This window comes from Apium graveolens, chromosome 5 (genome assembly GCF_009905375.1).
Source record: "Apium graveolens cultivar Ventura chromosome 5, ASM990537v1, whole genome shotgun sequence".
NCBI classification, from domain to species: Eukaryota; Viridiplantae; Streptophyta; class Magnoliopsida; order Apiales; family Apiaceae; genus Apium; species Apium graveolens.
The window spans coordinates 116,544,441-116,616,529 of NC_133651.1; the positions used below are offsets into that span (position 1 = coordinate 116,544,441).

A 72,089-nucleotide genomic window follows, 5' to 3' on the forward strand; every position below is an offset into this window, starting at 1 on the left:
TCGAGAAAAGCGTGACAAACATAACCCGTTACACTCTTTCATTAATACGAGATAAATTAATTTGTCCTTCATTTTCTTTCATAAGTAAAATGTAAATTTATAAATAAAAATTCCATTAGAGTTCGTAAAAAATAACAAAAAATACTACACATACACTTATTTTAATATAAATGTTATTTATAAAATATAAGGCCAAAAAAATATAATCCGTATAGAGCTACAGTGGTTTGGTTTTCTTTACATATATTCGGTGATTTTCTTAAACTGGAGTGTGTTCACATATACGTGCAGCCTATTAAATCAGAAACATAAAAACAAAGCGATTGTTTGCATCCACTTAAAACATGAACAATTTTTATACATTATGATGCAAATATTTAAAAGCAAAGTTATACAAGTCTTCCATTCAATTACCACAATCCAGCACAAGATTTAAAAATTTGACATACAAATCCGGAAAATAGGTCTATGGATATCAGAATCCAACAAAACGCCATTTTAACAGTAAATAAATTCTGAATCCAAATATCAATCATTCAACATTGTTGACAGTCTTCAATTACGGGGATTAACTTCAATATCAAAGGTAGGAATTTCTTCGTCTTGGCACAATGTGAATCATAATTCATCATCACACTAGAGCTCCCTCTCCCTAATAAATTTACTCCACCCACCAGAAAACCTTGCTCTGCGATCATTAAAGACAATTTTTATGTCCCAGGTTGATTGTCCAGTTCTGAATTTGACATATTCTCCACTCTTCCAATCTCGATTATGGATCTTTATGTTTGTAGGTAGGTGCTGTATAATGAGTATATAATTAGCAAAGGACTTTTAGCGTGTACGCAGTCATTATCATGCAATTTTTTTTAAAATTTATGCACATTTTTTGTTTAAAACAACAATAGAAATGAAATATTAACTGCTGCTTACCACTCTGTGGCATCTATTATTAAGATTGCTCCCAAAAATCTTCTTCGAGAACTGATATAATTCCGCTTCCTGCATTTGCGCTTCGGTCTGATTATCGATCATATCAACATCTTCTCCTACATTAACAGTCCCAGGAACTTTTGCAACATCTTCACTGATTGCAACCTCTTCCTCTGGTAGCATTTCGACTTCATTAACTTAGTGTTATTCACTGGTGATATTAAAAATACAATGTCAGTCTAATGTATAAACCTACTACATCCGCCAACAAAAAGGATACAAGATGTCAATTAAATTTTGTTTAAAACTGTGATGATATTTATTTGGACACCAATCCTCGAAAAGAAAGCAACCATACAAGCATCTTTTTATGCTTTTAGTTTTTGCGCTGCGACCTTGCATCTCCATTCCATCCGTCTGAAAAATGCGTTCGTAAAACCCACCTTCGGCATCAAAACTAAAATGCAGACTATCACATTCAATCAATCCAAATTATGTTATCAATTTTTTAAACATATATGAATCTCAACTTCTTATTATATTTTATTTTCCATCTCAACCCATTTATTACGATGCTTTCAATTCCACAAAGACCATGTTCCGTCTCTTGGCCTAAGAGCGTAGGCAAAACCTATTTGAGCAATCAAACAAATTAAATCCTTTTATACATAGATGTCACTTAGTAGTTACAATGAGAATTTAAATTACATAATTAGCTAAAGTTTTTATATCCAAGCTGAGATCTAGCTTAGTCCTTCAACTTTACAAGACACTCCAGTTCTTCAATAATCTCAGTTCCTCTAAATGCTTCCACTAGCTTCAGCCATTCTTCCAATGAGTAAATACAAAGATATTCAATTATGTGGGTTTTGATGTTTAGAAATACACCATTCTCAGAAACTCTGCACAGTCCTTTAGTTCTGAGTTCATTTGATCTTTTCTCCAATCCGTCTAGCTCCTCAGCCTTCTTAACATCACTTGCTTTCATCTCCACATTTTCCCTCACCCTTCTTTCACTTATGTTTCTCAACATCTTAGCTAGTTGTACCTTCCTCATTCTTGTGAACATATCATTTTCAGTCATCAGACTAATTACCCTTTCAAGCTCCACTATTGAGAATCTTTCCATTATTTCTTTCTTGAATAGATTGAATGATTCATCCTTGAAGTAAATCATCACTTCTACCAGAGTATCCACAGAGACTTTTCATATGAGTTCAGCCTGTTGATTATTGTAATCATCTTAGAAAATCATCTTGATTATAGCATCCCCATAGCGCTCCTATTTTAACCTTGTTTTTCCTTGGCTTTTTCCCAACAGACTTGAAGTGTGTCTTGATTGGTGGCTTAAATGATGGAGGTTTAACTCATTTCTTCAATGTGACTTGGTTGGATATGATAAGTTTCTTCAATAAAGAGTTGGTTAATTGTAAAGGTATTTTAGCTCGGAGGCTTGAGCAGATGGAGTTTTAGGTTGCCTAGGCATTTCTTGTTGAGTATTCTGAGTTGAAAGTTTTTGATTGATTAGTATTTTCTTAACATTTTTCCTATCCTTGTTTTTTCCATCCTTAGTACTCCTTTTCTCCAATTCACTCTTATCACTCCTATTTTTATCATCCATGCTACTCTTTCCATCCTTATTACTCCCACTCCTTTTACTAGAGTGACTAGGATTTGAGACAAAAGATTTATGTTCATCCTTCTTTTTCTCATCATCATCCTTGTCCTCATCCTCATCCTCAGTGTTTATAGCAATTTTTGGTAGCATGCTTTCAGCATATTGTTGTATCTTTCTAGAATTCCAATCATCTCTATATCTTCCACAATTTTGATCTTCTTCACCTACAGCCCTGACTCCAAAGTCATGACCAATCTTTTATTTCCCATCACACAATGTTTAAGGATCTGAAACTATTTATATTTTCTGGTGGTTGGGCATATTTAAGCCGCCCTTTTGCTAGGCTTAAGGAAGGCTTCAGGAAAAGCCCTTCTTGCCCTAATTTGAGTTCTCTTAGAAAAAGGGTGTCTTCTAAAATCATCACTTTCACTTTCTTGATGAAGATATATAAATTTGAGGCTCTCCTTGATTTTAGAAATGATAGAGTTACCTGCATAAACCTATCCACCCCAACATCTTTGACGTTAATCACAATAATCCTTTCTTTCGTCATTCCCTTTGTGACTAGAAAAACCCTCAGAAAGTTCACATTTATGTCAACATCTTTCTTGTATGTGTGGTAGTTATGGTTCACCGAGATTCTTAAAACATCCCTGAAGTTCACTAAACTCTTTGTCTAAGCATGATCCTTCAGCTTCTTTCTTAAGTCTCTTCCATACCAACATCTTCTTAACTTGTAGATTTTAGCTTAGACTCTTCTCTCTCCATCTCCCCCTTAGTCTTGGTAGCAGGTTGAGTAAAATGTGTAGAAATATGAGCCCTAACATTCTGGAAGGTTTCCCGAGGTGGGATGTTTAAGGCTGCCATGATAACTCCTAGTGACACATGTGGCTGCATTTGAAAGTAATTACGTGAGTCTATCAATGACTTGATGTCATTCTATTGGCTTTGAACTTTATGTGTTAGTGATTGACTTTAGAAACTAGGGTTTTTTTTGGAGGTTTGAAGTTTAGTGACTTGGGTCTGAAGAGATTGGAGTTGGGGAACTGTAGAAGTGGCTAAGCTGGACACTCCTTTTTCCATGCTATCCTAACCATCCTTTTGATTTCTTTAGCCATCAAAGGAGAAAGCTCAAACCTAGATTTGTGGAGTCAATCTAGTTTGACCTTGGTGTCATTATTCTGAGTAATTTGATCCTGCAGAATTTTGTGTAGAGATATAAATGACTGCCTTAGCTGCTTAATGCTTGATTCCACACTTGTTAAAGTAAGGGTAGACAACTTGTCAGAAAATTTGTTGAGTTGTTGTTTGACTTCTAGCTGTTTAGGTAAGAGCTTATCTATCTTGCGTCGTACCATTTTCACAATGTTATCCTTGTGACCCTCTAAGGTTTTCTCCAGTGCTTTCCCAATATAGTTAAATACTTTAAGTTGGTCCTTATACACCTCAGTAATAGCATCATACACTTCCTAAGGAGTAAGCACCTCGACATTGCTACCTAAAATGGTGATATGATCCTCCCTAAACCTAGATAGAGCCTCTTCCATATCTATTGTAAAGGTCTTGGACAACCATGCATAAACATTACCATCCTGCTAAGCTTCATCCACAATCTTGTCTTGTTGAGCTTCAAAATCTTCTTTATGAGCCAAGAAAATGGCTTGAAATTCTTGATTGGACATTCCTCAAGTCATAAGCTGTTGAGCAATATTGGAAAGTTCTTCTATTTGATCCAGAAGCATGTCATCAACTGAAGTGGGTTGAGCTTGAGTGTCTTGGAGCCATTGGTCTAGGAGGATAGAAGGTGATTGGGTTGATGTAGATGGTATGCCAGTGTTTAGGTTTGAGGAGTTTTGGGTGAGAGGGACACTTGTGACTGAAGTCACAGTTTGACTCACAGTTGAAACTGTGGTTGTGATAGTATGTTTTCACTTTGATTGTGAACCTCCATTTGAATAGAAGGGGAGGTAGCTAGGTTACTGTCATGTACCATAGCCTCAAACCCATGTCCTTCTTGTACATGAATAGCACATAAAGGTGCCTGTTGTCTTGCCTCCTCATTTGATGGATTGTTACAAATTTTACTCCTAGCCTCAATTGTAGATGCAATATCAGCTAGGGTTGTGAGGGTAGTTGACTCTCATAGAGGACCCTCCGCTTGAAATAGAGAGGAGTTGAATAGCTCCCCCTCAGGAGTACTACCCTCAAACCTTATAGTCTGTGAAGGCTCATTTGCACATGAAGGTGCATCATTATTCACAAAGTCTTCAGTAAAAACTGATGAAACCCTGTATTTGTGATGGTGTCATCAAGGTCTAAACATGAAATCGGCATTACAACTTCGAATACTCGGATAACTATTACATTATTCGTCAGTTACAACCTAATAGCAAAGGGGATATTGCATAAAATTTTAATCCAACTCCATAGCACAGACCTTTAAAAATATTCTACTATCATATTCATTATGGATTACCATCTACATACTAACCTCCATAAACTTTAAGTAATCTTCCGATTGACATCGATTGACTACATTCTCCTCTGTAACTGTATTTCTCATCTTCATCTCACCGGAAGGGATAAGGTAAATAGTTATAAATTAATTATTCTTTTCAGAGTCTCTTAAAATTAGGGTTTGGGCTTAAAAAAGAGAGGTAGTTAATTAACTGCTACGGTTTGGATCACTAAGATTAAACCCACTTTTCTAATTACTAATTGAAATATCACTAAATTACTAATTAATATCTTCATAAACTAAAAAACAAATCTTAAAAAACCAAGATTTATGTTTTAAAAATAACTCCAAAAATAGTAACATGTGATATTTTAGTAACAATATTGTACGTACTATTCCATAATTTTTATGTAATATTTTATTTTTTTAAAAAATACCCCAAATATATTAAAAAAGAAAACAACCAACTTCACATTCAAATTCGAAACAAAATTGGGGTAAAACAAAATTTATAAAGAAAGAATGAGGTAATTTTAATCAAAAAAGTAACAAACACATAACAAAGGATTTCGAGAAAAGCGTGACAAACATAACTCGTTACACTCTTTCATTAATACGAGATAAATTAATTTGTCCTTCATTTGCTTTCATAAGTAAAATGTAAATTTATAAAAAAAAATTCCTTAGGAGTTCGTAAAAAATAACAAAAAATACTACACATGCCCTTATTTTAATACGAATGTTATTTATAAAATATAAGGCCAAAAAAATATAATCCGTATAGAGCTACAATGGTTTGGTTTTCTTTACATACATTCAATGATTTTCTTAAACTGGAGTGTGTTCACATATACGTGCAGCCTATTAAATCAGAAACATAAAAACAAAGCGATTGTTTGCATCCACTTAAAACATGAACAATTTTCATACATTATGATGCAAATATTTAAATGCAAAGTTATACAAGTCTTCCATTCAATTACCACAATAATCCAACACAAGATTTAAAAATTTGACATACAAATCCGGAAAATAGGTCTATGGATATCAGAATACAACAAAACGCCATTTTAACAGTAAATAAATTTCGAATCCAAATATCAATCATTCAACATTGTTGACAGTCTTCAATTACGGGGATTAACTTCAATATCAAAGGTAGGAATTTCTTCGTCTTGGCACAATGTGAATCGTAATTCATCATCACAGTTGAGCTCTCTCTCCCTAATAAATTTACTCCACCCACCAGAAAACCTTGCTCTGTGATCATTCAAGACAATTTTTATGTCCCAGGTTGATTGTCCAGTTCTGAATTTGACATATTCGCCACTCTTCCAATCTCGATTATGGAGCTTTATGTTTGTAGGTAGGTGCTGTATAATGAGTATATAATTAGCAAAGGACTTTTAGCGTGTACGCAGTCATTATAAAACAATTTTTTTTAAAATTTATGCACATTTTTTGTTTAAAATAACAATAGAAATGAATTATTAACTGCTGCTTACCACTCTGTGGCATCTGTTGTTAAGATTGCTCCTAAAAATCTTCTTGGAGAACTGATATATTTCTGCTTCCTGCATTTGCGCTTTGGTCTGGTTACCGATCATATCAACATCTTCTCCTACATTAACAGTCCCAGGAACTTTTGCAACATCTTCACTGATTGCAACCTCTTCCTCTGGTAGCATTTCGACTTCATTAACTTCAGTATCATTCACTGGTGACATTTAAAACACAATGTCAGTCTAATGTATAAACCTACTACATCCGCCAACAAAAAGGATACAGGATGTCAGTTAAATTTGGTTTAAAACTGTGATGATATTTATTTGGACACCAATCCTCGAAAAGAAAGCAACCATACAAGCATCTTTTTGTGCTTTTAGTTTTTGCGCTGCGACCTTGCATCTCCATTCCATCCATCTGAAAAATGCGTCCGTAAAACCCACCTTCGGCATTAAAACTAAAATACAGACTATCACATTCCATCAATCCAAAGTATGTTATCAATTTTTTTAAACCATATATGAATCTAAACTTCTTATTATATTTTATTTTCCATCTCAACCCATTTATTACGATGCTTTCAATTCCACAAAGACCACGTTCCGTCTCTTGGCCTAAGAGCGTAGGCAAAACCTATTTAAGCAATCAAACAAATATGTTATCATTAATTTTGATGATCATATTTTAAAATTTTCTTAAACAAATTACACTAAACTTACGACATGTCCGTGCTTTATTGCTCCACTGTCCAGAATTTTAAAAAATGATCTTCTTCCTATTTTCTCTCCTGAATTACAATTCCAAGTAACTGTGTTAGTTTACCAATTTTTTTTATCAAAATGACTCTGATCATATGCAGTCACTCATTAATAGGTAATTAAATTAGAAAATACTTGCTTCCTTCTCAGATTGTATAAGTTGTTGTTTAAACACACAAATGTGGACAATATTGGAAGATGCTTCCCTCAAATTGAAGCCAATAACATCTCCAGCAAAAAGCTCTATATCTGAGACAAACGCTTCCCAACCACTTACAAAGTGACACGTATCACCATTCCATTGCAGCTGAATCTCCCATTCTCTGACCCCAAAAGTTAACAGAATAGTCTTCATACCTTTCCATTTTTTAAATAGCTCTACATTTTAAAGGAAAGTTTAGACTTAATTGTTTATAATACGGAGTACAAACAAAGAGAGATTACATATAGCCTTATATGTTTGGAAATTTGAGATTGTATACTCACCGATTTTCGCATAAATATTTCAGTCCCAATTCCTCTGACCTCAATCAAGTATTCCTCAGGATTGCTTCTTACAGCATTATGAGTGAATAGTCCTAAATATTTTTCAGTTTTTAACTGGTCTGTACTATGAATAATTTCATGAAGTCTTGGATCATCAGAGTGCTCACTCATGAAATAATCAAGGGGGTCAATTATTGGAGTAAAGTTGCACTCGCCAGATTATTGTAACAGTGAACAGTGAAGTTTCCATATCCATAATACTCAAATATCTGAACAGAGTAATTTTTACTCCACGAAACCTAAGAAATTCAACCATACCACATATTTTCTTCCTACGCCTATCGTACACTGCATTCCACAATACAATCTTACACCTTAAGTGCAAAAAATGGTCAAGTTTGTGGTCACATTTCTGAATGAAAGTATTTGGAAGTCTCTAACAAGATATAGAAAAATCTGTTAGACGGTTAAAATTACTCATGGATGGAGTTTATCTAATTCAACTAATAATAGAAACACTTACAAATGTCCCTTCTTCATCGTTCTCCACATTCGCAGAAATAAAGGTAGCCAATGGTTTCCGACCTTGACCTGAAAGTAATTTATGACCTAACCTTCATTATCACTAAATATGATTACTGTGACTAGAAATATTATAATTGATTTCTGCTTACCCATGTCCCATTCAATGCCACATGAAAGAAATTTTCTCTTTATTTTCTGCAAATCAGGGTAATATATCTTTAGGGTAATATATCTTTAGTAGTAATTGATAATTGTGCGTAGCTAACATTATACATAAAACTAATACTACTAAATATCTAACTTCAAACAAATATTAGCCTAATAAGATTTGCGAGAAACATGAAATCATATTTTATCCAATCAGAGAGGTTGAAACCCTATGTAATCTGGTTTCATCAATAATCCTTACGATGTCCAACCAAGTTACTCAGGATATATTATAGATCTTAAATTAAGTCCGGGAAAGATCATGAAGTTGACATATAAAGTTAGATCAGGTACATACTTGAAAAATCCTAAAACAAGTTGAAATCATACATTCTACATAACTCAACTATCACGAATTCACCATATAAATAAGTGTTAGCTTCTTCGACATGCATGTTACAGAGCACTTAGGGAATTTAAAGTCCTTTTCAATAACAAGAAGAGCTGTGTCAATTGCAAACTTGCCATTATATAAACCCTAACTAAAACACAATTTTGAAATTGGACACAAAGATATTAAACTTACCTCCATCTGCATCTGATCCATCTTTCTACTTTACAGTGAATGAGAGTTTCAAAACCACAATCTACACAAATACAAGATGATTCTATCTAAGTAGTACTTTGTTCTCCCTTTGATAACCTTTAAAAATTAATTTAATAATACACTATAAATTATTATCATAGATTAATTGATAATATTTTATAGTCCTGCTATTATTGGGTAAAATATTAAAAATACTTTTTTTTATTAAATGTATAACTTTCGTATCATATATAAATACTAATTCCTAATTAATATTTTGATTTATTTATAATATACATGTTTCATCTAATCGTTTCCAAATACAAAATTTCAGGTCTATAATTTATTAAGAAAAAAATGTTTTTAAAACAAAATTAGAGAAATAATACAATATAATATTTTACATCTAATCACGTCTAATCGTAAACTAATCAAAAAAGTTTCATAAGACAAAGTTAACGAAATTAAACCACAAAATTTCATGTAAAATGCAACATATTTAACAAAGTACACTTTTATTCTAAAAAGAGATACATTAATTTTTTTCTTGATTTGCTCAGATACATTAAAGAAATTTATATATATATATATTTTTTACATATTTACAAAAAATATTTTCCCCAAGATAACTGTTATTGACTAAATTCAGTCTTTTTCAAGAGTGAATAATTATTGCCAAAAGTTTTAACGTATGCACAAAAAATAATTTTACATGATACTCTCTCCGTCCCCCTCAATTCTTTACATTGGGGGAGGGAGACTCGGCACGCACTTTAATGCTCTTATTAAATATAGTTGCATAATTATTTTTTAATTTTTTTTTCTTCCAAATAAAAATATAATGTACAAACTTTTATACAAAAAAAGAAAATTTTAAAAATAAATTACAGAAGTATACTTTATAGTTGCCTTAAAATGCGTGTCAAACATGTGAAAAAAACTGTAAAGAAATGAGAGGGACGGATGTAGTATTTTATAAGTAAAATGTGGTTTTGGGAATCCGTTTTACATTATATTTATAAATATAATTTTGGATTACTTGTGGATAACATTTTAAATTAAATTAATTGTAAAACATGTATCCAAATAGAATATAAATGCCAATATTTATTGAAATGACTAGACATGTAATAAGTACATACAAAATAATATATTTATAAATTTTTTCTCCAGACAAGAAAATTATATTACACACGTACGGAAGATGAAAGGTTCACAACCTTTTGTCCACAACAAGGCTTTACACATTCCTTTTCTTTAAATCTTAAAAGTAGCAAGTTAACTACATCTTTTACCAAAACTTTCTCAAATGGCTGATCAAACTATTTTCACTGTTTCACTAGAGTTGATCTTTCTTCTTTTTTCTCACCTTATTTTTCATACATAAAGCTTCAGTTTGTTTATGAAGTTTTTGTTAGTATGGGAGCGTAAACAACCAGGAAAACATATCAAGTATGTCCTTGAAGCTCTTGACTGGGATAAGCTATATGACTTTCATCAGCATCAAATGGAAGTTACACGTGACCAGTTCTATGGCTTCGTTTCTTATTGTGTTAGACACAATGTTCATCAGGAAAGCTTCTTTAACTCATCTCTCAGACTGTTGCAGAGGCATAATGTTGATTTTAATCTTTAGGTTTTATCAAATCTATCTTCTACATATTTCCCTATCTAGATTTGCTTACGTTTTCTTTAAGGCATTATATAGATCGGCTGAATTAGATAGTACCGCTACCGAAATGTATATGATGGTAACCAATACTGAAATGAAAGGAAGAGTGAAAGAGATTATTACTCTGCTCTCAGACATGTACAATAACATTGCTGGAAATGATATCCTCCTCCCAACAAACAAATTATGTCCAAATGCACGGAGTAATAGACCTGAGACCTGCTAGATGGACCTTCGCTTTAGGTAGACTTGTGGAATTCACTTTGCACTAGAGCAGTCCAAGGAAACTATCAGGAAGAAGGTGAATTATGGCCAGAGGGTTTGAAGATGGCACATCTTTGGAACTCAAATGTCACAAATGCACTCTTCAACTGATGTTTTTCAAGATTTTACTTTATGCTATGAATTATTAAATTTACGCAATGGAATTGTGTTATCTTCAATTGAACCTATGTATCTAGAATTTTTATCTAACTATCTTTATGCCATATTTCTATGACTTTATTTTGATTACAAGATTCTTGACGTATATGTTGTGCATAACATATTTTTGGTTTACGGACACATTTCTAGCTTATAGTGGAAGTTTATTGTGAATACATCTTTCACAAATGTGTCAATGTTTGACAATGGAATCAATGTCTGCATTTTTTAAATGTTATCACTTGCATCAACCTCAAATGCAAGTTGTGATTCACCTGTTCTATTGTTTTGAGTCATACTGTGTTAGTCACAATATTCATCATGACTGTTTTTATAAGTAATAGATGTGACTGTTTATCATGTATAATGTGCAATTCCATCTTCATGTTTTCTGAAATGTATCTAATAAGAAGATCTTATAAATCACAAGATATTAATGGTCTTCATTTTCACCATACTCAGCATGTTTAGACTGTTTAGAGACTAGCTGTTTCATTCTCATTCTTGGTCAACATTTGCTTAAACTGACCAGCTGAAATAGATAGCACCTCTAATGAAATGTATAGTACTGTCACAAATACTAATATAAGAGGAAGAGTGGAAGAGATGATTTTTCGGCTTTCATATATGTATGCTAACATTTGTGGATATCATCTGCTAATACCAGAACCTGCTATATGTACCAATGTTTAATATAGCCATCTGAAACTCCCTTTGTACTATAGCAGATCATGGAAATTAGCATGAAGCTCATGAAATATGATAGGTTTGGATCATGACACATCTCAGGAACTCAGATTGTCACAATTGCAGTGTTCGACTTATGCTCTTGAAGATTTAACGTCATTGCTATAAATTCTTATGTCAGAAAAATAAAGTTTTATTATCTTAGGTATAACTTATGATCTCAGGTATCTATCTATCTATATGCTATGTTTTATAAACTTCTTCTTATAAGAAGATTGTTGACATGTATACAGTGCATAACATTTTTTGGTTATACAGCAAAATTTTAAGCTAATAGTGGTAGATTAAATTTTCTAAATCTATTTCAAATGTAATCTTCCTCAAATGTAATTTTTTTTAAATGTAATATATCTCAAATGTAATCTTTTTCAGGGTGGTTATGCTTTTGTTTTTGAACGAAGGGTGGTTATGCTATTGATGCTATTTATGTGAACATGTTATCAAGTACAAGCAGACGCCGAGTAATATTTATCACGTAAAGTCGTCTTACTGTCAATAAAAAAATTATTTAATATGCTATTAGCTCAAATTTATTAAATATATTTTCCCAATATATGTAAAAAGTATATTCGCGTAACAAAAATTTCGTTAAAAAAGTAATGTTGTGTTAGTGTTCAACTGAAAAATTACATAAACATCTCTATTTATAAAATTTAATAAATTTTAAAAAAATTTAATTTACTTAACATGCGTAGCGCGGGTAAAAATTCTTAATTATAACTAAAAATTATAACTAATCCCATGGCACAAATTTTTAAATATACCTTTCTTTTAAATATAAAGAAAGCAGGGGCAGATGAAGTATTATTTTTAAGTTACCACTGCAGTGGGATGCTCAGTATTATACACTTGTAATATTTTATTCATAGTCAAAAAAATGGTACTAGCTAGGAGTAATATTAAATTTTTGTAGTAGTAATGTTGAGAAAAGGCTTTACCAAACAGAATAGAAGCCACCCGTTACGCAGATCGAGGAGGAGGAAAATAGGCCACCCAGTCGTGTACTCTGCTGCCTGCCCTGCCCATCCTTTTCTTTCTTGCGTTCGGCCTCGGTACTGCTCCCCCCCTCTTCCTCTATATACAACACTACTATTATATCCATCTCTATATACATATACACATACACATGTTATATACACACTGCTCCATCACTAGTTTGTTTCATCTCATACACTCCTTATTACTATCAGATTCTAATTTTTCTATCACCCTATGCTTTTTCATTCGTGTTTTGTACCTAATTTTTGTTGATTTGAGTGTGTAACTATATTGTTTTCAACTATCTCTTTAAATTCTATGCAACTATTGATGATGTAGTCACGTAGGTTATCTCAAATCGGTAGTCTCTAAGTTGTTCGATGGAATTCCTATTAGAGTGTCATTAAGCTATCAACTTCAAATGAAGATTGTATTTAGTAAAAAGCAACACATGTTTTTAGCCTCACCTCTATATTGCCTTAGTGACTTCACATAGTGCAACTCATAAAGTCATACGACATACGTGATGATCAATATAATGCTGCGATGTATTGCCTTCTTTAGAAACATTCTTGTTAAACTTAAAATGGAGTATTGATTAGTTTCAACGTTGTTTAAAAATTACTCAGTTTTTATTTTTTTCTCATGCGCATATATGTAATCTGTTTAACTCTTTTTTCCTAATTCGTAACTGAGACCATTTACTGACATACATTTCAACTGAAACATACATTTCAACTTTCCGAGAACTAGCTTGATGACTACCATATGGCTAAGGTACTAAATATATTGGCGGATTTGGTTTAGTTGTATTTTTGTCTATCATATGTAGATGTTCAGTGTTCACTAAATCTTCTAATTCTCAAATAATCTACCAACTTCAAAATAATTACATTAGTGTAATCAAGTCACAGAATTCATCCTTATTTTATCTTTGATAAATGAATCTGAAGGCAATTAATCATTTCCATACGAGGTCTTAACTTCGGCATTATTTTCTTTGCCTATACTTTGGGACAGAATAAATATCTTTCTCATGAAATAATATAACAAATAACTCAAGTAAGACACTGTATGCTTAAGTTTAACAGATGAAAATCAGTACTCGTCAACCACCAGTCTACCGCACCGGTAAAGTACTTATATTGTTAATTTTGTTTGTATAAATTTCCGGTTTATCTTATGTTGTATAATATTTCAGGTTTTAAATTTCGGAGCCTGATCGGCATGGCAGAAGGTAAAATATCTGTTTTTTGTTTAAGATTATTATATTCTTCACTAGTTTCCCAACTACTTGATACCTACTTGTTCTGCGGACTTTATGTCCAATGCATATAGGTGTAGTTGCTTCTTTAAGTTTCCTGGGAATTTAGCCTCCGACTAATAATATATGTTTGCTTGTGGATGCTCTGAAGGTGAAAATGGATCAACAAAACAACACGTGTCTCCCTATGATGAGGCAATGGATGCTCTGTCCTCTCTAATTACAAAGCGTACTCGTGCCGATAAGAGCAATAGCGGGGACCGCTACGATTTAATGTTTGATTATCTAAAAGTAACAATCTGATTTGAATTTCGTAATGTGTTGATGACTTTCTTAATCTACGTATATAAAAAGCTAATAGTTACGATTATGACATAGATTCTGGAACTGGACGAGCCAATATCAAAGATGAAGGTCATTCATGTAGCAGGCACCAAGGGAAAGGTTGTATTTCTTTTATATAAATTACTGTAAAGTGAAGGATTTTTTATAAATTACATTTACATTTCAAACTCACACAGCTGTGATTGACTCTCCATATAAACATGGGAGTTTATGACCATCATCTCTTAACCTATATTATTTGTCAGTCTTTCTTCTCTTATTTGATCTTTGGCTAGAAGCATGTACTTTTTAATTGGTGTCTTTTCAACTTAAGCTGATATCATCTTTTCTTCTATTTTCAAATCATAATAAGATGACAGATATCACTAACTTGAATAAAATGATCGAAACTGATAGAATTTTTCCGTGTTCTTTCTGTTGTGGCTAAGACTAGGTACCATGTTTATAAATGTTAGACGACTGTACATGAAGCACATGTGACATGACTGGCGTCATTTAGCACGGAGCTTCCATAAAATTTCGTCTCCCTCTAATTTATCATGTTAACCTCTGTCCAGAAGCAACAATCTTTATTTATATTTACAAACAATACAAATAGGTAAAACCTGGCTGAAAAAAATTATAAAAAAAAAAGTAAAAATCTGTTCATATATTTACAAGCAAATATAAGAATCTTTTTTTTCCCTGAAAATAATAGGGTATGTTGAATGCTGGTCAATGAGTATATAAAGTTATTTATCACTAAATACATGTCAATTGTGAAGGGTTCAACTTGCACTTTTACGGAAGCTATATTACGTAGTTGTGGGTTCCACACCGGACTTTTCACATCACCTCATCTCATTGATGTTCGAGAAAGATTTCGATTGGATGGGTGAGCCTTATTATTTAAATAATCCTTTTCTCTCTCTCTCTTGGTGTGTCGTGTGCGTGATAATACTTAATTTAGTTCCCCCTATCATATGTATTTTGTTACTAATCTCTAGTTGTATTTCCCCTTATTCCCACTCTTAAGTGGTGAATTTAGTGGCCTAACACACGAATCAGTAATCGTGAATGTGCCATTAATTATTTCAGATCTAGGTTGTCCTTGGTTGGGATTAGCTTAGTTTTTAATTTACCTAAATGATGACCAGACTCTCTTTTCAGCAGGAAATCAATGTATTCCAGTTTAAGATATGGAAGTGGTATAGCATATATATGTTCCATTGCATGCAAGGTTGTGGAGAAATAACAGTTAGCCTAGTTGCTCGGTGTTAGAAAACTTCAGCAAATATATACCGCAATTGTACGGGGGTACATAAAAACGTCTGCAAGTGGATGCCAATTAACCAATACTAACATATCTCATACTAGATCAGTTTAAGTTCCAAACATAAACATTCCAAGTGAAAAACAAATAACTTTGTATTTTCCACCTCAAAATAACAACAAAATAAGAGATGAAGATACTGAGTGTTATTACCTTTGACATCGCACAAGGCACAGAAGATGTCATCTGGGTGCTTATACCAAAGCGCCATGGATGCCCAACAAGTTTTGGAAATACTGGAAACCGTCTTTTGTAACTTTACAGTTGTATTAGTTTGGATTAATTTGATATGCTTTTCCTTCAGTTACAATGGCAAGAATCTTCAGCCCTAGTAAAATGGATCTGATGACTTTTGCATTCTTTGTGGTTATTTCAGCGTAGACATATGCAAGGAGAAGTTTTTGGCATATTTCTGGTGGTGTTTTGATAGACTGAAGGCATGTACAGTCATGACTTATTTGATTACATGTTTAATATATATATTTTTTGTTGTCATATATGTTCAGAATGTTCATAATTTGCAGATTTTCTTGTGAGTTCTATTTTTAAATCCTTGTATGGGATATTTGCAGTTCATGAAAAGTAGTTGCTTCGAAATTTACGAAAATCTTTACAAAATTATAAATTCTGTTATGCATATTTATGGCAGTGATGATTCTTGCAGATAGTGCTTTGAGTTAGAAATTTAATCATGGCAGATTCCTCAAGGAATAATAATTACTTCAGTAAATACATTTCTGATTGCTTTGGTCAAACAATAATTTCGTTGTTGTGTTGAACTATTTATTAAATCATCCCAACCCATAGGAAGTGTCGAGTCTCAGCACGGTTACTCCATTTTACAATAAAAAGTCAGAGTAACATAGTTAATATCCTCTAGTAACTAGATTACAAAAATAAATTAATTATCAAACATGAAATTTAGGTGAATGGCTTAAAAAATCTTGAAAAAAAAATTGTTGAAACACAAGTGCACACTAATAATGTTGGGAACAAATCCATCTTATACTTGTCTATTTCAATCTCATGCTGACCGCGATCAATTACATGACTTGCCTATCCAGTGCTATGTCACTTGTTTCTAATTTCCTTCTTATTCTTCCTACAGGAAAGAACCGACGATGACATAACACCGATGCCTACTTACTTTCGGTTTCTAGCGCTACTTGCATTTAAGATATTTGCAGGAGAACAGGTATCAAGCATTCCTTACACCAACCAGCTCTTTATCTAACCAGTAAAACAATCAATACTTTTATATAATATCTTCAAGTATTAAATTACTGACTATGACACAGGTGGATGTTGTTATCTTGGAAGTTGGTTTAGGAGGGAAGTTTGATGCAACAAATGTGGTATGCTCAGTTTCTACAAGATTTTACAATTAAGTTTAAATTACAATTTTGTTCAATTTCAGGTGAGATTATAAACTGGGATACAGTTTCAGTAGTAAGATCTATCACACTATGACTTTTTCAGGTTCAGTCTCCAATTGTATGTGGAATATCATCCCTGGGGTATGACCACATGGAAATCCTTGGTTAGTTTTTTGTCTTTTGATTTTAAATGTTGTAGTTTCATTAATCTGCTTTGTGTATCTTGTAAGTGATTTAATGGGCAGAGGCATGTACTACCTTAGTTCTGTGTTGCGTACTTGAATGAGTTTGTTTTTTACTCCACAAGATAGATGGCCAAATTGAAGTTGCCCCTAGTAACGATTTTGTTAGATAAAAAGGTTCTATTTGCTTGAACAGTTCTTTATTACCAGTTGTGCATATGGGTTAAATATCAAAATGGTCAATCAACTGAATGTCATCTATCAGTTTAATCATCAAACTTAACGAGGTATCATTTGGATCACTAAAGTCAGAATAAATATCAAAAAGATACCTCAAAATATGTGCTCGAGAATTAAAATTTATTTTATGAATTTCTAAACATTTTTCTTAATTCCTATTACAACCAAATAAAAAAATATGAATTCATAGTATTTTAGATGATTTTGTGAGATTTTTAAAATTTATCTACTAATAATTTTTATTTAAATAAAGAAAATGACTACAAAATTAAAAATAAATATTAGAATTTTTTTAAAAAATCTTACTATATTATATAAAATACTATAATTCATACATTTTCATTTGGTTGTAATATGATTCAAGAAAAATATATAGAATTCCATAAAATAATTTTTAATTCTCGAACACATATTTTGAGTTATTTGTTTGATATTTATTATGACTTTAGTGATTCAAATGATACCCCGTTAAGTTTGATAATTAAAATGATATATGGCTTTCAGTTAAGTGACCACTTTGATATTTAACCCTTGTGCATATTTCTTTATGAATTTGGTAAGTTGAAAATATAAAGAGGTGTATGAATCTCTACATCTTATTTATGAAAATTTCCTAGAAATAAGTTAATATATGCCTTTTAAACAGTATTGGCAGATGTAAAACTGCGGCAGTACTATAATGCAATTTATCTGAAATTAAACATATGCAGAAAGAAATACATTTGATTTAAATTAGGCAAAAGTGTAGTAAGAGTTCATTAGTAATAATGTTTACCCACCTTATGTAGGCAGTCAATAGATTTATGTTTTGGTTCTACAGACAAACACTACCATGATTGGAGGCTGATTCTTGCAAACTGTGTTGGGGCGATTATGCAAGAACTTTGTACTTAATTAAATAATATAAGAAAATGTATGTAAGAAGTTGTTATCATGGCCTCACCATGACGTTGGCAAGGTGGTGGAATGATGTCATGGCTCTGGACAAGGCAAGACATGATCTTATTCAACCCATACCTGTTTTACCTTTGCCCAGATATGTTTTACCCTAGTCTAGACTTTTTTTGTTGCCTGAACAAGCTGATATGATTTGAATTTCATATCTTAGTTAATTTAGTGTTGTAGCCATGATTCGTTGAGCGCCTCCTCCTAATTTCTCTCTCTTCTTCCTTTTCATTCTAGCCAGTAGCTGTTTTTAAATTGTAATTTTATTTATGATATATGATTATATGATCTGTTGCTTTTCTGTAAGTAATATATTATTATTTTTATTATTATTATTATTATTATTATTATTATTTATTAGCATGGGAGAGGGGAGTGAAGGATTAAACCGCCCATGACCTTGGTCATGGAAGAGGGGTGTGGGTGTCTTACTACTAAGCTAAGACCCGACAATTTGGATAATCGAATCGGTTCAGATCGGATCAATTTTGTATCAGATCCACTTTCGGATTATGATATATTTTGAGACCATTCAGATCGGTTCGGATATGATTCGGTTCAGGTCTAATTTAAACTAAAATCAGATAAAATTTGAATTAAGATCGGATACAATTTGGTTCAGATTAAATTTGGTTAGGATATTTACGGATCATAACTTACTCTTTTTTTCAATTTGTGGGACTTAAAAAATATCTTTTATAAAATGTAGTATTATTAGTATCATATTATGTACTTTTACAAACATTTACGATAAAATAATTACGTTATCATAAAAAAAATAGTTTTAAGTATGAGTTTTGCTTATTTTGGGTCAGATTCGGTTCGGATAATATATTATTCGGTTTTGTTCGGTTCCAACTTATAATCAGATATAGAATGATTGAATCATTTTCGGTTAAATTTTCGGTTCGGGTAATTTTCAGATCGGTTTAAATCGGTTTTCGGATAATTATCGGATTATATAATTCGGATCTCGATTTCATAAATTTCGGTTGGGTTTTCCGGATCTAGACCCATTTTGCCAGGTCTGAGCTAAACCCTCAGACTTATATAAATTATAATTGAGAACATAATATTATACTATACTTGCTCAATTTAACCAATACAAAATGATATATATTATATTGTAGGAAATTGGACATTGTGGGATAAGGAACGTTGAAAGAAATTAAGCTTTTTATTATTTCTTCAACATACGAGTAATTTCCACTTTAAATATGTAATATATTTATATGTTAAGTCATAGATGAATATTATCACAGTTGCCTTGCCACGGTGATGGTCCTGGCCAAGGCTGTGGAGTTCCTTACCAAAACTGAGGTGCCATGACACCATAACAATAATGTTGTCAGTTAGATAGTACTTTATATATGTAGAAGTTGCCTAAAGTTGCCTTTACTTACGTCTAATACTATGTAAATTAGATAATACATAATTAGTAACTTTATGTGATAATTCTGGGCGTAACAGTCATAGGATTTCTTCTCTTGTCTCAATATAAAATTATATACACTGCATGATTACTCGTATAGTTGCGTTAGCTGTAGGACTTCCTTGAATACTTTTGTACGGAGCTAGTGAGCAATTTATATGCTGTAGGATCATTGTATATGCTATGGATCTATGGAAATAAAACGTTGTTTTTAGAGCAAACCAAAACACAACATAATTGTAGACCACTTGGTCTAAATAATTATCTCCCTTTGCACTTTCAATTTATACCCGTGCTTTAAAATTATATATTAAAGCTTGTTAGTATTAAAGACGTGTGATCATGATCTATAATTTTAGTATTGTTGTATTATTTTTAGCACTCAAATTTCAAATTGTAGAGGGAATTAACATTCTACTATACCTTGTGGCAGGGTATACATTAGGAGCAATTGCTGGTGAAAAATCTGGCATCTTAAAGGTGTTTGTCTCAAACTTTTTATTTGAACAACTTTTACTGCACTATGCATCTGATATCTCATATATGAATATAGATTTAAAATAGTTTTTGATTTTTTCTTTTCTCAATTCATTTCTGATAATTGTGCTTACTTTTACTCTTCATTGGTTTTTATTGTATTTATGTATATAACGACGCTAGATAGTATTTTTAATTTTTGTATTTACCTATATCAATTAATAATATTTTTTCTCTTAAATTCTTTATATCATGAAGAGAGGAGTTCCCGCATTTACAGTTTGCCAGCCTGATGAGGCTATGCACGTGCTCGAAGAGACAGCTTCATCCTTAGATGTAAGTGCCAAATGTTAATCATTACTACTGTCAATTTAACCCTATGAACAAAATTGTATATTTAATGTGGCGAAATGACACAATTATATAAGAAGTGTTTTTTTATTTCCATGTATTTATTATCCTTATAAGTGGTTTTGAAGCCATCTAATTTATATTGGCCACAGTTTTATCTACTTAATAGATTAGTTCTCAGGCTGCGAGACACTATTTTATAGATAAGTTTTAATTTGAAAAGCTATTTTAAAATTTTTAGAGGTGTTTTAATTGCAAAAACTCTTTATTTTAATTAATGCCCACAACCCAGAATAACGACCAACCAAAGCCCAATCACATATAGATCATCAAATCTTTAATGCTTTGGCTTTAATAAGATAGTATAGATAGATATATTTATTTTAAATTTTAATATAATAATTTTAAATATATAATGAAACTCCGTATGGATGAATTTGTATCGGTACCGGTTACAGGTACCTCTGAAAGTAGCAACTCCATTGGATCCACATTTGCTAAGCGGCCAACATCTTGGACTTCATGGTGATCACCAGTACGTAAATGCTGGTCTAGCTATAGCCTTAAGCTCTACTTGGCTTCAAAAGACTGGTCATCTTGAATTCAATTATCTGGATGAAACTGTGAGTTTTTTTTTATAATTAATTACACACGCACACTCCAAGAGTCGAACTCGTGACCTCCCGCAAGGGAGGCATGAGCTCAACCACTGCATCAACACTTTGTTGGCAATCAAACTGTGAGTTCTCTGAATGAAATTTTGTATTTCCACGGTGTTGATTTATTTAACACAGTTATTTCATTTCTTCATGGAACTAGAGTTCTCTTCCTGAGCAATTCATCAAAGGGCTTACAACAGCTGCATTGCAAGGTAGAGCCCAGGTAGTCCCTGATCAGTACATTGATATTGAAAGGCAAGAAGATTTGGTGTTCTATCTGGATGGAGCCCATAGTCCCGAAAGTATGGAAGTTTGTGCAAAATGGTTTGCTCTTGCCGTCAAACAAGTAAATGGACATGGAAAAACCCTGAGTAGCCAGTTACCTGATAGCTCTAGCATGTCAGAGGAAGCTTTGCACACTTCCCTTTCAGAATCCTCAAGGAAAAACTCCTCACAGGTGACTCCAAAAGCATTACTAGTTAATTATAAAATAAAAGCATTACTAGTTAATTTGTGAAAGCTGAAAAAAATTGGTTGAGTGTATTCTAAATTCTACTTTTATCTTTGACATTACAAACTTTAAAGAAATCAGATATTAAATTTATCATGAAACTAATTAGTTGGAAGCTTCATGAGGACGTTATGATTGCATGAAGGTATTCATGGACTAATATGTTTAATAAATAGACACTTCAGTTTTATATATCAATCTTGTATTTTTTGGCTTGGTTAAACAGAACTATGCAAGTGTTCTTAATTATTTACTCTTTTTTTTGTGTGTGTTCCTGAGAGTGTTATAATGTGGTATGTAACTTTATCTATGTTGTATAGTCAGTTGTGCCTCTAATGACACTGCTTACACTCTATTGTGATATCCTTTTGTACTTTCTAAGCATTATGGTTTTGTATGCAGATATTGTTGTTTAATTGTATGTCGGTGAGGGACCCACAACTGCTCCTTCCGCGATTGATAAACACCTGTGCTAGCCATGGTAAATATTAAAATGAGATGTGTCCTTTGTCTTAGTCACCCAGTGCGGAAATTATCTGCGTGTAAAATTTTTGCATGTGACTGATGCTGCTAATGTTGCAATTCATGTTAAACTTATTGTATGGTGGATACTAGAAATTGATTTCAAATGTTGGAGTTGGGTCAAGATCACATGTTTGCATTTTCAAAATAATTTGGAGCTGGTTTTGGTCCAACCCCATGACATTAGAATTGAGGCTTAAGTTTGAAATGTTGAAAAGACCAATCATGTTTCCATACAAAATCTAAAAATATTCTTGTACACATAACAATTATTAATCATATATACTGTTCTGTTTCAAAATCTATTTATAGTTCACTTCTGTTGTAGATACATTATTGCTAATGCATGGCCAACATTAATTTGCTTATGTAGGAGTTCACTTCAAGCAGGCACTGTTTGTACCAAATGTATCAGTGTATAACAGGGTTGGGACTAGTAATGTAGCACCAATTGATTCCCAGGTTGATTTGTCATGGCAGTTGACTCTTCAAAGATTATACGAGTTCATTATACGTGGAGAAAAAGGTGACTTTTTTCCTAAAAACTTGTTTTACGTGGACTCAGTGGTCTGTACGAAGTACCAATATCTACAGGCGCAGATATTGGTATTCGAGACACTTTAAGATAGTTAGGAATGCTGAATATCTCACAAGTAGAAGTTAGTCAAGTGCTAGAAGATTACTAGGTTCCTGAGCAGTGTTGTGAAAAGTGCGCCTAGGCGCAAAGCGAAGCAAAGCGCACCCTTAGCGCCTCATAATATATGTTGAGGCGAAGCAACTTCAATCAAGCGCACGCTTTTAGCCTTGAAGCAGAAAGCGCGCTTAAGCACGAAGCGGTAGAAAAGCGCGCTTTAGCGAAGCTAAGCACTTAATAAGATATTTAATGTTATTGAGCCACTTTTAAGGCCCAAAAGTACTAACTCATAACAAAAAAAAAAGAATTTTGGGTCACTTTTAAGGCCCAAAAGTACTACCCATAACAAAAAAAAAAGAATTTTAGGCCCAAATAAAAAGGCTATATCAGGCTCTCAGCTTTCAACGACTTTAAATGGGGAAAACCCTAGCCGTTCTCTCCTCTCATCTTCTGAAGAGAACACTTTAATACATGAAGAAGAGTCAAATCAGGATTTTGAAGATGAAGACTTCGATGAAGATGACTTTGGTGAAGATGATTGATAAAATATCTACCTGTTGGGAGCTAGAAGTCTGGAATTCTGCCTATGAAACATAAATTTTGAATTTTAATTTTCCCTCTAAAAGTATTATTTAATATATTATAAAGGATAAATTAAGTTTTTTTGGCTTAAAGTGTGATTTAATATATTATGAAGTATAAATTATGTTATAAACTTATATACATATATCCTAAATAATAAATAGATAAATTTGTAAAACATGCGCCTAGCTTCAAAGAAGCGCGCGCCTCGGTTTTGCACTTTGCGCCTAGCTTCAAAGAAGCGCGCGCCTCGGTTTTGCACTTTGCGCCTAGGCTCCTGAGAGTTTTGCGCCTCGGTGCGCTTAATGCTTTCGATAACACTGTTCCTGAGTCCATGTTATATAGCTTATTAGCTTGTAGCATTAGCATATACTGTGAGTAGAGCTGTAATTAGCTGAGCTATTTGTGACTGGCTTAGTGTTGAATAACTGAATTCGATAAAAAAGCACATTCGTTTTTACCTAGAAAATCAATTTTTAAGCCTTGTGAGCAGCTTGAATGTAAATTTACAAATAAATTTATGAATTTTACTCATGATCAAGCTCAAAACTAACACATTGATGACTTTTGTCTAACTAAGAAATTTATTATAAACTGAGCTCAAGCTAGGCTTTCTAAAATACTCTCAAACATCAATAACGAAGCTTCCATTGATACACACTCATTACAATATATAAGCTCTACAGAAGTCAATTAAGACCCAAATTCTATAATTCTGCATAAGCCAAACTTGAGCTCCCTACTGTTGGGTTTGTTGATATCTCAAAATGTAACATTACAATTGCTCGTCATAACAAGAACTTTTTACATAACTTTGTTTAGTTTGATACTGGGAATAAATCATAGGCAAACATAAATATGGCGCTTTTCCTTTGGCTATTTTAGAGGCAAAATTAGCCTCAATGGTTGCTGGACCAGGGGCACATCATGTAATACTGTCTTAACTAACCGCAGCAACGGCCCCTTGTGGGTCCTATAGGGGTGTTCAATAGAATTTGGGTTGATATGTTTTAAATTTCTTCTATGTTTTTAGCAATATATATGTTAGAATAGTACCAACACTATAAACAACATAACTAGATACAAATGGCAGGTCATGTAATACCATCTTAACTAACCACTGCAGCTGCCCCTTGTGGGGAAATTTAGGGGTGTTCAATAGGATTTGGATTGATGTGTTATAAACGCCTTCTGTGTTTTTAGAAAAAATATATTTCTTAGAGTATTATCAGAGTCACTGTAAAAAGCATGACTAGACAGTAGAGACTGATGGCAGGTCACTCAAAAGGTGCAGAAATCACTAGTGACGAAGTTAAAGAGGAATCTGAGAGTTATATAAAGAGGTGCGAGAACAGCACCGTGTTTCCTTCCCTCCCTGTAGCTATCAAATGGTTGAGAGACAATGCACAGCGTAATCAGTCTGTTCGCTATCAGGTAATGTGACCAATGCTTGCTATCTTACAGTATTGATCTGTTGTCATCAGAAAGATGTGGTATATATGAAACCCTTTTTTTCAAAAAGAAATAAAAAATGCAACAGAAGTAGAGTTTCTTGATATGTAATTGTTAGATGATCGCTCCATTTGTGAGGAATGATGACCTAAAGAATAAAGCTTGATTTTTAGAGAATGTAAGATATATGATTAATAAACATGAATTTCGAGAAATTTTCTTTTTCTACCGCCAGTTTGCCACCTACGAGGTTCTGCACTGGTGGTTGGAAAGGGCTATTATAAGTTTAGGTATAATAAATTTTCTTGTAACCTCATTACTGCACTACGTGGTTAATTATACGACTAAACTTGTTTTTCTGTACATGTCGTGTGAGTTTATCTATATTATCTACTCTCACCAATTTATAATTGATTTTGTTATATTTTTCAGGTCCTTGTAACCGGTTCTTTACATCTAATTGGTGATGTATTGAAATTAATCAAGAAGTGAGCATGGATCACATCCCTATAGTTTCATATGAATCTGCATATACCAGAAGTGGCATTTATGGTACCCGGTGACATGTATGGTTTTGCACTTGAGTTGCAACTGAAAGCAGGTGAAAATAACTGTTGACATGGTCCCAGAGAAGAAATTCTTGCTCTAGTGGCATTAATATGCAATTGCATTATAAATTTTGTTTTTCTTTTGGCCAATGTAAGATGTATTGAAGTGGGTTATACTAAAATCTACGAGGATCTCAAGGAAAGAAGAGATATATAGAACTTGTTTTGGTGTAAGAGTTCTAGTCTCCTAGGGATAGAAAATGGTTCAAGTATTTTACAGCAGATGGTAAGCCATCATTTCATAAAAGGTAGTTATTCATTTTTATATTAAAAATATGATATTCTTAATGTATCACATTCATTTTTATATTAAATAACCCGATATTCTTAATGTATCTCATCTCATCTCATGGAAACGTGGTCAGCTGCTGTAATCATGTATTTCTTGGCTGCAAATATTCAATAGCAGGCCATTATTGGAAAAAGAATATAAAAAGTTGGTATTTCTTGGAGATTTTATTAGCACAACATCCTCTAGCACCTCTTTACCCCTAGTAGCTCTCCGTCGTTCAAAAATTACTTCAAGTTTGTTGCTATATGTGGATGCATTTTTTAACTAGCTGAGCTACGCAGACTAGGAGGTATGCCTGGGCAGTGACTGCCTAGGAGCATTTTGCTGGTCTGGTGGCTAGCTTTTTGGCAGTGTTGCACCTAGTGCTCTATCTGGCTTCTCGTTTCTATCTGGCTTCATTAAGCTGATGAAATCATTCTTGAAAACATGTCCCGTAGCGTTATATTTTGTACCTAAGTACGATTCTTTGTTGCAACAATCTACGAAAGCTATAAACATCTGATTTGGATGGTACTACAACAAACCTGGAAATTACCTTTGCTGCAATAGAACTTATTGCTCCCTTAGCCAAGTCGCACAGATTAGTAGTCCTTTGGTGCACAACTTTACTAGACCAGGTTGGAGAGGTTGAAAATTTGGTCCAACAAGATGTTGAGGTTTGAAGGAAAGTGGAGGATTTTCTGGGCATAATCTGGTAAAACCACATGCTTCCTTTGGTCATGCCTAGTTGAAATATGTTTTAGAGATTTTATTTAAAAAGGCGGATCGCTCCACTTAATGTACTCACTCTGATTCTGAAATATTCTCAAGCTCGTTGGTAGATACCGTAGCAGGTGCCGGTGCATACGCATTTGTTGAAGTTGTTGAGCTAAACGGATTTGGAGGCATGGCGGGGCAGTCCTCTCCTTGAAGCATTTGAATCACATGTTTCATGGAAGGCCTGTCAGCTGGATGCCAATTCACACACCAAAGTCCCACAATTGTTAGCTTCCTTTGTATCTTGCTATTAACATCCTCCTCATTCCGCCTTCTCACTTCCTTCTTTTGCTCAAGCTCACGGAATATCCACTCGGGAAAATATACTTCCGTTCCTACTGAAGTATGATTTCTTGCTCCTACCATTTCCAGCAACAACATCCCAAAGCTATAAACATCTGACTTGGACGATACTTTCCCAAAATTCCTAGAAAATACTTCTGGTGCAATATACCCTATAGTCCCTCTAGCCATTGTCACAGAAACTAGGCTTTGGCCTTTAGTACACAACTTTGCTAAGCCAAAATCAGAGATTTTTGGATTGAAATTTTGGTCCAACAAGATATTATGAGGTTTAATATCAAAGTGGAGGATCCGTTGGGCGCACCCCTGGTGAAGATACTCGATACCTTTTGCAACACCTAGAGCAATTTCTTCCATCTTTTTCCAACCAAGGAAACCGTCATTGTGATTTTGTGTTGAATACACATACTTATCAAGGGAATTGTTTGGTTGAAACTCATAGACAAGAGCTCGCCTACAGCCATCAGCGCAGTATCCAACTAACCTAACGACATTGACATGGTGGATTAAGCCCATCGTGCCAACTTCATTTACAAAATCTCCACCATTTCCTTTAGCATCAACCTTTCCATTAAGGACCTTAACCGCAACTATAACATCATTTGAAAGTTGTCCTTTAAAGACTGTTCCAAAACCTCCTTCCCCTAATTTCACTTTGAAATGGTTGCTTATCTTTTTTATATCAGCATAAGAGTATCTTGTGGGCTTAAGAGCTTTGTAGTCCTCCAGAAACGTTTCAATCTTCTGTTGGAAATGTTTCTTTTGCTTGTATAGGCGTATAGCATAACAAAAGGCTACAAGGAGAAGTAACAGGACAAAGATCCCTCCAACTTCACCTACAAACATGAAAAATTGATTGAAAGAATTTTAAACTCAAGGAAAATGTCAGTATTATGCTTCACCTGTCTTACAAATTAATAGTATAGATAATTATCAACTTATCAAAATTCACATAACATGTTTAAAATTCTAACTTATGGCTTTCAAAACCAAAAACGTAAGAGTTTCTCGTGGACAAAGATTAAGGAAATGACAGGTTACCTGTTACCAGAAATATTTTTGACCAGGGACCTGTAAATTAAAACACCAACCTTAGTTCACTTGCAAATTGGAAGTAGTAGTTAGATACATTCTTAAAACAAATTTTCTGAGATTTCAGGAAAAAGTATACAAGGAAGAGCTAAAATTACCTTTGGGAATTGGGAAGCACTGCGTGAGGGTAGTGCTGTTTGGTTTAAATTTGCAGTAATGTCCTTTTGCTTCACAATTCCCACAATCAGGTTCAGACCAAGACAGCCCCCCCTCATAAAATGGGATCTGTGAAATATTGTACAACTTCGTGCAAGATGTTAGCTGCACTTCCGTGGTTCTAGAGTAAGAGTAAACGGCATAGACTTCAGAACCATTAAGACTTACAAAATTGATGATGTTTCTGCGTCCACTTCTTCCAGGACATATGTAAAAGGTATAATCATCCCGCTCCCTCAATGTAAAAGGTTTATACAAAGAATTGGACAAGCAGTAGTCGTAGTGTTGTGTGAGTTTGGTGGTCTTTGATGTAAAGTAAAGCTTCTGCAATTTGTAGTCAATGGAATCAACATAGGCCTTGACAGAGAGTGTGAGATAGAGTCCGGGAAGAGAGGTGTTGACCTGGTATTCGAAGTTCACCACCGGATAATAAGAATAAGGAATATAAGGAATATAAGCAGAGGCATTGCAGGAAAGTTCAAATCCAGCAGGAGAGCTACAGTTATCTGACTGCAGATTCTTATTTTTATCCCAATACTTGATATGGAAGGGAAACCGAATTTCGCTACCTCGCCGGCACCTTGTCACACTGCATTCATCAGATTCAAGTACCGCAACACCAGGTTTACTCATAATACAACTAACAGATACAAGAAACACTAATACATAAACAATCACCATATTCAAACACATCAAATGGCAATAAGCTTATTTAGTCATGTGCAAGCTTATGCACTGGTGGAGCTATTTATGGGAAGCTCAGAACAATTCTAAGTAAGACGGAAACCTATGTATGTAGAAAGTTGAGCATGCCCATATGATAAAGTACGATCAACATGGACTATAAACTATCTGCTCATTTAGAACAAAGTTAAATTGTGAACTCTGTAATTTTTTCTATTTGTCTTGTAAATTTGTAGATTTAAATATTTCAAATATTTTTATGAAAAGAAATTAATGTGATGCATGCAGTCCAACATTTGTCACAACTCTCCACAAACATCATTTGATTATAGGAGAGGACCACCTAGCGAAAAAAAGAGTCATTGGATCAGAGGGTTTTATTAGTTTGTTATAGTAGTAAAAAAGAAAGAAGAGAGTCCAAATCATCAGATCAACATCAGCAGGAACACAGAAACTGTTTGAATTGATTCAAAGAATATAATTGACTTGATGACGACATTGAGTGCTTGGTCAATTAGCCGGCTGTTTGATAGAAATTGAATAGAATAACTATTTGATGGCCGGCCCGTTAGATTATTTTTACGCTGTTTACAGGAGTACATATTTTTGGTACACTGAAATGAAAAAATTCGCAGAAAGCACGCGGAAATGAAGTATCAAGTATGTGCATATTTCTTAGAATATTAAGCACCAGTAATTGAGTTGAGTAAATTCCACTGATCGATGTATTTGACGAACATGATGTCGCGGTTGTTACTAATAATACTCATCATAGCACTAAGCAACAACTGCTGCAAAGCCTCTTCTTCAAGTACATCATCTTCTTGCGGTAGCATAGGTAACATAAGCTGCCCTTTTTATCTCAGAGATCAACCACACAAATGTCACAATTTCAGCTATGCACTCACTTGCGAGAATAATCGTACTATAATACAAGTTTCCTATGTCAAATTCTACGTGGAGGCTATCAATTATGTGAATTCATCTTTTCGGATTATTGATACGGGCCTAGCCACAAATAACTATTCATGTTCCTCCGCTCCTTTTCATCACTTCCTGGACAGAAAAGAAAAAAGACATGTTTACCGAACATATTCCCCTGTAGGGGAGCTGAATAGGCCAGTAACACATATAGACTGCCCAGCTCCTGTTGGAAATTCATCAACTCGATACATACCAACGCCTCCTTGCTCATCATCATCATCATCAGTATCATCGTACGTAGTCATTGGAAATATGAATTTTTCTGAAGTGGAGAACGATTGCACAATTCGAAAGACAACTTGGGTGTCAGCTGCATGGCCTGATATTAATAAAACATCATTCATGGACATTAACAACATGCCTACTTACGGGATAGAGCTTGGGTTCCAGTACTTATACTGCCTCACGTGTCATGCTTCTCCATCGCTGTATTGTACAGCTGTTACAACGGAAAATACCGGCCCTTACTGCCGTCGTAAGTATTTTTCATCCCTACACCAAAATTTTAGTTTTTTTTGCATTTTTGGAGACTAAATTCTTATTTGAATTAAATTAGATAGCATTTGGACACATTATTTAATTTCAAATCCACAATTTCAATTCTATATTTTTAAATTCAGAATTTCAAGTACTAATCTCTTTAAGAAATTGAGTTTCAAATATTTTTTTAAGAAATTTTGAACTCCAAATACTAATCTTAAATATATATTTTCCCGGAATTTCTTTTTAGGAAAAATTTTTGAATTTTTTTTGGGGAAACTTTCCGCTTTTAAAATTTTTTCAGTAAACAAATTCTCAGAAAAATGTTTTCTCAATAATTTTTTTCAGGAAAATAACTATCCCGAACCGATTTCTTGGGTAAAAAGGCTTCGGGGGAAATATCTTGAATCACTAAACAAATTTTGGGGAAAAAATAATTTTTTTTATTTTTTAGAGAAATTTTATCCCAATTTTTTTCGAAAACTTGTTTCCGAGAAAATTTTCTTGGGGAAAGTGAAAAAATTTTGGGGTAAATTTTCACCAAAAACTTTTGTTTTTCGTTGAAATTTTAATTCATTAAAAGTTCTCCACAAAAAGAAATTTCATAAATTTTTATCCAAAAGTAATTAATCGGAAAAAATTTTGAGTTGTTATAATTTTTCTGGATTTTTTTTTCAAACCGTAAAAATTATCATCATAAAGATCACCATCATAAGTCAAATCAAAAATCACCATAATAAAATAAAATATTATTAACTCAAAACGAAAAATCACCACATCCTGCTACTATTTATACCTTTCAAATCAAGGCTCAATTTACCAACTCTCATCATCGAAATCAATACAAAAATCACTAAATTCTATTATAAACACTATATTTAAACTCTAACCACCACGTGAGAATTACTAAAATTTAACATAGCACCATTAAAAAAATCATAAAAAATTATCAGATCATACAAACCATAAACTGAAAAAAATACGATAAAAATAAAATACGATGACCATCATATGTCATTCATAAAAGTTAACCAATAATATTATGTTTAGTGCAGTAATAAATAGATTTATTAAGTCGCATTTGGTAATAGTATTAAAAAGAAATACTATATTTTCTAAATTTTTATAAAACTAGATTAAAAAAAAGTAAATAAACCATTTCCAAAATAATATTTTCTTTTGAATTTCCCAATTCGTCTTGATCATTATGAAAGTCTTGATCATTATGAAATTCTTAACAAATATTAAATTTTATAAAGATGCCTCTCATTATACATGTTCATTCCTAAGTGTGGTTATTCCCAATTCTAATATTATAGATTTAATAATTAATTAATTAATAATTAATATTTTTATATTATGAAATGTAATTGAATTTTTTTAGGAAGAAAACTTAGGACAATGTTAAAATGATAATATAACTTTAATCGAAAGTTAAGCACTTGGAATTTATGAAAATATTAACATGGTAACTTTCACTTGAAGATATAAGAATATATGAAATATTAATATGATAAATTTGAATTAGTTAAAATTCTATAAAAAAAATAAATATGGTAATTTTTTTTGAAAATAAAATTTAGGAGAATAATTTAGCAAAAAATATTTAGGAGAATAATAATATGACAACTTCAGCTTAGGAGAAAGTTTTGAAGAATATAAAATTAACATCCATTTACAATCACATGATTAATCACCAATTAAGATTTTTTCTCTTTAATTCAATCTTTTGACAAAGTTAGAAAATTGATACATAAGATAGGAGAAGCTTGTCTTCTCCTTTATAATGATTCTTCTCCTTTATAATGATTGATGACTGATGATTGATCAAATAATAAAAACTACTGGCATCTTAACTTTGCATATTATTAGCATGAACCATGCTACTAATAAAATTCTTTTTAAATATTTTTATTACTTAGTTTTTTACTAGAATTACTAATTTAAATTTACAATTTTTGTTGAAATATTATAATATTATTTTATCAATATTAATTAATTACTTGTATTACAATTCCTACTTTTATTATTAATTATAATTTGGAACCTTAATGAGTTTATCTATATCTTTTTTCCATTCTCCTTTGTATGCAAGAATTGTTCTAGAATTGTCTGTCAATATTTTTCGGGCCACTAATTTTCAATGCAATTGCCGTCCTTGATTAATCTTTGGTTTGGCACGTAGGTTTTATCTTAGCTTCTTCTTTTTTCACTTTCTGAGTTAATTAAAAAATATTTCATAATATAAATATTCAAATATTATTAAACAACATTTATTATTTTTAAATTATATATTATCAGTTTTAGAAATTTTGAAAAATTTTCTGATAGCTGTTTCTGTGTTTATATTTTTTATAAACATGAATCACTTTCAAATTATATTTAGCTATAATTCTTAGGTTTCGAATGCCCAGGGGTGAATGTGTATTTCTTAATTTTTTTAAGAACTTTTTTAAGTTATTATCAGTAAATTAATTTAAATGTTCTGGGTTTAGTTGAAATCAACAGCTAAAGTATGTTTATAATAATAATTAATTAACTGTAAAAGACAGACAAAATAATTATCAGAACTTACATGATCTTATTCAAAATCAACTCGGTTGTGTTACAAATCTATGTTTTTAAAAATTAAGAACTTAGCTTATACTTAAGAGAATTATATTTTGTTCCATATAGACAAAGGACATGTGACATGTTTTATAGGACAAAATGCACATGAATAGCACTAAAATAGACTAACATAATTTTTAAAGTTTGTTTGTCTAATTATATTCTAAGTGCTACAAATCTGCGGACAATTTTCCAAAGCTGCTACACTTCTTTGTCCCATCCATCTTGACCCTTGATCTTTATATTCTTCAAACTGCATTTGTAGACTTTTGACTTTAATGATAAGATGGTTTGTTGACTGGTAATTTGGAATCTTCATGATATATACATTATGTAAATACAACTGTTATCGAGATCTTCTAAGTACAAAAGCCTTGTCGATATCTCCACATCGCGATATAAAAAGACTTGTCGATATCTCCACATCGCGGTTTGAAAAGACTTGTAGAAATCTCCACATCGCGATATTAAAAGACTTATAGAAACCGTCACATCGCGGTATGAAAAGACTTGTAGACATCTCCACATCACGATATGAAAAGACTTCGCGATAGAGATCTCTGTAGTTTGTAGAGACTTCTTTGTAGCTTCCATCTCCATATGATTTTTTTACAGGCTTGAACCGTTTTCGATATGACTTCTCGATATTCCTTCATCTGTTACTTCTCGACATCTGACTTAGAACAATTTTTAATCTACCACATTATATTTTTTCAAGCTATTGTATCTTTATTCTGAGACATGATCAGATTTGATCTTCTTCCATAAATTTATTCCTTAGTTTGATGGTTGTTCAAAGAAAAATATTTCAGTATGATCTTTTAATTAGTTTTACAGACTCAAGAAATACATTTGCAGACTACCCAAACAATTACAAGTCAACACATTAGGATTGTCAATATGACTTAGTCTTGTTATGTTAAGGCACGTCTTGCACAACAATCTCCCACAATTTGTGAGAAGATGCTTGTCACAAATTCATGCCTGATAATAAGACTAATCTCAAGCTAAACTAGGAAAAAGAAAGATAAACAATTTACATCCTTTTATACATAGATGTCACTTAGCAGTTACAATGAGAATTTAAATTACAGAATTAGCTAAAGTTTTTATATCCAAGCTGAGATCTAGCTTAGTCCTTCAACCTTACAAGGCACTCCGGTTCTTCAATAATCTCAGTTCCTCTCAATGATTCCACCAGCTTCAACCATTCTTCCAATGAGTAACTACCAAGATATTTAATTATGTGGATTTTGATGTTTAGAAATACACCATTCTCAGAAACTCTGCATAGTTCTTTAGTTTTGAGTTCATTTGATCTTTTCTCCAATCCGTCTAGCTCCTCAGCCTTCTTAACATCACTTGCTTCCATCTCCACCTTTTCCCCCGCCCTTCTTTCACTTATGTTTTTCAATATCTTAGCTAGTTGTACCTTCCCCATTCTTGTGAACATATCATATTCAGTCATCAGACTAATTACCCTTTCAAGCTCCACTATTGAGAATCTTTCCATTATTTCTTTCTTGAATAGATTGAATGATCCATTCTTGAAGTAAATCTTCACTTCTACCAGAGTATCCACAGAGACTTTTCATATGAGTTCAGCCTGTTGATTATTGTAATCATCTTAGAAAATCATCTTGATTATAGCATGCCCATAGAGCTCCTATTTTAACCTTGTTTTTCCTTGGCTTTTTCCCAACAGACTTGAAGTGTGTCTTGATTGGTGGCTTAAATGATGGAGGTTTAACTCATTTCTTCAATGTGACTTGGTTGGATATGATAAGTTTCTTCAATAAAGAGTTGGTTAATTGTAAAGGTATTTGACCTCGGAGGCTTGAGCAAATGGAGTTTTAGGTTGGCTAGGCATTTCTTGTTGAGTGTTCTGAGTTAAAAGTTTTTGATTGATTAGTATTTTCTTGACATTTTTTCCATCCTTAGTCCTTTTTTTCTCCAATTCACTCTTATCACTCCTATTTTTATCATCCATGCTACTCTTTCCATCCTTATTACTCCAACTCCTTTTACTAGAGTGACTAGGATTTGAGACAAAAGATTTATGTTCATCCTTTTTTTCTCATCATCATCCTTGTCCTCATCCTCAGTGTTTATAGAAATTTTTGGTAGCATGCTTTCAGCATTATTGTTGTATCTTTCTAGAATTGCGATCATCTCTATATCTTCCACAGTTTTGATCTTCTTCACCTTCGGCCCTGACTCCAAAGTCATGACCAATCTTTTATTTCCCATCACACAATGTTTAAGGATCTGAAAATATTTGTATTTTCTGATGGTTGGGCATATTTAAGCCACCCCTTTGCTAGGCTTAAGGAAGGCTTCAGGAAAAGCTTCTTCTTGCCCTAATTTGAGTTCTCTTAGCAAAAGGGTGTCTTCTGAAATCATCACTTTCACTTTGTTGATGAAGATATATAATTTTGAGGCCTCCTTGATTTTAGAAATGATAGAGATACCTGCATAAACCTATCCACCCCAACATCTTTGACATTAATCACAATAATCCTTTCTTTCGTCATTCCCTTTGTGACTAGAAAAACCCTCAGAAAGTTCACATTTATGTCACCATTTTTCTTGTATGTGTGGTAGTTATGGTTCACCGAGATTCTCAAAATATCCCATAAGTTCACCAAACTCTTTGTCTAAGCATGATCTTTCAGCTTCTTTCTTAAGTCTCTCTTCCATACCAACATCTTCTTAACTTGTAGATTTTAGCTTAGGCTCTTCTCTCTCCATCTCCACCTTAGTCTTGGTAGCAGGCTGAGTAAAATGTGTAGAAATATGAGCCCCAACATTCTGGAAGGTTTCCTGAGGTGGGATGTTTAAGGCTGCCATGATGACTCCCAGTGACACATGTGGCTGCATTTGAAAGTAATTCCGTGAGTTTATCAATGACTTGATGTCATTCTGTTTGCATTGAACTTTATGTGTTAGTGATTGACTTTAGAAACTAGGGTTTTGTTGGAGGTTTGAAGTTTAGTGACTTGGGTCTGAAGAGATTGGAGTTGGGAAACTGTAGAAGTTGCTGAGGTGGAGACTCCTTTTTCCATGTTATCCTGAACCATCCTTTTGATTTCTTTAGCCATCAAAGCAGAAGGCTTAAACCTAGATTTGTGGAGTCAATCTAGTTTGAACTTGGTGTCATTATTCTGAGTAATTTGATCCTGCAGAATTTTGTGTAGAGATATAAATGACTGCCTTAGTTGCTTAATGCTTGATTTCACACTTGTTAAAGTAAGGGTAGACAGCTTGTCAGAAAATTTATTGAGTTGTTGTTTGACTTCTAGCTGTTTAGGTAAGAGCTTATCTATCTTGCTTCGTACCATTTTCACAATGTTATCCTTGTGACCCTCTAAGGTTTTCTCCAGTGTTTTCCCAATATAGTTAAATACTTTAAGTTGGTCCTTATACACCTCAGTAATAGCATCATACACTTCCTAAGGAGTAAACACCTCGGCATTGCTACCTAAAATGGTGACATGCTCCTCCCTAAACCTAGACAAAGCCTCTTCCATATCTATTGTGAAGGTCTTGGACAGCCATGCATCAACATTACCATCCTGCTGAGCTTCATCCACAATCTTGTCTTGTTGAGCTTCAAAATCTTCTTTATGAGCCAAGAAAATGGCTTGAAATTCTTGATTGGACATTCCTTAAGTCATAAGCTGTTGAGCAATATTGGCAAGTTCTTCTATTTGATCCATAAGCATGTCATCAACTGAAGTGGGTTGAGCTTGAATGTCTTGGAGCCATTGGTCTAGGATGATCAAAGGTGATTGGGTTGATGTAGATGGTATGCCAGTGTTTAGGTTTGAGGAGTTTGGGGTGAGAGGGACACTTGTGACTGAAGTCACAGTTTGACTCATAGTTGAAACTGTGGTTGTGATAGTATGTTGTTCACTTTGATTGTAAACCTCCATTTGAATAGAAGGGGAGGTAGCTAGGTTACTTTCATGTACCATAGCCTCAAACCCATGTCCTTCTTGTACATGACTAACACATGAAGGTGCATGTTGTCTTGCCTCCTCATTTGACGGATCGTTACAAATTTTACTCCTAGCCTCAATTGCAGATGCAATATCAGCTATGGTTGTGAGGGTAGTTGACTCTCATAGAGGACCCTCCGCTTGAATTGGAGAGGAGTTGAATAACTCCCCCTCAGGAGTACTACCCTCAAACCTTATAGTCTGTGAAGGCTCATTCACACATGAAAGTGCATCATTATTTACAAGGTCTTCAGTAAAAACTGATAAAATCCTGTGTTTGTGATGGTTTCATCAAGGTCTATCCGAGCATACAGCCTCTCACCATCTGAAGATTGGTTCTGAGTGGTGATCATAGTTTCAAGAACTATGTCACTTAATTTTGGCAGGGTCTGAGAATTAGATTCAAGCCCTTTATTGTATGAAGAAAAAATATGGGATATGAGAGAAGTGATTGTAGAATTGAGTGTTGAAAACTCCCCCCGAGTAGAAGAGGGAGTTTCAAGTGATGTGCTCTCAATGTGTGTGCCAACCTGGTGATTTTTTCACCCTCTTGAGAGTGCCCAAGAGGGGGTGCAGACTCTTGACTAGGTGCAGAGGTGGCTAAATGAGTGGTCAGCTCTATCTTATTCTTTCTAGGCTTTTTAACCAGGTGACTCTCATTCTCGGTGTTTTGCTCCTCGCCCTTATTAATGACACTCGGGGTTACATTATTTATCTTCTTTTTACTAACTTCACCCTTTTGAGAGGATGAAGCAATTGGCTTACTAACATCAATGGATTTTAAAGAAGTGGTTTCAGTTTAGAAAGGCTTCTGTGGGTTGTCCTGAATTTGTACTTATGCAGGACCAGAAGCCATAGCTGGATTAGAAACTGTAAAACGTCTCCATATAAGGCATAAGATAGGGGTAAATCTCAAATTTCTCTAACATGAATTTAGTGCGACTGAGACTTACTCATACCTGATTTTTCTTGTTCAGTTTCCCAAATAAAACTTTGGACACTGACTTAGAAATGCCTATTAAGATTGTATTTATTCCTTTAGTTAAATGATTGTCATTTACCTTATGGTTCAAAGAAAACATTATAAATTTAGAAAAGAGAATTTCCTTACCTCTTGTCTCTAGGGGCATAGTAAGCATGGTGACTAGGTCTCCTAGAATCAAGCTTCCAACATCCAGGTGTCTGTCATAGGCCATTGAGTAGACTAACTTCAGAACTATATTGGAAATTTGATGAAAACCAGTTTTCCTGCATGCGAAGGCCTTCAGGACAGTGTCAAACACAAAAGACCATTCTCTTCTTAAATGCTTCTTGTTCAACCTAGCCAGATCAATGGTATCTACATAACGAATGAAGTCCAGGAAATCTCCAATCTCCTGAGAGGTAGGAGCTACAACTAGCTTTTTTTTAGGTAGCCCTGGAGCAATATTCAAATCCTTGTCACCGAACTCTACAGCTACCCCTTTAATTTTGCTGGACACCACTACTGTCACACCTTGGCTTTCATCTACTGTGGCGGTGAGAATAACACTCCCCCAAAACTCAAACAAGACATACAGATACAAGGCGGGGTTCGTAGTTAGAGCTCCTGCAAGGTAAGAATCTGACACAAATTTTACAAAGCACTTAAAGTTGTCAGGTGCTAGATTTGGTTCAACAAATGCAAGGAAATAGGTTCCTTCTTTGGGGATGATAGCTCTTTCAGTATTTGTGTTGGTTGCCATTTGAGAGTTTAAATGAAAAAAGTTGGTAAGTTTATAGAAGAAAGAAGCTTTTAGAGAAGAAAAATTGAGAGAATTTGCTATAATTAGGTCAAAATAGATCTCGAGAGCGTAAAGCGAGGTTCTGTCGAGATGTCTGGGTATTTATAGTATAGTTATGTAACTTCGCGATAAATGAATTAGAAATGGTCAAAAATTATATCGTGAAGTCACATAGAGTTTACCGAGAAATTATATTGAGATATCATCTCGAGAACTCTTATCGAGAACTAAATAGACATCGCGATATATTGTAAAATACTCAGTTTGCCTCTAGAACGAATTAATTTCAATTTATATTGTGGAATCACAATATAAAATTAAAATTGTATTTATCAAAAGTATTTTAGTGAAATAATTTATTAGTTTAAATTATCCCACTTTGAGTTATCGAGAAGTCTAGATTTGTCATGTGGAGAAATCTATATCGCGAAGTGATCTCGATATAAAATATCACGAACTCATTCAAGACTTATCAAAAACACATTCAAGACTTATCGAGAACTCAGTTCTCTGTATACTTTTACCGCATTTTTATTATTTCTTAAATTAATTCACATATTATCAATATGAATTAATACTAGGCAATTTATCTTAGAATTAGAAAAATTCCATGTTTAATGTTTTATTTTTGAAAAATAAATATACAACAGGTTTCTGAAATATTTATAAATTATATTCCAGTTACTTCTTAATTAAATCAATTTAGTTTTAGTTTATTAATAATTAATCGGCCGCAAAATGTTAGCTGAGTTCTTGCCTTAAGATGAAGAATTTAACATTCCAGTTTCAGTTACTAATCTTGTAAATGATGCTTCATCTAAAGGTTTAGTAAAACTGTCAGCTAACTTTCTTTTTCTGTTGGAACATAAATAAGCTCAATGGTACAATTTACAGCATGTTCTCTAATGAAATGGAACCTTACATCAATGTGCTTTGTTCTAGAATGATTAACAGGGTTAACAATAATGGATATTGTACTAGTGTTATCACACATAATAGAATTTTTTTGTAACAGTAGACCATAATCCATTAGTTGGTTTCTAATCCAAAGCACTTGAGCATAACAACATTCAACATTTATGTATTCAGCTTCAGATGTGAAAGTTGACATAGACTGTTATTTCTTACTATACCAGGATTTAAGTCTTTGACCAAGGAATTGACAGCTTCCACCAGTACTCTTTATGTCCATTATGCAACCTGCAAAATCTACATCTGTGTAACCAACAAATTCAAATCCTATTCCCTTAGGATACCATAATCCTAAGTTTGGAGTACCCTTCAAATATCTGAATATCCTCTTAACAACCATTAGGTGTGATTCCTTTGGATTAGCTTGAAATCTTGCACACAAACAAGTAGCAAGTATGATGTCTGGTCTACTAGCATTCAAATAAAGTAAAGATACAATCATTCCCCCATAGCTTGTGATGTCTACATTTTTTCCTTTCTTATCTTCATCCAACTTAGTAGCTGTAGACATAGGAGTTGATGCAGGTGACCTATCCACCATTCCAAATTTCTTCAGCAGATCTCTGACATACTTAGTTTAATTGATGAAATTCCGTTTCTTTGGCTGACTTGTAGGCCAAAGAAATAATTTAATTCTCCCATTATGCTCATCTCATATTCACTTTTCATGAGTCTTGAGAATCTTTCACAAAACTTCTCATTAGAAGAATCAGAGATGATATTATCCACATAAATTTGATATAGGATAATATTATTACCATGTTGGTTAAAAAAGAAGTTTTTATTAATTATCACTCTAGTGAATTCATTCTTGATAGAGAATTCTGACAAAGTGTCATACCATGCTCTAGGTGCTTATTTTAATCCATAAAGAGCCTTTAGAAGTTTGTAGACAAAGTTTAGAAATTATGGATTTCAAATCCAGGAGGTTGTTGCACATAGAATTCCTCTTTCAATTCACCATTAAGGAATGCACTTTTCACATCCATTTGATACACCTTAAATTTAAGCGTGCATCAAATGCAAGGGAAATTCTTATTGCTTGAAGTCTTGCAGCCGGAGCAAAATTTTATCATAGTTAATTTCTTCCTCTTATGAGTAGCCTTAGCATCCATCCTTGCCTTGTTTCTAGTAATAATTCTATTTGCATTAATCTTGTTCCTGTACACCCACTTTGGTCCAATTATACTTCTATTTCTTGGTGCAGGAACTAGCTCCCATACTTTGTTTCTTTTAAACTGATTCAATTCATCTTGCATTGTAGTTATCCAATCAGAATCAAAGAAGGCTTTCTCAGTATTTTGGCTTAGTTTGATATATATATATATATACATTCATTTGCAATGACACTTCTAGTTCTCACACCGGCATTGGGATCACCAATAATAATGTCTCTAGTATGAATCTTATCCGATTTCTTAATGTCATGATTTTGATGACTAGAAGTGTTCTCATTTTCTTCATCCATGACATGACTTGCAGAACTATCACCTCGTTCCCCCTGAGTTTGTGCTATCAAATTCAGGCGAGTTTCTGATTTGAGGTGGATCTTCATTTGCAGAATTGACTGGATCACTAGCTTATTCTCTTTCATTATTTGCATTCTTTACATCATCACTTTTAGAATCACAATCAAGGTTAAGATTTTCAAAATTCAAGGTGTCATTTTTACTTTCATCAGTGCAGTCCAATCCAGGGTACTTGTCATCATCAAAAGTTACATATGTATTCTCCATAATCTTTATTTGCTATAGTACATAGACCCTGTAATCAGACCTTTCCAAGGAATAACTAATAAAGATAGGTTTAAATACTTTATAGTCAAATTTTCCAACATATTCTGAGTTGTACTTTAACACAAAACATTTACTTCTAAACACATAAAAATGTTTAACTGTAGGCTTCTTTCCAGACATGATTGAGTAGGGTGACATTTCAATACTTTTGTTTACCAAATATATGTTGTAAATATAACATGTCGTGTTAATAGATTCTTCACAATAGCTTATTGGTAACCTAGGATCCTCCAACATTGCCCTTGCAGCTTCAACTAAAGTTCTGTTTTTCCTTTCAACAACACCATTTTGTTGAGGTGTTCTTGGAGATGAGAACTCTTGAATGATGCCCTTGTCTTTACAGAAATTATTCAGTATGACAATTTTAAATTCAGTTTCATTATTACTTCTCATTCTTTTCATAAAATTGTGATCTTCATCTTGATTCTCAATCTTCCTTATGTGTTCAATGATAATGTATGGAGTCTCATATTTAGAATGCATAAATTCTATCAAAGTGTATCTTGAGTAGTCATCCACCATTACTAATGCATATCTTTTCTTATAACTGGACATGAAATTCACAGGACCAAATAAATCCATGTGGATAAGTTGTAGAGGAGCATTGATAAAGTTTACAATCTTGATTTTATGACGATCTTTTCATCTTTCCTTATGACTTGAATAAAATCTAATGCAGGCATGTTTCACTAATTCTCTTTTAACCAGAGTGTTGATTTCTTTGAAGGTTAGGTGAGAGAGCTTTTTGTGCCAAAGCCAACATTGTTCTTTTGATGCTTTGGTGTAGAAATAACACACCTTTTCCTTGTATGTTGAGTTCATATCTGTAACAAACAGGCTTCCTGTTCTTATTCGTATGAGAGCAATTTCACCAGTCTTTCTATTTGGGATTGAGCAATCTTCTCTGTCAAAATTCACCTTGAATCCTCTATATGTGAATTGGCTGACACTTAGCAGATTAACCTCAAGTCCTCCAACCAGTGCTACATCTTGACTGACAATATTTTCATAAATCAAATTGCCATATCACATTGTGAATCTCTTGCTGTTATCTCCAAAGGTCACCGATGGACCAGATATCTCCTCAAGCTGTGATAGCAGGGTTTTATCACCTGTCATATGTCTGGAACAGTCACTATCAATGACCCATATGACTTTGTTCTTCTTGCCCTGCACATAATGAGTTTCAAATGTTTTTAGCTACCAAAACTGTGTTGGTCATATTCTTCTTTTTTGCAGAGTTAGTAGGAGTAGAGCTTGAGTTATCAAAATAAACATTTTTCTTAGGTTGATTAGCATTCTCATTCTTGACCTCAGATCTAGGTTAATTTCCTTTAGTTCTTTTCTTAGTTTATGGCAGCTAGTCATGACCTTCATGTTATAGGGAATGCAATCAAACTTGTCACAAAAGAATAAATATCATTAGTTTGTGCTTCATTTTATTTACATGTCATATGATTGGGCTCACTAACAGTCTTTTTACAAAGATTAGTTAGATGATCTGTTGAGCCATATTTTTGACATTATTTTCTATGGGCATATGCAACATAAGCATAATTGTTGTTTTTTTACACCAATCTTTTCATTCATATTTTTTTCTTCCTCGTGCCTTAACTCTTTACTTCATTTCTAGGAGTCTTGGGGATAGGACTACTCAAAGGTTTCTTTTCACTTTTAGTGTTGGTAATTGAATTTACACATTCTTTGCTTTCATCCTCATCTGTAATTTCTTGCATAATGATGAGCTCTTCTTCACTAAAGTCCACCTTAGAGGGTTTGAATAAGGGTACATCCACTTTTAGTAGCACATTATGAACTTCCTTGTTCAATATCTCTTTGCCTTGACTTTTTTTTACAAGTGGATTAGCCTCATAGTCTAGCCCAATTGACACACTAGAACAAGGTTTGTTCTTTTCATAGATGCCAACTAATTCAGATTGATTCTTAAATGCCTTAATTTTTAAATTCATTTTTTTCAATCTTTTCTCTTTAAACAGCCTCTATCTCCTCTGCACGTTTCAGCTTTCAAGCTGCAATTCTAGCTCTAATTTCTCTTTGTTCAGTTCCTCATTCAACTTAGATAATCTGTTCATTTCTTCAGTGCCAACCACCATACTTAGTGAAGTTGGAACATTTCCATGCTTATCTTTTCAAAAGTTTCTTTATATTGAGAAGCATTCAGTTCAATAGTGGTTAAGATGTGTACCTCGGTTTTTTGATGCAGATGACTCTCCTTCCTCTTTATCCATGAGGGCATAATTTCCATATTTTTCATTTTTATTTTCATCACCTGTGTCATCCCAACTTTTTCCTTTTAGAATATAAGCCTTTCCCTTTTGCTTTTTCAGAAAAGCCTCATACTTAGCTTCAAGCTCCAAGTATGCGTTGTCTTTCTTCACATTCTTTGGCTTCCTACATTATGTATTCATCACAATTATAGCATTTAATTTTAGACCTATCCACATATCCTGATTTGTAACCACTTTTTCCAATTGTGTTTGAGATGTTCATCTGAGATTTCCTTTTTCAATTATTGTTGTAAAAGGATTGACCTTTACCCTTAAATACCTGGGTTTCTTAAACTTTATGTCAGAAAAGTTTCTTTCCAGGTAGGCCATGGATTGATCAATCTCATCCAACTCATTAAGAGTATAATATTCTTCCTCTACTACTTTTAGGATAACTTATATTTTAGGTTCCTTGAATTTTTGCTCAATAGGTTGTACAACTTGAATTTGAGATTCAATTTCATATGCAATCATCTTTTGGTCATTTCCTATAAAGGCATTTGACACATCAACTAAATGTCCTTGGTTTAGCTTTAATGACTTTTTCTGCAACATCTCAAGTTCATAGATTTTTAGAATTCCATACAAAACCTCCAATATGATTCTGCCTAGATCTCTTCCATCCTTTATTGCATAAATTTTCAGTTCTAAGTGATCATGAAGAGTGAGTAAAAAATTTAATTTTATATCATCAGTCTCATATAATTTTCCATGTAACTACAAGTCATTTATCAGCTTTTTGAATCTCTCAAACACTTCAGTAATGCCTTCCTTAGGTTTAGCCATAAACCCTCATATTGTGAGACCAAGATTTGTCTTTGGTTTTCTCTCACCTCTTCAGTACCTTCATATAGACTCTCTATATTTTCCCATATCTGCTTGGCTATCTCACAGTTAATAATGCTGTTGTACATAAGATTACCAAGAGACTCAATCAAGATGAGTTTCAAGACACTGTCCGGTAAGACCTCTTTCACTGGCTCAGTGTATATAGCTGAATCTTTTAGAACATACTGAGCTAGAACAACAACATCATCTTGAGTTATTTCAAGTATCTTCACCATATGGATAAAAGGTCCATGCCTTAGAATCTCAGGGTACAGTAAATGAGCAATCTTTATAAACAACATCAACTTTTTGTTCCACAGTGTATATTTCCCTTTATCAAAGATATGTATCTTGATACTGCTAAGATTTTGTGCACTCATACTTCCAAGGTCTAATTTGTTTACTTTCAGATTTTGCTCTAATACCACTTATTAGATATGATTGTGCATACAGGGGGGTGAATGTGTATTTTTTTATTTATCGTAAGAACTTTTTCAAGTTATTATCAGTAAATCAAGGTAACTGTTTTGGGCTTGGTTGAACTCAACAGCTAAAGTATGTTTGTAGTGATAATTAATTAACTTTAAAAGACAGACAAAATAATTATCAAATCTCACTTTATCTTATTTCAAATTAACTGGGTTGTACTACAATTTGAGTTCTTGAATATTCCTTTGCTTCTACTTAAGATAAATATAATAGATTTAAAATGTTTGTTACATATAGAAAAAGGATATGTGACATGCTTTATAGAACAACATGCACAGTTTACAAGAATAACACAAAAATAGACTAACACAATTTTTAAAGCTCTTTTTGTCTATTTCTATTTTAAGTGCTACAAATCTGTAGACAATTTTCCAAAGCTGTTACACTCCTTTGTCCAGTTCATCTTAGCCCTTGATCTTTCACTCCTCAAGCTACATTTGTAGACTTTCCATTTTAATGATAATATGGTTTATTGACTAGTAATTTGGAATCTTCAAGATAAATGCATTCTGTAAATACAACTGTTAACGAGATCTTCTAAGTACAAAAGCCTTGTCGATATCTCCACATCATGATATAAAAGACTTGTCAATATCTCCACATCGCAATATAAAAAGACTTGTTGGTATCTTCACATCGCGGTATGTTAAGACTTGTAGACATCACCATATCACGATATGAAAAGACTTATAGACATCTCCACATCGCAGTACGAAAAGACATATAGACATCTCCATATCACGGTATGGAAATAATTCGTGATAGAGATCTCTGTAGCTTGCATAGCCTTCCCTATACCTTCAATCTCTAAATGACTTCTCTACAGACTTGAACAGTTCTCGATTTGACTTCTCGATATTCCTTGATCTGTGACTTCTCGATATATGACTTAGAATATTCTTCAATCTACAATATTATTATTCTTCAAGTTATTATATCTTCATTCCGAAGCATGATCAGGCTTGATCTTCTTCCAGAGCTTTGTTCCTTAGCTTGATGGCTGTTCATAGAAAAATATTTCAGTCTGCCCTTCTAATCATTTTTACAAATTCAAAGAATATATTTATAGACTACACAAACTATTACAAGTCAACTGATTCTTAGGATTGTCAATATGACTTAGTTTTGTATGTTAAGCATGTCTTCCACAACAATATTTGTTTGTATGATTTTTATAAAATATATTTTATTTTATAATTTTATAACTAGTTAAAATATATGTTAACTCATTTTCTCTTGTTTATTCCCGCAGAAATCCAATGGTCCTGGAAGTTATTCATGGGTAAGTATGTTTTATCTTTCTCCTTCAGTGCAACCATTTTTTTAGTATTCTAACTATTGCTTTTTACACTGTTGTTATTGCGAGGGCACAGAGATTACAGGTTTAATATGGGGTAAGATATTATTTCACAATAATGTACTTCTTACTTTTTGTTGGAGGTAGCCAAAATTCTCCAGTAATGGTTTTCAAAAACTTAATTTTTTCTTAAATTAGTTGTCATCATAATTATTGTTTCACCTTTAAAATATGACAAATTCTTTAATATTTTGAAAGGATAGATCATTTAATTTGGGTGAACATATGTTATGAATAATTATATTTAATTTTTAAATATTATTAAATAATTATTAAACTGTTTAAGAGCTTACTGTTAAGTTAATATTTATGTTATCATCACTGACAAGCTTTATGCAGTGCGATAAATAAGTGACAACGATTAAAGAACACATAAGTTTTTAGCCAAGTTCGACCTCAGTCTAGTTCCTAGTCCCTTACCAGCTTTGTCTGAGAATATATTATTAATCATTGAAGGGAAAATCAAATATTTTATCACTCAATTATTCATTTATCTAGATTCCTCCACTGAACTTGCATTTTAATTTTTTAGTCACTAACGTCACTTTTATATTGAATCCTACCTCTATTTCGTTAAGTTTGACTTATTTCCGTTAACACAACCGAAAAATAAAAATATGCTTCCGGAATCTGGCAGCCCATAAACTGGTGTCGTTTCGTCACCAACAACTCTCCGATCAAGCCAAATTTATGATCAAATCAGCTCTGTTTTCATGATTTTTCATTTCAAATCCTCTATACAAACTCAACAACTCATATCAAATAACAATAATCATAACCATACTACTTTTCTACGATTCTGTCGAGTTTGGCAAGTTAAAAATTCACAAAATTGAGTCAAAACTCAATAAAACTTAACATACATGAACCAATACCCTCATAAAAGGCTATTGTAGCAACTTATACTAACAAATATTCACTTAATCTGCTGGAAAAATGAAGAATATAAGTGACTTCCACTATTCTTGCGAATACAAAATTATAACAAAAAAATACGAAATAAATACATGCAAACTCAAAATCGAATAATCTACGCATTAATAACTTCATAACTTGTGAAGGATTAACCAAAATAAAATCCTAAATTTAACATTTTTTAGACATTAATGGAATGGTTTATAATGAAAAAGAAATATATCGTTAATGCCTACAAAAATAAAACATTTAGTTGAGTGTTAGGTTTCTAAAGGAATAAATAGTTGAGTGATAAAAAATTAATTTTTCCATCATTGAAATGATATGATTAGAAGATTAAGTAATATATTTCCCTTTATCCCTGTTCCTGATAGAAACTTAATGGTAACATATGTTCTCGTCAAGTAACCTCTAAGCCCTATCCTAACTTAAGAATAAATCTTCTCTAACAAACTAACTTATTGTACCCTAGTTATCCAGACTCACCACCCAGCAACAACAATTACACCTTGAACAATACAAGTATAATGAAAAATCACAACTAAAAATTATGAACAAAAATATAAATTTATGAAAATATATTGGAGCTTATAAGAAATAATTTTTGATTAAAGCACATTTATGTTTTTCGGATTGATATGATGTATATGTGAGGATTAGCTTTTAAAACAAATACACCAAAAGATATATTTAATATAACTTAGTTTTCTAAATAATAAACTAACTCACAACAGTCTTGACCACTTCTCACAATTCTTAAAGGTGATTATTTAATTTTGAACGTTAAGATAAAATATAATATGAGACTTAAAATGAAAATAAGAAAAGAATTAAGAAAAAAGTATACAGTTTAACCAAAAATATGAGAATAAGAAACATAGTTCAAATAAAAAATGTAAGGTTAAACAATTTCCTAATAATTAGGAAAATGATTAAAAACTACTTTCAGATTAATGACTAAGCTCTAATATTTTATATCATACGTATACATATAGTAGAGTACTCATATTTTTAAATTCTATAAATTTTTCATGAAAGTAGTCTTTGACGTTTATCTCTTGGTATTTTTGGGCGGACATCGTGACGTTTCGAATAAGCTAAGTTATTGTCCTATAAGCTTGGTGATAATATTCTTCCTGCAAAATCGAACTTACAAGACAAATATTGTACATATCACGAATATCAGTTAGCTAATAGTTTAATTTACAAGCTATAAACTTGCTTATAACGTGATTATCAAAATTTTAGTAGCATCAATATAAAACTCAGGATTAATTGAAATAATACTTTACTAATTTATGAATAAATACTTATATTTTCATGCATTCACTCTTTTAATTTCTTAACAATTTATTTTGAGATGAAACGGCTAAATAGAAAGGTAATTGAGTTTTTCTTACTTTACATTTTTTTAAAACATATAGATTGCTCTTTTTGACTTCCATCTTGCATCCCTCATTCTTTCTTTCCGATAATACTTAATTTTACTAATATTTAACTTATATTTGATACCTCAAATACATACTCATTTATAAACATATAAATAAAATGATATTTATGTAATTGATATTAAATTTGATAATGAAAAGATAAAATAATACTAACATTAATTAGAATTTTTTTTGTGTTTTGAGCTTTAAATTATTGAAATCGGATAAAACAATAAATGTATTCGAGTGTTCGTAGTGCCAGTAAACATATTCAAAGGTTGGCAGAGGGGATAATTATCCTCTTGATCACAGGTTCGAATCCCACGGGAGGAGAATTTATGATTATGCCTCCTGAGTCATAGCCTGTCGCTTAAATGCGGTTTACCTTGGTTCACGTGGTTTGCAAGCTATTGCACCGAAGGGTAGCGGCTGCGGGTTACCTACACTAAAAAAATCATAAATTTAACAAGGCGATTCTTTTATATAAAATGTACATTCTTTTTAGAACTAAAACTTTTGTTAAAAATCTTTATATTTTTTGGGTTAAGTTTTCAAAAAAAAAATCACAATTTTTGCCATCTAACTAAAATTTCAATTTTAGGTCTTTCAAAATAAATTAAAAGGTGATTGAAGTTGCAATAAAAATATTAACTAAAGCACAATGAATTATTTATAAGAATATTTTAATTTAAAATAAAATAAAATTAAATATTGGGTTGCAAAAGTTACACTTTATTTTTTGATAATAACATTCTAAGAAAACAATTTTGGAATATGTTTTGGTCAATTTGTTTTATTTTTACCATAACATATATTTTAGATAATTCTCTTTTCTATAATGTGTAGTTGCCCTTCTAAAAATAAAAATAATACTGTAGATTAGGACCATTTTTGAATAAGCAATTTTGCAAGTTTATTGTTTCCTTTTATTGTCATTTTAATTTATATGCCAAATGTTATATTATCAATCAAGGCTCCTTATCATATCGGTATAAATTTTTGGGAGTTTTTTAATTGTAATGTTTTAGTTTCGCGGCTGATATGGAAGAAAACTGATCCCTAAAAATATAATTAATGCTGAATTAATTATTTTTAAGTTGACTTAAAAGTTCATAGTTAAAACCCATGAACACCATGACCAAACTGGCTCGTGGTGGTCGTGATGACCACGACCTAAAGGGGGCCGTGGCGACCAAAGCGGGTCATGACAAACACGACCCAAAGTGGGTCGTGGTGACCCCGGCCTAAAGTGTGTCGTGACGACCACATACAAAATCAGTTACGTACTAGGTCCGTCAAGGTGACCTAAAAATGAAGTCCACCACAATCCAAGATAACATCCATCACTGAAACAGACTCCTACAAGGAATTTTCTAGAATCCACCACCTTGAGGAGTCCTACTTACCCTATAATTTGGAGACATGTCCACCAAGTCTTTTCCAACCTATTCCAAAACCCTAGGTATAACACCTATATAAAGGGCTCTACCCCTCAACCTAGAACTACATTTTTGGTTTGATTCTCTACAACACAGAGATACGTAGGTAACTTGTGAAGACCGATTAGTCTCGAACATAAATACATCCATTAAATCTTAAAACTCACCAACCCTCTCATTAAATAAAATCACAACCCTAGTTTTTATTCCATAATATTTGGCACCGTCTGTTGGAAAACAACATCAACCGTGGTAACCACACAGAGTAGAAGCAACAATGGAACTGACGATCAAAATCTGTCACGCACTATCTCATCCATGGTTGAGATTCCGATGCACTCAACTTACGCCATTCAAGGTGGAGGAGCTCCCGTGGTAACAAATGAGGCTCAAACTTAAGGGATGAATCTCTCGATTCAGGATCTTCCTTTAGGGATAAATCCCCCAATTTAAAATCCACCTCTAGGGACGAATTTTTAACTTGAACCATGGCATGCACCGTTGAACACCCGACCTGTTGGGTATGAGATATCGATAAATGTAATCCCAGGAACTACTAATCCTCTTTACGAGATGCCCTTGTATCATGATATTGGGGGGAGTAGCCTCTCGTGCCAAGGAGGAAGACAGACATTCCCATACATTTATGGCTTGTGCCCCGTTCATGAAGAACGTGACATTTTTAGGCCTTACTCAGAAATAGATTAAGATTTATTGGAGGAATAGACCGCTCCAAGGAGGAAGCATGCTAGGAAGGAACCTGAGACAACAGATTGCCATTAGTCTCGCTAATGGGCGATTCCCCAAGATATCCAAGATAGGGTAAAAGCTCACGAAGCTGAGATCCAAATCTTGAAGCATGATATGGAGATGCATCAGCCACCAAGGCCTATGCCAATAGGAAAATCAAGGGATATTCCCCCATCATAGTCCTAGAAGGTATAATACGAAGGCTAAGGTTTATCGCTCCTAGGGACGATCTAGCCGGCTTGATGCCCCTAGGAGATCCTGATGATCCTAAACCCCCATTCACAGAGGAGATTATAAACACCCATATATCGAGGAAGTTTAAGATTCCCATCATTAAGGCATATTATGACACTAACAACCCGACTAATCACGTGAGAACATTCTCCAACGTACTGATGTTGCAGCCCGTCAATGATGATATTAAGTGTCAGGCGTTCCCTTAAACCTTGAGGGCATGGCTCAAAGATGGTATAGCCGTCTGCCCCCATCTCGATTGGATCCTTCAGAGATCTAAATCAGGATTTCATCAAGAAATTCTTCAGTGGAAGAGTACATGAAAAAAATTCGGCTTTCTCTCATGAGCCTGGAACAAGGGGTAAAGGAGTCCTCGGGAGACTACCTGAATCGATTCATGAAGGATACCTTGAAGGTCCCCTATGTTGAAGATATATTGGCCATGATAGCCCTATAGCAAGCAACCAAGAATGAACTATTCAAGATATCTTTGGTCAAGCATGCACTTAAAAGCATGTTACAACTACAAGAGAGAGCTGGGAAGTATATCAAGGCCGAGAAAAGTATGAAGAAGGATTTGGTGAGTACTGAGAACTCGGGCAATGAAAAGTGAAAGATGGAGCAGGATTAGCATGCCAAGGAAAAATATCATCAAACTGGAAAGAACGCCGACTCTGCTTCCAAGAAGAATCAAGGACCGAGATTCACAGAGTACGCAAGGTTTAACATTCCATATAGCCATATATTTTTAGAAATCAAGAAGGATAAAATATTTTTATGGCCGAAGTTACTAAAGGGAGAACCCGAGAAGAGAGACATGGGCCAATATTGTAGGTTCCACAAGGATGTTGGTCATGACACTGACGATTACAGAAAACTTAAGGATGAGACCGAGTATCAGATCCAAAGAGGAAGTATGGACGATTCACCAAGGGTGAAGATGGCGGAGGCCAGAAGAGAGATAATGAGTTTAAGGCCGTTCCTTCAACCTATCATATGGTTCTTAAGTTCCCAAACAGATTCAGTGTCGAAGAAAAAATGGGAGACCAAAAAATGCTTAAAGTTTCTATGGCCACAGTTAAGCCCGATGGAATCGAAAGCAGGTTTTCCTAATAGAAAAGATGGACATCCGTGAGATTGAAGAACATCGAGGAAAGCTATCCGAGGACTTACTCCCAATTCTCCTAGATTCATTAGACCCTAATAAGGTCACCTACATTGGTGCATCCTTAAAAAAAACCCCTGAAGGGCCGATTGACAAAGTTGTTGCAAGAATATAAATGATGTATTTTCCAGGACTTTAGATGACATGCCTGGGATTGACCCCAAACTTATAGCTCATAAGTTGAATGTCAATCCAACTCGAAAGGAGGTCAAACAGAAGAAGCGGACCTACGACCTTGATAGCTGGACCCTGTGATAGTCAAGAAGGCCAATGGAAAGTGTAGGATGTGCATCAACTTCACTGATCTAAATGATGCATATCCTAAAGATTGATATCCCGTACCAAGGATTGACCCCATGATCAATTCCACTGATGGGCATGAGATGATAAACTTCATGGGTGACTTTAGCGGTTATAATCAGATCAAAATACATAAGGATGACACCTAAAAGGTATCTTTCATTACTGACTCTGGTATCTTTTGCTATCTTGTCATGGATTTTGGACTAATGAATGCAGGAGTAACATATCAAAAATTGGTGAATAAGATATTCACTCATATAATTGGAAAAACCATAGGGGTCTACATTGACGACATGTTGTTAAAAAGCCTGGGCAAGGCCGACCATGATGATCAACTCAAAGATATTAAAGTGCAGAGGCACCATAAGATGATGTTAAACCCCTTTAAGTGCGCCTTTGACATTTGGTGTGGAAAGTTCTTGGGTCGCATGGTCTCGAGGAGAGGAATCGAGGCAAACCCTAAAAAGATCAAGGCCATCCTAGACATGCAGCCACCACACTCTGTACAGTACATTCAAAAGCTTACGGAAAGAATTGCGGCTTTGAGAAGATTCATCTCCAAGTTATGTGATATATGCCTACCTTTTTTCAAAATTGTGAAGAAGGTGAAGAACTTTGAATAGACAGCTGAGAGTTAATAGGCCTTTGAACAGCTGAAGAAATATATGAATGAAGCCCCGTTGTTGGCAAAACTAAGTTCGAAAGACATCTTGTACCTATACCTTGCGGATTTTGAGCAAGCAGTGAGTTCCTTCCTATTAAGGGAAGCACAGAATGCTCAAAAGCCTATCTACTACATGTGAAAGGTGCTCCATGGAGCAGAATTAAACTAATCCACCACTGAGAAGTTTTCACCTTCCATGATAACAACCTTGAGGAAGTTGCGACCAAATTCCAAGACACACAAAATCAAAGTCCTGATGGACCAACCTTTTAAAAGTATCATTCACAACCTGAAAGTTAGTGAAAGGCTCATCAAGTGGGCAACTCAGTTTGGAGAATTTGATATCAACTACAAGCCTCGAACAACCATCAAGGCTAAGAAATTAGCAGACTTCATGGTCGAATGCACCATTAACGACCAAAAAGTTAAGGGCAAGAGGTAATAACCCCCGGAGGAGAGGAAAAGGAGAAATATGAAGACTTGAATTTAAAAGAGTATCGGGTTCTCTATTTTGACTGAACATCCAAAAAAAATCTAGTGGTACATGCTTAGTCTTACAAAGCCCTAATGGGTTCGTAATCGAGTATACTTTCAAGTTGTACTTCCCAATAATGAATAACGAAGCAGAGTATGAAGTTTTGATATCCAACTTAGGCTTGGCTGAAGACGTGAAGTCCAAGAATCTTAAAGTCGGTGGAGACTCTAGGCTTGTGGTTGCGCAAGTCAATGGAAAGTTTGAGGCCAAAGATGATACAATGGCCAAGTACCTGAGAGTCATGAAAGGAATACTAACTCAGTTCAATGAATGGTACACTGAGCATGATCTGAGAGAGGAAAACACTACGACAAATGCCCTATCTAATTTTGCCTCGTTTAAGATTGTGAAATATCCAAAAATTAGCTACTTCCAAGTCGTGATGACCCCTAAAATACATGTCATAAATTTGATAGTACCAATTAGCGTAGAGAGCCATTGGATTGATCCCATCAAAGCTCAGCTCAAAACAGGATGGCTCCCCGAAGATGCCCAGGAAGTATGCAAGTTGTTAGTGAGATATTTCTTGATTGAAGGCCTTATATACAAGAGGTCTTCTGTTATTCCATACTTGAATTGTATGAGACCTTTTAAAGTTGATGAAGCGCTTAAGGAAACCCATGAAGGGATTTATGGACAGTACTTGGGGGTAGATATCTCGCTCACAAGATAACCCGATTTGGATTCTACTGGCCAACAATGCTAGCCGATGTAAAGACTTATGTGAAGAAGTACGATAGATATTAGAGGCATGCTCCTATAGTACGACAGCCCCTTAAAGAGGCTTGCATTTATTAGCTCACCTATCCTTTTTGTAATACGGGGAATGGATATACTTGGTCCTTTCCCTATAGCATCTGGATAAAACAAAATTCATCATGGTAGCTATAGACTACTTCACAAAGTGGATTGAGGCTAAAACACTAGCCAAGATAACTACCAAAAAAATTTCTCAATTGTTTGGTATAATATCATATGCCGATTTGGAATCCTACGCATTCTTGTCATAGATTAAGGGCGTCATTTCGATAATAAATAGTTCAAGGAGTATTATAACGATAATGACATAAAACTTCGCTTTACCTCGGTTTTCCATCCATAGGTAAATGGGTAAGAAAAAGTTACTAATCGTATCATCCATGATGGATTTAAGAAGAGGGTTGAACGGTCAAGGAACACTTGGGTGGATGAGTTATTGTTAGCTAATGAATCACACACGGGGGGGGGTGAATGTGTTTTTGTGTTTTTCTGCTTTTCATGAAGTGTTTTATGGTGATGAACAAAGTAAATTAAAATCTTGTAATGAAATGTGTTAGTACTGAATTTAGACAAATAAGACAGTGAACACATATCTTTCAAAACTCACTTAATTTTATATTAAAATTAAGAATGTTTTGCTACAAAATTTCTACGCTCTTTTTTGATAAAGAGCTTAGCTTCTTCCTTGAGAGAATACAAGAATTCTGATCTAAATTGTTACCTCTAACAAAGCATCCAGTGTTAACTTTATAGAACAGTAAACACTGATTTTTACACAACATGCAATAGAATGTACTAAACCCTACTTTTGGATAACCCAAACTTTTGATTTTTGGCTTAGTGTATCTTTGATAATCTTGCACGCCTGTGACTTTGCTTTTCCAGATAATCTTGGCCTTTGATCTTGTACTCTTCAAGCTATTTTTTTGTAGACTTGTCAATCCAACTGATTGGATTGTTTGTTGATTGATAATCTTGGATTTTAAACTGATCAACATTTTGTACTTGAACTTTTACATCAAGATCTTCAGTTAATCATGTAGATAAATTGACAAATCGATAAGTATAATGACTTATCGAGATCTCTAATAACTCTATAGTTATTTGACTTATCGAGGTCTCTGAGTTCTCCATAAGAGAGTTTGGCTTGTCGAGATCTCTCATCTTCATGTCTTCACTTTTGCTTATCGATGTCTCCGAGTTTTCTAGTGATAAATAGACTTATCGATATCTCAGAGATCTTTAGTGATATTTTGACTTATCGATATCTTAGAGATCTCTAGTGAAGAATTGAATTATCGATATCTCCAATCTTCATGTCTTTAATTTGGCTTGTCGATATCTCTGAGTTCTCTAGTGTTTATTTGACTTCTCGACAAGTCATTCTGGAGTTCTCGAATGACTTCTCTATAGCACTTAGTCTATGACTTGTAGAGATCTTGACTTAGAATATTTTTTCCCAAAACAGATTTATTCAACTCCAAGCTTCTTCATAATTCTTCTGAGGCATGATCTTTTTGATCTTCTTCCAGAGAGAATTCTTAGGCTTGATACTGTTTACAGAAAAAGACTCCAGTCTGCCCTTGAACATTTTTACAGACTTAAATGTTACAATACAAAATGCAAACTTAGATTTTAATACACCTTACTTAGGATTGTCAATTAGACTTAGTCTTGTTATAGTAGAGGCATGTCATGCACAACAATCTCCCCCAATTTATGAGAAGATTGCTTAACATAAATTCTTGCCTGTTAACAAGACTAACCCCAAGTTACTATGGACAATAGAACTTTACAAAAGAATGATAGAAATACAATACTTAACATTAAGAGATTGTAGAAATTCTAACAAGAGATTCATTACATAAAATCTTCATATCCTGGCTCTTTTCTAATGAGATCTTTAAGAGTTACTAATATTTCCATTTCTTCTAAAATTTCAGTACCTCTTAAAGCTTCAACAACTTTAAGCCACTCATCTAATGAATAACCATTTAGATATTCTGCTCTAAATTTGGAAAATTTGCCAGCTTTTATGTTCAGAAAATGTCAATCCTTGGAGAGTCTGCTCATTCCCTTTTCTTTAAGCTCATTTGATCTTTCCTTGATTCTTGCAAGTTCTTCAGCATACTTCCTATCCCTTTATTACTTTTCAGCCTTGGCTCTTGTAATTTTCTCATCTCTTTCTTTCACTCATACACTATATGTAGCTTTCCAGAACCTTGTGATTTCATCCTTATCCTTCATCAAACTAATCACTCTTTTGAATTCTGTGGTTGAAAGTCTGTCCATTAGGTCACTGCCAAGTAGAGTGAAAGAACCATTATTGTAATAAATTCTCACTTTAATGTATGATACTACCAAAACTCTAACTATTTCTTCAACTAGCTGTTGGAAATATTCTTCATCTGTGGAGCACCAGTTTAGTGGCAGAAAGTCAGATTGATCATAGCAGTTCCAGAGTGATATTTTAGTAACTTGCAGTTGCTTTATTTTTCTTCTAACATATTTAAAGTGTGTCTTGATTGGGGTTTTATATGAAGGTAAAGTTATGATTTTCTTTAAGCTGGTTTGGCTGGTAGTGATTGGGATTTTGAGGATTGAGTTTGCAGTTGGCTTATATAGAAATTTTGGCTTAGAGGTGAGAGATAATTGAGTGTTTGAGCTAAAAGATTTGGTAGGTTGAGACTGACTGATCTGTATTTTTAGGGTTTATTATGGTTCTGAGCCATCTTGCATTTTCTTGCTTCTCATTTCTCCTCCTCTTTTCTTGCTATCATCCTTCTTCTCATCCTGCTTCTTATCCTTGCTGCCAGTTGCTTTTGATGCTTGACTTGGATTTGAGCAATAAGGTTTTTGTTCATCTTGATTCTGCTTATCATCATTCTTGTCACTTCTTAGATTAAATTGAGCGGGTGGCAACATGGTGTCAGCATTCACAAGATACCTTTCAAGGATCCTGATCATTTTTTTATCTTCAATTTTCTTGTTCTTCTTATATTTCAAATCAGATTAAAGAGTCTTGATTAGTCTCATATTTACTCTTACAAATTTCTTGGGAATATTTAGGATTTTGTTCTTCTTGGTCTGTGAGCAGATATAGGACACTCCCTTACTTGGATATAGATAGGCTTCAGGAAAGGCTGCTATATGTGCATTTTTAAGCTCATGAAGAAGTTGAGTATCCTCTGTGATGACTACATAAACTTTGTCAATCACAACATCTAGCTCAGATGCCCTTAGAGTTCTGAGATTTGAGAGAGAAACTTGAAGGCATCTATCTACACCACCATCATTGATGTTAACAACAATTCTCTTCTGTAGATAATTCTCAACATTCACAACTACTACCTTGACATAGTTGATAGTCTTGGCCAATGCTCTTTTGTATGTTCACTGAATTCTTGATCTTGATTTGGTCCTTCTGCAGCCTTAATAAGTCTTTCTTTTCCTACATCTTGGACTTGTTGAGTTTGAGAAGAGCTTTGACCGACCTGAATAGGCTCTTTGGACTTAGATTTAGCATCCCTGGATTTTTGAATCCTAGCCTCAATCTCCCCCTTAGTCTTGGTGACAGGCATAAGTAGAGGGGTTGGTAATTATGGCCATATTTCTTCAGGTAGTTAGGGCAGTGGGATGTTGAGTTTCCCCATAATGCAACATAATTCTGCATTTGGAGATGCTTGTGAGAGTCCACCAGGGTTTTGATATCTGTCTATTGACTCTGCACCAAGGATGCAAGAGCTTGAACTTGTGCACTTATTGATCATTGGAAGATTTGAGAGAAGAAACTTGGTGTTGCAGTTCTTGAACTTGTACTGTGGATGAGGATTGAGATGTAGAAGAAGTAGAAACTCCAAAAGTGTCCTGAAAATCCTGCTCGATTTCATCCATGAGCAAGGCTGAAGAAGTGCATCTGCTTGAGTGCATTTGATCTAGCTTCAGTCTTGTGTCATTAGAATTAATGATATGATTTTGGACTTGTTCATTCAGAGCCACAACTGAGGTTTTGAGGTTCTTGACACTTGATTTCATTCCACTGAGATCATGCCTTGACATCTGGTCAGCAAAGTTTATGAATTTGTTTTTGATCTCAGTTTGAGAAGGAATGATTTGATCCATCTTTTCTCTCACCATCTTCATTATTTTATCTTAATGACCAGTCAATGTGAGTTGAAGTGCTTTTTCAAAGTTGTGGAAAGCCATGATTTAAGCCTTATATATATTATTTATGGAATCATACACTTCATGAGGAGTTAGTGATCTAGAATTGCTTTCCTGAACAGTGATGTACTCTTCCCTGAAATTGGCTAGCACAACATCCAATTCAATAGAAAATTCTTTATCTAGCCAAGCATCACAATTTGCATCCGGACCAGCTTCATCTACAATTTTAGCCTAATTTTCTTCAACATCTGCCTGGTAGGTGAGAATGATAGCTTGGCAGTCCTGATTTGACATGTTGGATGTGAGCAGCTATTATGAGAGTTGTGCAAGACCTCCAATCTGATCAACTACTAGATCTTCAATGGTTCAAGGTTGATTTTCAGTTTCTTGAAGCCACTGGGAGATGATGTGAGATGGTTGAGGTTGAGAGGTTGAGGGTTGATTTGTTAGGTCAGAACCACCTGTGACAGGAGTCACATTTTGACTCACAGATTGCTCTGTGGTTATGACAAGTTGTTGTTCTCCACTTGTGGTGGGAACTTCCAATTGAATTGGAAGGGATTTGACTGGGTTACTGTTATATGCACCAGTCTCAAACCCTTGTGTGGCTTGCACCACACTGTCACTTAAATGTGTCATACTTACCTCCTCTATGACAGGATCATTGCCAATTATAATCCTAGCATCAATTGCTAATACAATTTCTGCTAGGGTTTTGAGGGGAGTTGTTCCTGGAACATGAACCTCCAATTGAATTAGAGAGGATTTAGATAGCTTCCCCTCAGGAGTACTACCATTAAACCTTACAGTATGTGAAGAATGATTTGCATATGAAGGTGCATTTATGATCACCATGGGGTCTTCAGTAAAAACTGATGAATCCCCCATATTTGTGATGGTGTCATCAAGGTCTACCCCAACTAGTAGCCTCCCACCATCTAAATGTAGTGTCTGGGTGGTGAGCAAAGTTTCTTGAACCAAGTCACTTGAATGAGTTTGCACTTAAGGAATGGATTCAAGTGGAGTATGAGAAGAAGAAATTTGAGAGATTAGGAGTTGTGGTTCAGTAATGAGTGTTGGCAGCTCCCCCTGAGTGAGTGAGGGAGCTTCAATAGATGTGCTCTCACCTTGTGTGCCATCCTTATTTCTTCTTTCATATACTAGAACTTGATCTAGTGCAGGTGCAGACTCATTACAAGATGCATTGGGGAGAATGCTCTTTTTAATAGAAACACCCTGTTGAAAGGATGTCTCTAAAATCTGTTTTGACCCCATTTGTACAACTGCATCCTTTTGGGAGGATACAGAGGTGGCTTGAGTGGTCATCTCAGTTTGCTTAGCCTTTTTTGAGTTTCTGACCAAAGGTGACTCAGTTGGTGTTTGTTCCTCACCACTCTCATTCATTACAATAAGGGTTATCTCCTTTCTCTTCTTTTTACTCACTTCACCCTTTTGAGAGGATGAAGTGGTTGGTTTCCTAGATGCTATTGGTTTTGAAGGAATAGACTCAATATGGGTAGGTTCCTGTTGGTATGCCTATATTTGTGCTTCCACAAGATCAGGAACCATTGTTGTACTAGATTGAACTACATTTGTCCTCATGTCAGGCATAGGATAAGGATAGGTCTTAAATCTTTCAATCATGAAAGGTGTTAACTTAAGACCCACCTGTACCTTATTTTTAGTAGTAAGTGATCCAAATAGAATTCTGGACACTTGCTTACAGTTGCCTATTAGTGACCTATCTATACCTTCAGGAAGATGTATGTCATTTACTTAATGATTTAAAGCAGACATAATGAATTTAGGAAGGAAAATTTCTTTACCTCTTGAAGTGAATGGCATAATGAGCATTGTGCTCAATTCCTCCAGAATGTAGTGTCCTACATTGATCTATTTATTGTGAGCCATTGAGTAGACCAGTTTCTGGGCAACACTAGAGATGTTGTCAAATCCTGATTTCCTGCAAGTGAAAGCTCTTATCACAGAGTCAAACAAAAAGGACCACTCCTTTCTCATATTTTTCTTGTTTAAGCTGGCCAGGTTAATCTTCTCATAGTAGTTGATGAAGTCCATGAATTCATACAGCTAATCTTGAGTTGGGATACCCACTATCTTGTCAGTTGGAATGTTCAAGGCCATGTTCATATCAGCTTCAGTTATCTCAACCTGTTGTCCTTTGATTTGACAGTTAACAACCAGTCTTAAAGATTGGTCTTCATGCACAACTGTCCTAGCTACATCTGTGTTCTATAAATCACCCAATACATCCAGATAAAGAACTGGGTTAGCTGTGAGAGCTCCAATAAAGTAGGTTTCATATAAGAACTTGACAAAGCTTTTGAAAGCTTCAGGAGCTTGATTAGCATCTAATAATGCAAGGAAGTTGGTCTCCTTTGGGATGAAGGGTACAATAATGTTTGCTGCCATTGTTATGAGTAAATGGGTAAAAGAAATTAAAGAGAAAGGATTTGAACGAGGGAGAAATCAGTGTTGGACTGAAAAAGCTAGGTCACTTAGAGTTCTCGAAGGTGTAAGTATATGTGTATCGAGATGTCTGGGTATTTATAGTAAAGTCAGATGACTTGTCGAGAACTCAAAAATAGATGTTTGGAATTAGTCTATCGAGAAGTCATTATGAAATATGAAAAACATATTGATAAGCCATTTTATTTATTCTAATAGAGAACTAAAAATAAGCTTATCGAGATGTCAAATATTACAGTTTGTCCAAAATGGACTGAATTTGATTCCAACTTTTTTATTTGAATATATCAAAATAAAAAATTAGAATAATTTTACCAAAATAATTTATTGGATTAAATTATTTCAGTTCTGAGTTATTTATAAGTGTAGAACTTATAGTTGTAGAGAACTCTGTGAGTTAACACTATTAGAGAACTCTATAAAGACTTATCGACAAGTCATGATAAAGCTTATCGAGAAGGCACTCAAGAAGTCAGTAAATTGACTTATCGAGAACTCTCTCGAGAAGTCTTAAAATGACTTGTCGATAAGTCAACTAGACTTGTTGAGAACTCAGTTCTCAACATACTTTTGATCACTTTGATTTTGCCTTGTGTTAACTTTACATAATGAAAATGTAAATCAACAATTAGACAGTTTTCTTAGAATTGAAATTTTTTAAACTAAGTTTTGAATTTTGAAAAATAAATATGCAGAGATTTCAGAAATATTTATAATTCATATTTCAGTTAATTTCCAATTAAATCAAATTAATTTTGATTCGCTAGAAATTAATCTGCTGCAAAACATTAGCTGAGTTCTTGCCTTAGGATGAAGAATTAAGCATTCCAATTTCACCTACAAGTCTAGTGAAAGTTGTTTCATCCAAAGGTTTAGTAAAAATGTCAGCTAATTATTTTTCTGTTGGAACAAAAATGAGCTCAATGGTACCATTTGTAGCATGTTCTTTAATAAAATGATACCTTATATCAATGTGCTTAGTTCTAGAATGGTTAACTGGATTGGACATAATAGATATAGCACTAGTGTTGTCATACATAATTGGAATTTTGTGCAGCACTAGGCCATAATCCATTAGCTGATTTTTAATCCAAAGAACTTGAGCACAACAACTTCCTGCAGCTATGTATTCAGCCTCTGCTGTAAAAGTTGACACATATTGTTGTTTCTTGCAATACCAGGATACAAGTCTTTATCCAAGGAACTGACAGCTTCCACTAGTACTCTTTCTGTCAGCCCTGCATCCAGTAAAATCTGCATCTGTGTAACCAACAGCTTCAAAAATAGTTCCCTTAGGATACCATAATCCCAAGTTTGGAGTTCCCTTTAAGTATTTGAAAATCCTCTTCACAACCATCAAATGTGATTCTTTTGGGTTAGCTTGAAATCTTGCACACAGACATGTTACAAACATGATGTCTGGTCTACTTGCTTTTAGGTAAAGCAATGATCCAATCATTCCTTTATAGCTTGAAATATCTACACTCTTGCCCTTTTTTTCTTCATCCAACTTTGTTGTTGTAGACATAGGTGTAGATGCAGGTGAACAATCAACCATGCCAAACTTTTTCAATAAATCTTTGACATACTTAATTTGGTTGATGAAGATTCCATCACTTCTTTGACTGACTTGAAGTCCAAGAAAGTAACTTAATTCCCCCATCATACTCATTTCATATTCACTCTGTATAAGCTTAGAGAACCTTTGACAAAACTTTTCATTTGTAGAACCAAAGATAATATCACCCACATAGATCTGAACTAGGATCATATCATCACCATGCTTCTTGTAGAAGAGAGTCTTGTCTATGGTACCTCTAGTAAAATCATGTTTAAGTAAGAATTCTGACAATGTATCATACCAAGCTCTAGGTGCCCGCTTTAGTCCATATAGAGCATTGAGTAGCTTGTACATAAAATCTGGAAATTCCGGATCTTCAAAGCCAAGTGGCTGTTGCACATAAACTTCTTCTTCTAGCTCACCATTTAGGAAGGCACTCTTGACATCCATTTGATACACTTTAAAATTTCAATGTGCAGCAAATGCTATAAAGATCCTTATTGCTTCAAGTCTAGCAACTGGAGCAAAAGTTTCATCATAGTCAATTCTTTTTTCCTGTGAATAGCCTTTTGCAACCAACCTTGCCTTGTTTCTGGTAACTACACAATTTTCATCCATCTTGTTCCTCAACACCCATTTTGTTCCAATTACACTTCTAATCTTTGGTACAGGAACCAACTCCCAAAATTTGTTTCTTTCAAACTGATTCAGCTCTTCTTGTACAACACATATCCAATCAGGGTCCATTAGAGCTTCTTCAGTTTCTTAGGCTCTACTTGAGATAGAAAGCATGCATGTATGCACTCATTAGCAGTTGCACTTCTAGTCCTTACACCAGCATTGGGATCACCAATTATTGCATTTTGATTGTGACTTCTGTTCCATTTTCTGGTATGAGTTTGTTGACTGGTGCCTTCATCATTTTCTGCATTATTGGTATGACTAGTAGATCATTCTTCTCTTTCTCCCCCTGAGTTTGTGCTATCAAATTCAGGTGTATGAGATGAGCTTCGATTTGCATGATTTTTCTATTTAGTAGTCTCATCATTCATCATCTATTGTACAATGACTTCAGCCTCTTCATCCGAATCACTGTCAATGTTGATATTTTCAAATACATGGGCTTCAACTTCATTATCATCAAGGCATTCCAAGCCTGGACACTTTTCATCATCAAGGGTCACATCTGTGCTCTCTATAATTTTCTTTTGATCAATTACATAGACCTTGTAGGCAGTTCTCTCCAATGAATATCCCAGAAAAATTGCTTCAAAAATCTTTGAGTCAAATTTTTCCACATATTCAGAGTTGTCTTTTAAAATATAACACTTTCTTCCAAACACATGAAGATGCTTTACTGTAGGCTTTCTCTTAGAAATGATTAAGGTGATTTTCCATGAGTCTTGTTAATGAGATATCTGTTTTGAGTGTAGCATGCAGTGTTATCAGCTTCTTCACAAAAACTAGTAGGCAACTTGGCATCTTGCACCATTGTCCTAGTAGCCTCTACTAGAGTTCTGTTCTTTCTCTCAACTACCCTATTTTGTTGAGGTGTTCTAGCAGCATAGAATTCTTGAACAACACCTTTATTTTGCAGAATTCACTTAATGTTGCATTTCTGAATTCTGTCCCATTATCACTTTTCAATCTCTTTACACAGTTTTAATCTTCAGCCTATTTTTATATCTTTTTTATATGCTCAATTATGATGTGTAGAGTCTCATCTTTAGAGTGCATAAACTCTACCCAAGTGTATATTGAGAAATCATCCACCATCACAAGTGCATATTTGTTTCTTGAAATTGATAAGACATTTACTGGTCCAAATAAGTCCATGTGAATAAGTTGCAAAGGTGCACTTATGGAATTCACAGTTTTTGACTTGTGACTTGATCTTTTCATTTTCCCTTTCTGACAAGCTTCACAGACTTCAATTTGAGCAAACTCTAATTTTGGCATGTCTCTCACTAACTCTTTCTTGACCAGAGTGTTGATTTCCTTGAAGTTCATATGTGAGAATTTCTTATGCCATAAGTTTCTTTGCTCTATAGATGCCTTAGTGTAGAAGTAACAAATTCCATCCTCATTTGTTGAGTCCAAGTCTGCATTAAACAAGCTTCCTTTCCTTGCTCCTTTTAGAGCAACTTCATTGGTTTTTTTGCTGATGAAGATACATTCTTCTTTATCAAATAGAACTTTAAATCCTTTGTCTGCAAACTAGAAGACACTGAGAAGATTTACTTCAATACCAATGCTACATCATCAATGACAATATTTCCAGAAACAATCTTGCCATATCCCATTGTGAATCCTTTGTTATTGGCTTCAAAGGTCAACAAAGGGCCAACCTTCTCCTCAAATTGTGATAGCAGGGGCTTATCACCTGTCATATATCTGGAATATCACTGTCTATGATCCATATGATCTTCTTCATTTTATCCTGCACACAATGAGTTTAAGTGTGTTTAGCAATCCAAGAAGTGTTGGGTACTTTCTTCTTGTTAACTGATTTAGCAGAATTAGAGTTAGAATTCTCATAAAGAATAACATTCATAGATGTTTGTGCATTTTCCCTGGCAGCTGTAGATCTAGTACTAACTTCTTTGAGATCTACTCTAAGCTTGTGACAACTTTTCATTACTTTTAAGTTACAGGGAATGCAGTCAAACTTATCATAAAATGAATAGGGATCATTTGCCTTGGCTTCATTTACTTACAGGCTCCTTCAACTGGCTTGCTAACAACCCTTTTACAAAGGTGAGTTAGGTGATTCATAAAAACACACTTTTCACAAATTTTCCTTGGAGCATCTGCAATATAAGTAAAATTGTTGCTTTTGTTTATCCCTATCTTCCCATTTCTATTCTTCTTCTTCTTTCTTGCATCTTCAGTTTTTGTTTCCTTGACAGGTGTCTTGGAATCTTGGTTATCCATGAGCTTTTTTCAGCTTTGGAAGTTTGAGTTGTTTCTGTATTTTTCTTCTCATTGTCTTCATCAACAATTTCTTGGTTTATGATCAACTCTTCTTCACAGAAATCTACTTCACATACTTTGAACATAGGTGAACCAACCTTTTTCAGCATATCTGGAACATCTTCATTTCATTTGATTTCCCCTTTTCACCTACAGCTTTCTTCTTGTTGTTCAAGGCATCATAATCACGACCAATAGCAATATTAGCACATGGCTTGTTCTTCTCATGGTATTGTTTAACCAACTCGGATGCATTCCTGAAAGATTTTAACTTGACTTCATTCTTTTCTATCTTCTCCCTTAACAATGCTTCAATCTCATTTGCACACTTGAGCTTGTTCTTCAGATATGCATTCTCTTGTTTCACAGCTTCAAGCTCTACCAGCAACAACTCAATTTCTTGTTTCTCATTTTCAAGTTTCTCATTTATCTTTGTCATTTTGCTAACCTCTTCATTAGCAGCAACCATAATTATATGAATGTGAAACATTTCTGTGCTCATATTTTCAACAGTTTCCTTAGATTGACTCACATTTAAATCAGTGGTGGTAAGAGTTTGTACCTGTGTTTTTGATGAGGATGACTCTCCTTGCTCAAAGACCATAAATACATAATTTCCAACTTCCTTATCTACATCATTATCATAATCATCCCAACTTTTCTCCTTTGCAAAATAGGCTTTGCTTTGCTATTTCTTCAGAAGAGCTTCCTACTTTGCTTCCAGTTCAAGATAAGCTTTGTCATTATTTGCTTTCTTGGGTTTTCTGCATTCTGTAGAAAAATGGCCTAGCTCATCACAGTTATAGCACCTTATCTTTGATCTGTCAATAGATCCAGTTTTGTAGGCATTTTTGCTATCAGTTGTGTACTACCCTTTTTCTTTCTAGCTGCTGTCTTCGTTAAATAATTGTCCTTTTACCGTAAAGAATCTTAGCTTCTTTACTCTAATGTTAGAGAACTTTCTTGCCAGATAGGCCATTGATTGATCTAGTTCATCAAGTTCATCCAGGGTGTAGAACTCATCTTCTTCTAATTCCAGTATGACTTGCTCCTGTGAATCATTGTTTCTTTGCTCACTTGTTGAGGCAGCTGGAGTCTGGGATCTTGACTCATCATTAGACATATGGCTTTCATTGATAATTAGAGCACTAGAACCATCTACAATATGCCCTTGACCAGCTCTTAATGACTTCCTTTGAATCATTTCCAATTCATATGTTTTTAAGATTCCATATAGGACTTCCAGAGTTATTCTGCTCAAGTCTGTCCCTTCTCTTATTGCTGAGATTTTCTGTTCTAGATGATCAGGGAGTGTGAGAAAAAACTTTAAGTTCACTTCTTCAGCTTCATAATATTTATCATGCAGTTGCAAGTCATTAATCATCTTGTTAAACCTTTCAACCACATCAGTAATACTTTCCTTTGGCATAGCCATGAAAGTCGCATACTGTGAAATCATTATCCTTCTTTGATTTGACCTAACTTTCTATGTTCCCTCACAAAGTATCTTTATTTTCTCCCAGATTTTCTTAGTAGTGTCACAGTTGACAATGTTGTTGTATATTATATTGTCAAGTGACTCTATCAAGATCAGCTGCAAGCCACTATCTAGGGAGACTTTTTCTTTCTCAGGCTCAGTGTACTCTGAATGGTCTTTAGGAGCATAATGAGCTGGAATGGCCGTGTCTCCATCTGTAGATTCCTCAACTCTTACCATAGGAGTGAAAGGCCCATTCTTGAGAATCTGAATATATAATGGACTGACCATCCTGATAAATAACAACATTTTCTTCTTTCATAGAGTGTAGTTAGTCTTATCAAAAATGGGGATTTAGATACTACTGATTTTCTGTGTATTCATTCTTCCAAAATCTTTAATCTGTTTACTTTTAGATTTTGCTTTAATACCACTTGTTAGGTAATTAATCACACACGGGGGGGGGGGGGGTGAATGTGTTTTTATGTTTTTCTGCTTTTCTTGAAGTGTTTTATGGTGATGAACAAAGTAAATTAAAATATTGTAGTGAAATGTGTTTGTACTGAATTTAGACAAATAAGACAGTGAACACAGATCTTTCAAAACTCACTTAATTTTATATTAAAATTAAGAATGTTTTGCTACAAAATTTCTAGGCTCTTTTTTATTAAAGAGCTTAGCTTCTTCCTTGAGAGAATACAAGAATTCTGATCTAAATTGTTACTTCTAATAAAGCATCCAGTGTTTACTTTATAGAACAGTAAACACTGGCTATTACACAGCATGCAATAGCATGTACTAAACCCTACTTTTGGATAACCAAATCTTTCTAATTCTGGCTTAGTGTATCTTTGCCAATATTGCACGCCTGTGACTTTGCTTTGCCAGATAATCTTGGCCTTTGATCTTGTACTCTTGAAGCTGCTTTTTGTAGACTTGTCAATCCAACTGATTGGATTATTTGTTGATTGATAATCTTGGATTTTAAACTGATCTGCATTCTGTACTTGAACTTTTACATCGAGATCTCCAGTTAATCATGTAGAGAACTCGACATCTCGATAAGTGTAATGACTTATCGAGATCTCTAATAACTCTATAGTTATTTGACTTATCGAGGGCTCTGAGTTCTCTAGAAGAGTGTTTGGCTAGTCGAGATCTCTCATCTTCATGTCTTCACTTTTACTTATCAATGTCTCCGAGTTCTCTAGTGATAAATAGACTTATCGATATCTCAGAGATCTCTAGTGATATTTTGACTTATCGATATATCAGAGATCTCTAGTGAAGAATTGATTTGTCGATATCTCCAATCTTCATGTCTTTAATTTGGCTTGTCAATATCTATGAGTTCTCTAGTAGCTTTTCTTTGACTTCTCGATAAGTCATTTTGGAGTTCTCGAATGACTTCTCTATAGCACTTAATCTATGACTTGTAGAGATCTTGACTTAGAATATTTTTTCCAAAATAGATTTATTCAACTCCAAGCTTCTTCGTAATTCTTCTGAGGCATGATCTTCTTGATCTTCTTCCAATTAGAATTTTTAGGCTTGATACTATTTACAGAAAAAGACTCCAGTCTGCCCTTGAATATTTTTACAGACTTAAATGTTACAATACAAAATACAAACTTAGATTTCAATACACCTTACTTAGGATTATCAATTAGACTTGGTCTTGTTATAGTACAGGAGTCTCTTGCACAACATTTATTTCCTAAACTATGGGCACATCATCCCACCTGTAAGGTTGCAACTATAGCTACCCTGTTCATGTTGTTTTATGGAGCCTAAGTAGTGCTGCCATTGGAGATCATCCATAGATCACCGAGGGTCGAATCCTACGAAGTAGAGACTAACAAATAAGGTATGAGGCTCTCCCTCAACCTAATTGATGAGGTCAGGAATGAAGCTAATGCCCATAATGTAGACCATCAAAGAAAACCCTCCATTTATAACATAAGGGTTAAATAAAGGTTTTTCCAACAAGAAAACTTGGTCTTAAGAATGATCGAGGCATTAGGAGTCGGAGAGAAAGAAAAGTTTCCCCTAATTAGGAATGACGTTACAAAGTCAAGAAGACACTAGGACAAGGATCCTACAAGCTAGAAACCCTGAGCGGTGATAAAGTGCCTCGTACTTGGCACACCTCAAACATGAAGGTTTATCATGTTTAGGACGTACAAGACATGTTCCTAGTATTTAGTAATAGATGTAGAAATAAGGTCAGTGAAATTATTTTCTATTATGTGTAAAGGTTGAACCCATTTTCTAGGATTTATCTATTTATGCAAGTTTATTTCTACAATCTTATCTACCAATTTATTTATGTATGGGCATTTGATAAGTGCAAGTCACGAAGGACCAAATATCGAAGATAAAAGATAAGTATAGATACAAACGATAAATGCATAAGATAAGAGATCCTGAAGGATCATAAGTTAAGTCTCAAAGGATAATTATGTTACACACTAAAGAGGTTCAAGTCCATGAAGGACCACATATAGATAAAAATAGAATAAAAAACACGTACGACAAACAAAACCATGCGAGGCCAAAAGGATCACTCATCTGAAGAGCCCCCATCTTTTTCGTCATCTCCCCCATCTTGTTGACCCCGTCCTCCTCGTCTTCATTAGACTTCTCAAAAGAGAAAGAGGATGAAGAGTTATCATCACCTTGGGTTTTCTTCCTTGACAAAGGTTGTCGAATTTTCCTGTAAAGAGGTCCTTTGGACTTAGGGCTAACTGAAGAAGCTTTCCCCTTGAAACTAGAACCTCTATAGCTTGAGCTAGAACAAGAAAGCTGACGAACAATCTCGATTCCAGAACCATATGCTTGGAAAATAGTGGCAATGTCATAAACAGCCCATGGGCCATAAAAAGCCGACTAGACAAGGCCGAATAGGCTCCCAGAGAAGTCTTTAGCTAACTAGACAAGGCCGAATAGGCTTCCCGAGAAGCCTAAAGCAGACTATACAAGGTCGAGTAGGTTCCCGAAGAAACCTTAAGCCAACTAGAATTGGCCGAGTAGGCTCCATAGAAGCGTAGACCTCACCGAGTAGGCTCATAGGGAGGGTTTTTTAGTTGACTAGGATGCCTACTCTGCTTACTCCCAGAAGAGTAGACTTTGTCGATTAGGTTCATAAAAATCTTTTCAGTCGACTATAGGCGCCTACTCCATGAGCTTCCGGAGAAGTAGCTCAGCCGAGTAGGCCCCTTGGACCTTCAGCCGAGTAGGCTCCAGTGGACTACTCCATCCGAGTAGGCTTCAAGGGGACTACTATAACCAAGTAGGCTCTAAGGGACTACTTCTGCGTAGTAGCCTACCTGGAGCCCTCAGCCGAGTAGGCTCTGGGGAAGCTTCTTTACCGAGTAGGCTGCCTACTGTTCAAAAAGAAATTCAAGTAGAGTAGACCGAGTAGGCTCATTGGGAAGCCTCTAGCCTTCCATCACGGTTACAGGCAAAAGTTTTTCCTTCATTGCAACCAAGAACGAAATTTTTCCCTCCATCCAGACCACGGACGAAATTTTTCCTTCCATTGCAATCATGAACGAACTCCTCAGCCTAGTAGAAGAGGCCGGGTAGGCTCATTGGGAAGCCTCTGACCCTCCATCGTGGCCATATGCGGATTTATGACCTTCCGTCGTGACCATGTGCAAAATTTTTGACCCTCCGTTGTGACCACCGATGGAATTTCTCACCCTCCATCGCGGCCACATACGAATATTTTTTGATAATTTTCTCAAGAAAGTGAACAATTTCATATTTCATAATTAGCCCCAATTTGGGCCAATTAGTGAAATTAAGTTTGAAATTATACCTGATTCGGGTCAATTAGACTCAATTAAGGCCAATTTGCATATAACGGTTTATAAGTAGCCCATGTTAAAGTTAATTAACAACCTACATTTGATAATTAGCCTCAATTAAGGCAGATTTGTTACTTTCATCTTATAATTATCCTTTAATAAGGTTAAAAGGTGATTAAGGCTTATTTTTTACCCCCAATTAAGGCACGCTAGCGTCAAGCGCTATTCAATTATTCTTTGTAAAGACCCAAAGTATGAAAGACCACTAAAAAATTCAAAAGTCAGTGTGAATGTGTATGTCGCTCCACACTTTGCAACATGACCGAACCCAAGAAAGATTGAAATAACCTCCGAGTCACGATTAGACCGTTATAACTTCCTGGAAAACTCGAGAAAGTTTTCCCGCAATTTGGGGGCAAATGATTAGGATGAAATGTGGTCCCTAAGAACAAAATTAACACTGAATTAATTATGTATAAATTGACATGAAAAACCATATTTAAAGCACATGAACATCATGACCAAAATGGGTCATGGTGATCAAAGTGGGTCGTAGCGACCACGACCCAAAATGGGTCATGGCAACATGACCCAAGTGGGTCGTGGCGATCATGGACAAAATATGTTACATACTAGGCCCATCAAGGTTACCTAAAAACTGAAGTCTACCACAATTCAAGATAACATCCAACATGGAAATAGACTTCTTCACGGAAAGAATTTAAAATCCACCGCCTTGAGGAGTCGTACTTACCTTTAAGTTAGAGACTTGTCTACCAAGTCTCCCAAACCTACTCTGAAACCCTAGGTACAACACCTACATGAAAGGTTCTACCCT

General features: G+C 34.3%; 3 protein-coding genes across 4 annotated transcripts; 2 read left to right on the top strand and 1 right to left on the bottom strand.

Moving 5' to 3' along the window:
* Positions 1 to 12,762: 12,762 nt before the first annotated feature.
* Positions 12,763 to 26,060, top strand: LOC141724403 (folylpolyglutamate synthase). 2 transcript variants are annotated; one of them, XM_074526551.1, is made up of 17 exons: positions 12,763 to 12,911; positions 14,039 to 14,074; positions 14,253 to 14,392; positions 14,480 to 14,545; positions 15,211 to 15,320; positions 16,135 to 16,195; positions 16,867 to 16,953; positions 17,057 to 17,113; positions 17,238 to 17,298; positions 20,367 to 20,413; positions 20,669 to 20,746; positions 21,220 to 21,384; positions 21,581 to 21,877; positions 22,334 to 22,412; positions 22,827 to 22,979; positions 24,958 to 25,103; positions 25,554 to 26,060. In XM_074526551.1, exons 2-17 carry the CDS (start codon positions 14,065 to 14,067, stop codon positions 25,611 to 25,613), a joined length of 1,617 nt encoding a protein of 538 aa, XP_074382652.1. In that variant the 5' UTR covers positions 12,763 to 12,911; positions 14,039 to 14,064; the 3' UTR covers positions 25,614 to 26,060. The 2 variants fall into 2 exon arrangements, with proteins under 2 accessions (XP_074382652.1, XP_074382651.1); XM_074526550.1 differs by having other exon boundaries at positions 12,764 to 12,911; positions 24,946 to 25,103.
* Positions 26,061 to 26,804: 744 nt separating this feature from the next.
* On the bottom strand, positions 26,805 to 34,527 carry LOC141660328 (rust resistance kinase Lr10-like). The gene is made up of 5 exons (XM_074467306.1): positions 34,359 to 34,527; positions 30,099 to 30,315; positions 28,271 to 28,968; positions 28,122 to 28,151; positions 26,805 to 27,916 (listed from the first exon to the last, which is right to left on the bottom strand). The coding sequence occupies exons 1-5, from the start codon at positions 34,525 to 34,527 to the stop codon at positions 26,805 to 26,807; spliced, it is 2,226 nt and encodes a 741-aa protein (XP_074323407.1).
* Positions 34,528 to 54,091: 19,564 nt separating this feature from the next.
* LOC141660329 (uncharacterized) lies at positions 54,092 to 54,688 on the top strand. The gene has a single exon (XM_074467307.1). It carries the CDS (start codon positions 54,092 to 54,094, stop codon positions 54,686 to 54,688), a length of 597 nt encoding a protein of 198 aa, XP_074323408.1.
* Positions 54,689 to 72,089: the final 17,401 nt, after the last annotated feature.

Excerpts from the sequence above, each read along its gene's own strand:
- LOC141724403 (XM_074526550.1), top strand. Across the intron at positions 14,546-15,210 it reads TAGCAGGCACCAAGGGAAAG|GGTTCAACTTGCACTTTTAC; the intron begins GTTGTATTTCTT and ends TCAATTGTGAAG. Across the intron at positions 21,878-22,333 it reads CAAGGAAAAACTCCTCACAG|ATATTGTTGTTTAATTGTAT; the intron begins GTGACTCCAAAA and ends TTTTGTATGCAG.
- LOC141660328 (XM_074467306.1), bottom strand. The coding sequence starts at position 34,527 with ATGGGGAAGGTACAACTAGCTAAGATATTGAAAAACATAAGTGAAAGA. Across the intron at positions 28,152-28,270 it reads GTGCTTCCCAATTCCCAAAG|GTCCCTGGTCAAAAATATTT; the intron begins GTAATTTTAGCT and ends TTTAATTTACAG. Across the intron at positions 27,917-28,121 it reads AAAAATATTTCTGGTAACAG|GTGAAGTTGGAGGGATCTTT; the intron begins GTAACCTGTCAT and ends TCATGTTTGTAG.
- LOC141660329 (XM_074467307.1), top strand. The coding sequence starts at position 54,092 with ATGAATAACGAAGCAGAGTATGAAGTTTTGATATCCAACTTAGGCTTG.